We start from the raw sequence: 72,089 nt of genomic DNA, 5'->3' as shown, positions 1-72,089 counted from the left end.
ATTCTGAAGAAATGCAATGTGTGCCAGGAACAGCCAACTGACATGATCTAATGAGAAGAGCATCATATTCCATGTGTCAAGGCTTTCAACACAAACTAACAGGAGAGGGCATCTACAAGGTGAAGACTAAAAGACCAGTTTAACGGGGGCATACATACATTATGCAAACAAGTCACAAGTAAGGAACTGTTATGTTTGGGTATGGTAAAACACTTCTGAATCAAGGAAAGGTTGTTATGTATGGAATTAATTTAAACTCAAGTCTTGTAAGTGCATATCATGGTTTGAAACTGTAGACATTATTTGTAACTGTAAAAATGATCTGTACAAGTAATTGTCAATATTACAAGTATACCCTACACTTACAAATCTGTTCTACGGGTATGGATCAGTTTTATAGCTACAGATCATCCTACAGTTAGAAATATTTTACGATTACAAAAATATTCTACAGTTATACATCTTTTCTGCAGGCGCACAGACTTTTGTGCCACCTAAGGGATGAGAACTGTCACATATATGTTTTGTGTGTTATGGCACCCTCTCAGATTTTGTTCAAAGTTTGTATTTTACAAGCCTGTAAAATATTTCTGTCCAAATCATGTCAGGTATTGAGACGCAGCTACTCTGACTTTTGTGCAAGTTGTGGTAGCGCATTACTATAGAACCTATAGACTAGGTCAAGGTGTATGTTTGTGTTGTATTTTACAACGGCATCGAACACAATTGAGCCAATCATATCTAAGGACTGGAACTATCAGTTTTAGAAATAAAATGAAATGGTATGCAGTAGGCTACAAACTTCTAAGGTGCAGTCATACAGAGAACATGTCTGTCTTCCACCCTGCAAAATCTGGGCAGGCTAGGAATAATACATTTCAAGACATAAATGCCTAAACATCGTCTCCTAGATTAAACCATTTCTGAGTGTTAATAGAAAATCAAGGATGAAAATGTATGAGAACTATTTTACAGGTTTTTGGGGCCAAAATATTAGACAAACATTGTGCAAAGTATGAGACCATTTTACCAGCTTCTGTCTGATTTGACATAAAATGTGCATCTACAGTAACAGTGGCCTTATCGTCACTGGTTAACTAATTAAGCAATAAGCCCAGAGAGACCATAGGTTAGTAATTATAGGGGCGTTGCTGGGCACGATGCAACAGTGGACTGTAACCTATGGACTCAAGTGGCTTATTGCGTTTCTAAAAATACCTGGCAAGATTTCATAAAATAAAAGCACAGCAATGAGAAATATTACAATTTATTCATAGATAGTCATTCTTCCATCAATACAGTATATTTTATCCATCAAAATGGTTGCCACGCAACATTGAAATGTTTTTGTAGGGTATCAAATTGTGGTAGGCTAGTTGAATATGAATAGGTATGGTGGTTACAGAGTGTAAACACAGACACATACTGTCTTAATTCAGTCTTAATATGTTGAAATTAATAATTATGTGTCTTACCTGTAAAACCTGAGTGATGAAATGGGTTGCCTTCTCCAGGTCAATGCAGGCTTGCTTGTGACTCATCATATCAACATGGTGTTGCTGCTGAGAACCTTCATCAGTGATCTACATACAGACACATCACTTCACACACTGTTCAGATATCAACTGACAAAAAAAAAAAAAAAGACAATGAGCAGATTGAGACACAAATACAGCCTATGGTCATTTTTCGTTGCTCCAAATAGGGAGACACTCGGTCAATAATAGAGGCGATTAAAACGAGTAACGTTAACGTTAGCTTCATGAAACTGTTATCTGGGCCACTTGTCACTGCGATCACAGTCTTCCAGACACACCGTTCAGTAGGACTAGTCATATTTGCGGGCTACCTCAGTCTCACCTTCATACTAACATCCATCCCGTACCAGCCGGTGTGCTGCGACTTTAAACACTCAGGTCTCGAGGCAAAGCTCCGTGTATCGTCTGTCAGTCTTTGCATTATTGTGAGCTTAGCGTAGGCCTACGGATTTAAAATAATTCCGCAAAATTGTAAACGTCACTAAGCGAACCATTAAGTGCTTTGGCCAGTATTTGTTTTCCAGCTTCTCCTGATATCTGCTTCAGCGATTTGCGTTTCCCTTACATACCCAGTCAAACCCTTTTGTTTCCGCCCTCTAGCGTCCCGGATGAGAATTCGGTCTAAACCTCTTCTTGTGCATCAACACAGTTGTGATACCTGGCAGCTAATTAGGATTAAAGAGGAACTATGCAGGATTGGCGATTTCGTCTCTGGTTTCGGTTTCGTTTTTCGTTTTCGCTCGTTTTATGCTTGCATATTTCTCTGCAGAGCTTCCCCGACAGCTTTAGCGTGTATATTTATACATAGGCTATATAGGCTATATATAATATATAAATTGCAAGCGTGGTTCTTCTTGTTCCTTACGCGTCTCAGACTTCCAGATGTAAACAGGAGACGATCGTCTCCTGCAGAAACTGCAAGGTTGCAATAGCGGATAGGGACACTGGGGGCAGGAGAAAATGTTACTGTTTTCGATGAAACTGGTCAGTCAAGCAAAACAACAATTTCTGAGCGATTTTATGACTATGAAAAAGTTGCATAGGGTCTCCTTAAGCTGATTTAGCCTACTAATGGTTCCAATACTTGGCAGGACTTTTACTGCGGTTATATTTGTCCGTCTTACCATTTAATTTCATTTAACTGTAATTTCATTTAATTTATTTAGGACAGTGCACATTAATTTACATTTCTGTAAAATGTACCAGTGTTAGCCGGCCGGCTAATTTTCAACCGGTGTCCTAAATGTGTGATTTGCTGAAAGCTTGGGATCTCATCTATGAGATGAGAGCGCTCATCTATCTCACTGCCTGTAAGGCTTTGCTGATGTCTGTCCAGTGTGTTTTTCTTTAGGACCCTGTCTAGACCAATATGGCTCCTACAATTTATTTTTATTTCAAATATCTTAAAAATAGCCAGAGAATGTATTTGCCAACCAACTCCAAAATCAGCATGCCAACCTGCCCCATCCACGCCGGACACTCCTTTGCACACATGCACTCAAGCACACACACACACACACACACACACACCTTCAGTCAAAGGAGGACACTCTCTTGATGAAGATGGACTTTAGCCTGCAATACCCTAACTGACCACTGCTACAAGTACAACTACCCATCCCCCTGGCTTGTGGTCACCGTGTGGCTTGACAAGGGAGAAGGAGGAGAGCAGTCACGTCTCAAGTGTCGGAGCGACAAGCGCAGACGACAACAATAGGGGCCGGCAACGTTGATGATATAACCAGAGAATACACTTACTGCCATGAAGAATATGTTAATCTTCTATGTCACCTGTGCTCTACTTGTTGGTAAGTATATACCACTATATTTTAGAGGTAAAATGCAGCTGTGAACGTTTTATTTGAAAATATGTTACGGTAAAAGGGAACTGTTTACTTTCATAATCAACAGCTGAGCTGACTGCATGATCTTCTTTCACTTCATCATAACATGAACTTTAAGTTAACTGTGAATATGTTCTAAAATACAAAAAAATAAATAAATAAATAAAAGCCATTCATTAAAAAACCCTATAAAATACTAGATGATAATGACATGGAGAGATTTTTTTCATTTTCATTTCTTCAGACTGCCTCATTAGGATGTTTTGTTTTACTTATTGTGTGTGTGTGTGTGTGTGTGTGTGTGTGTGTGTGTGTGTGTGTGTGTGTGTGTGTGTGTGTGTTTGTGTGTGTGTACCAAGGTGCCCACATAGTATCATCAGTATATACAGTAGAAGGTCACATTGGGGGAAATGCTGTGATTGAGTGTCCATACCCATCAGACTGCGAACAGCGCCAGAAGTATGTCTGCCGTGGCGACTGCCGCAAAAAAGACATCCTGGTGCAGACCGCAGATGGCCAGGTCTGGACTGAAACGGGCAGATTCTCTCTCCGTGACAACACCACAGCCAGAGTCTTCACCGTCACCATCACTGGACTGACAGCTAAGGATTCTGGGAAGTACTGGTGTGCCGTGCAGTTTCCCTGGTATCGTAGCGATCTCTATACAGAGCTCAGGATTGACGTTGGGCCAGGTGAGAGGGGTCTGATCTAGGATCAGATGCACAGTATTTGTTAACGTCAGTGAGGGGTAGATAGAGGGTGTGGTGTCTGATGATCTCAGATATATTTAGTAAGGTAGGTGAGGAGTGGATAGAGGGTATGGTATCTGATCTAGGATCAGATGTACAGTATTTAGTAAGGTCGGTGAGGGGTGGATAGAGGGTATTGTATCTGATCTAGGATGAACTGTTTTTGACTCTTCATTTCATTCCTCTTTGCAGCACCTGTGACGACTCTCAGTCCTGTGATAATCACAGAGGTCTCCACTGTCTCCACTCCACTACAAACATTCTCAACTGATCTTGTAACTACAGGTAACATTTCTGTTTTCATCCCAACCTTCTGATTGTATTGCATTGAGTTCTACTGTATGACAAAATATTACTCATAAGAGTTGACTTTGGGGAACCTGTGCCGTCACTCAAGGTAAAAACATATCGAGTGTACCACCGCTGGTGAGAAGGAGTCCAACAACAAACATCAGTAAGTGTACTTTGCTGACCCACACTTCTGTGGGTAAACAGTATGTCATATTTTTTTTTCTTTTTTGTCAATTCTGATTGTTGACAATCATGCAGATGATTGATTGATTGATTTACTAATAAATTAGTTGATTTTAGTTCAGATCATGTCTGAAATGCCAAACGGGTGCAGACAGAAAGGTGTGCTGCTGGAGTTATTTTTGCCCTGGTGGTGATGTTTGGGAGATTTGATCTACTTCAGTTGATAATCATGCTGATGGATTGATTGATTTGATTGATTGATTGATTGATTGATTGATTGATTGATTGATTGAATGAATGAATGAATGAATGAATGAATGAATGAATGAATGAATGAATTAATTAATTAATGAATGAATGATAAGTTGATTGATTAGTTGCAAAACTGAGTGAATGACTTGACAAGTCAGATAGGAGATAGTTTCAAGTAATCAAGTCAATAGACCTCCGAAGTTCGCCTACAAAATGGAACCAAAGCTGTCATCTTTACCTATGTAAAGAAACAATTGAATCTATATGGGAAGTTGCATTGCAAGTTAACTCTGGGGCAGCAAAAATCTGCAGTCTTAACGTATTAAGATCTCAGTACCCATTTAAAGGCAGTGAACAAAAGTGTGTTGAGCAAAATGTCTGCATTTCAGACCTATTTGTCTAAAAGTAAGAACTTCAGAGGCCTATGGCTTTAGTTGCAATGTTGCAAACTGATTGTTTTAGAAATTGCCCATATATCACCAAAGCTACAACAATATGCAACTTCATCACAAACACTTGACTTGTATGATATCACACAGAGCATGTTGTTGCTGTTATTTAAAATCGTATGTGTGGTTCTTGCCAGCTGGTGTTGTGTGTGGTGTTGCCGCCGTAGTGATTGTTGTCCTGCTGAGCATGCTGGGAGTTTTGCTCTATTTTAAAAAAGCAGACAAAAGAACAGAGACTACAGGTGGGCAACCACACTATGACACGCACGCACACACATACAGACACACACACACACACACACGATCACACACACACAATCACACACACACACACACACACATGATCACACACACACACACACACACACACACACACACACACACACACACACACACGATCACACACACATGATCACACACACACAGTGTTGGGAGTAACGAGTTACAAAAGTAATGTAATTACTGTAATGTATTGCTTTTTGCTGTAACGCGGTAATGTAAGGCATTCCAAAAACGAAATGGGTAATATTTTACTCGGTACAAAGGTCAGTAACGCAAGTTACTTTGCAATTAAGTGGTGTTTTGTTTTTATACAATCGCCAGACGAGATCAGTAGCCTATAGGAGAAACAATCCGCGCAAATATAGGCCTAGAATTTTTTTTTCGTACTTGTAAAAGATGGCTGAAGCTGAAGCAGGCTCGACGTCGGACAGGACATGTTCAAGATACTTTCATTACTTTCAGTTTGTTAGAGACAAAGATATGAGGATGGGACATAGTAAGTGCACTTTATGTGCGAAACCAAAAGATCTACCTCACGCAATAGCACAAGTAATTTCACAAAAAGTTTAGACCACGCTAACATTACGTGAGTAAAAAGAAAGCAAACTGAGGACGAGTGGAGACTTAAAGCAGCTACATTATCTCGTTCCGCGATGCCACTTGAACCTCAAGAAGTAAAGACTTGTGGAAGAGTAGCCTATGATTGAATATACTGTATGCATCCGCTGTCAGCAGTGGAGTCTCCAGCTTTTAGCAAGACCCCCGTCCAGACTAGCAATGACAAGGTAAGGTGTTGTTGCCTCAACAGGTTGTCACTGCTGTAAATAACAACATCATGTCAATCTGTAATCCAGACAAAAACGTCTGTTAAACACAATAAACATTAGCAATACATAGTAGCTGCCACAAGTCTCCTTACTTCCTGAGGTTTAAGTGGAATAGAAATGCAAAAAAAGTGTATCTTGTCAGGTCTTTGCTTTAGGTTATAATACAGTGGGCACTGATTTTAATGAGTAGGCCTAGGCTAGGTCTAAAGTTACCGTATCTCTAGTGCAATTTATCAGACTTAAACCCTTTGTCGGTTGAATTTTTTTTTACCTATGATTGAGCTGGATCAAGCATAATAAGCTACATAAAATAATAATAATAATGTATATTAAAGTTTATATGAAAGTAATTAAAAAGTAATGCAGTAGTAGTGTAATGCTTTACAATTCAGAGACAGTAATATTGTAGTGTAACACATTACTTTGAAATGACAGTAACAAGTAATACATAATGCATTACGTTTTTGAAGTAACTTGCCCAACACTGCACACACACACACACACGATCACACACACACACACACACACACACACACACACACACACACACACGATCACACACACACACACACACACAAACACACACACACACACACACACACACACACACACACACACGATCACACACACACACACACACACACACACACACACACACACACACACACACACACACACACACACACACACACACACACACACACACACACACACACACAGGGCTGTAGCCAAAACCGAGGCCAGAGGCGTCACTAGAAATGTTGGGCACCCTGAACTGCTAGGGGGTTCTTACATCACAGCCCCCTTTACTAACTCTCTCTCTCTCTCACATTACATTACTAAAACATTATTTTAGTATCTACTCCTGTATCTTCAACAGATGTTGTATTCTTGTATCTTCAACAGATGTTGTATTCTTGAATACAAATGGCTGCTCCAGTTCCAACATCTACTCAGAGACAGGGGTTTTTGCAGAGGTATGTCATCCTAGCAATGGTTCTTGGGAAAGGCAGTCTTTGTAGCCCAAAGCTGATGTCTCTTTAGTGATATTTAATTTGTCCTGCTGTTCTCCACATGTACAGGCCACTGTGTAGATTTTGTCAACTCATTTATTTGCAAAGATATTTACTGATGTATTGATTGCTGCCTATCAATCTCCAAAATGTGATGACCCCATGTATAACCCCATGTCTAAAAGACTGATGATACCCCAACACTGTCTTTGTCATGTCCATCTATTTTAAGGAACTGAGCCACGGTGGTCCACCAGTCATCCAACAGCATCAGAACCCCATCACCACGTCGTCCTCCACCACCACCACCACTTCCCCTTCCTCCTCCACTCTCTCTTCTGCTCCACCCCAGTCAGAGCAGATCTATGAGCTGCCTGAGTCGCTGTACCAGAGAATGGCTCCGGTTGCCCGTGTGGCGGCTACCGTGCCCAGAGACAACAGTCTGTCTGCCAGGACCGCGGATGGAGCAGAGTACATGACGATGAAGGACTGCAGAGTATATGACGATGAAGGACTGCAGAGTATATGACGATGAAGGACTGCAGAGTTTATGACAATGAAGGACTGCAGAGTACATGACGATGAAGGACTGCAGATGTAGCGGACGGGATTCACGTCCGCTTTAGTAGGGGTTTTGACTTTCCCTGGATGACTGGAGATTAGAGGATCTGTGTCCCTAACCCCCAAACCAATTCGTCTCAGGCCCACTCTGCCTTCACAAAATGAATAAATGGTTAAGGCTTCAGGATTTGAGTGTGTCACAGTGCTAACCTGAAGAGCAGAACACGTCTATAAGTGTATGTTTGTTAGTGTCACTTACCCCGTGCTCACCCTAACTACAGTATTCTGTCAGCAGAGAATGAGACGCCCCTACTCCAGAGAATATAACCTGAAATCTCACAATGAATAACTTTCCAGCAGAAACAGTATTTGAAAAGTAGAAAACAAGTGTACATTTATTACACTATAACAATTTTTAAAGAGAAATGAAATAATATGAAATTCAATGAATTCAAATATGTTGTTAAACAAAATAATCAATTCGTTTTCCCCTCAATCTTCATAAGTTTATAATACTCAAAATGGTTGGCCAACCTCTAGAAAACTGAGCGCTCAAACTATGGTAACCTCAATCAAATGTTCAACTTCAATGAACTCAAAATGAAACCCTCCAGTTCGATGTCACAAAATGTTTCAATAATCCCAATGCTTTCACAGTATCAGAATATGTTACTCACCCACAACGTCTTAATATTAACTAAATTCCAAGCTACTAATTACCATAAACAAATACAATAGACCAATGTTGCTTTGGGTATGAAATGTCTCAGTCCAAAATACCCAACTTGAATGAAAGTGTTCGGAAATGTCCTTGTAGGCTATTTCAGTCTGAACGATCCCGCAAAAATAATTAGATTAACTCCTCCTTCGTAACGCAGTCCTTAACAATAACAAAGTAGCAAAACAAATAGCAAAAATCCTTGGTTTCGGTCACAGCAGAGGCTATTCCACCGTAGCATGAACACACACGGTAAATTAGATTAGGTACTTCACCTCACGTTCTTGCTTTAACTTGGGCCCAGTCGCTGAAGTCGTGGAGCAGTCTCTGGTTGGCACAGGAGACCTTCGAAAACTAACCAGCGTGGGGAATCCAACATAGACTAGCCGACTAGCCAACTAGCATAACGAAAGGCTGGTTAAACTCTCCTTCCCTCGGCGGATGTAAGGAGCTTCACTCTCTCGCACGAAAGCTCCAAAACACTCCCAAAAGCCAGGAGGCAAACATAACTTTGAGTTGCTCACTAAATTCACTAGAGTGAACAACTTTAACAGCGTTCACTTTTTAAATTATCTTCTCTGTATCAGGTAACCATTCACACACGTTACCGCTGCATCTCCATCTCTTCTCTCACTTCCGGTCCTATCTACTCCACACTTCCTCTATGGTACTTCTAAATGCTGATTGGTTACTGATTAAAATATTTAAGAAATAAATGTATTTTACATCTGTCACATTCCCCCCCTTCAAACCCTGCCATACCAGAGACTCCTCCACTGGCTCCAGGGACTCTGCAAGAATGGAACAGAATTCAGTCCATCAATACATCAGACATGTAGGGACTACATTGTGCCTAAATAAGCCCATTTTTCTTACCCACCCATTTCATTTACTGTATGCTTTCAAATAAAACAAATATACATTTCAAATCAATAAGGCCCAAAATAAAGTATTTCACTTCATAACATATCCCTCACGATACCTCACTGGTATTTGACCTCTAGTGCTTCTTTGTGGGCGTCTCGGTCTATCAATTTCAATATCTGACCCTGAGTCATCTGCATCCTCAGATAAGTCCCCGGGTAAATCCTCAGGTAAATCCCCAGGTGCTGACCCCTCTCCCACACTAGCATTTGACACTACTTCCTGTCCTACCTCCTGTAGCTCCCCAAGCCTACCTCCCGTGCCCTCATCTGGTGTTGGTGTGTCCTGAGGTGTGTGAGGAATGTACACTAAGTCTACAGGTTCAGTGTCTGAATGGCATTCATCCCTCTTGTGCCCGGGTGAAATATTTTCTCTAACTGGTGTCTGAAAAGTGCAGTGCTTCATTTGATCACGATGCACTACTTTGGGAGGACCCCCAGCTTCAGGCTTGACTGTGAACACCGGTAAGTCAGGCTGGTTCTGCTTGACAACTAGATAAGGCCCCGATTCCCACTTGTCCTGAATCTTATTCCTTCCTCTTGGTCGGTGGTTCCTCAGCAGCACCCGGTCACCTGGCCTGACAAGTGCAGCACGGGACGTTCGGTCATAGACTCGCTTGCGCCGCCGAGAGGAATTCTGAGCGGCAGTTCTGGCAGCATCTGCCGCTACTTTCAGCCTCTCATGGTGGTCGAACACCCAATCATCAAGGTTATCAACATCACTCTGCTCCAAGTCCTTTCCCCCCAAAACATCCTGAGGCAATCTAGCATCTCTTCCAAAGAGGAGATAGAAAGGGGAGTATCCAGTCGAAGAGTGAACATGACTATTGTAAGCCATCACTAGTTCGGGGAGATACTCTTTCCAGTTGGCTTTCTTCTCTGATGGCAAAGTCCTAAGCATATCGTGCATCGTCCTATTAAATCGCTCGCATTGAGCATTGCCCTGGGGGTGATACGGGCTGGTGCGACTTTTGGAGATGCCATATATGCGACAGAGTTCTTTGATGACGCTTGCTTCAAAGTTGCGCCCTTGATCTGAATGAAGCCTGGACGGACATCCATAATACACAAACCAGTGTCTTACAATAGCCCTGGCTGTAGTCTTTGCGGACTGATCTTTAGTAGGGACGGCAAGGGTAAAACGTGTAAACATGTCAGTTAAAACTAAAACATTCTCATAGCCTCCCACCGACCCCTCCAGTAGGGTGTAGTCCATAGCTAACACCTCTAATGGTGTGGTCACATTGGTGCATGTCATAGGGGCTCGGATTTTGGGGAAGACATCCTTAGCTAATGCACAGCGTTTACATTGCTTTACCCAGTCTTGGACATCCCTGCTCATTGAAGTCCAGTAGTAACTCCGTCTCATTCGTGCAAGTGTGCTTCTTTCACTGAAGTGACCTCCGTGCTCATGCTCCATACTGAACACATGTTTCTGCAGACACTCTGGTAACACCAGCTGGTGTACCTCTTCTCCATCCCTCGGGTCACACAGGCAACGGAATAAGACACCATGGCGTATCGTCAACCGTTCCCATTGTGAGGCTAACCTCTTCAGTGCAGGTGCCATTTCCTGTAGCTGGTGCCTATTGGGACGGGCATTTCTTTTCACAGCAGTTGCCATTGGGCCCACATTAGGATCGTCTGCCTGGAGCTGCTGGAGCTCTTCCCAGCTATGTCCATAAACTTTTGCTGTGACAGCAGCTTGAGAGGCAGCCTGAACATCATGCTCTCTTGTGCTCGCCTCTTGTCCAGGCCACAGACAGGCACGGACTTCATCCGCTTGTATGACCAGGAAGTCCTTGTCGTTGTCAGCAACCTCCGGCTCCTGCGTCTGGGGAATCCGGGACAATATGTCTGCATTTGTGTTCTCCCTTCCTGGCTTATAATGCACATCAAAATTATACTCCGCCAGCTGAGCGACCCACCTCTGCTCTACTGCACCAAGGTTAGCAGTCTCCAAATACCGGAGCGGGTTATGATCGGTCACAACAGTGAACTTGGAGTACATTAAGAGGTCTCGAAATTTTTCCGTAGCCGCCCATTTAAGGGCTAGTAGCTCGAGCTTAAATGCGCTATAATTTTTGTCGTTTCGCTCTGAACCCCTGAGGCCTCGACTAGCAAATGCGACAACACGCTCTACCCCGTCTTGCCGCTGACTGAGCACCGCCCCTAATCCAAGTAAACTCCCATCTGTAGTAAGGATGAAGGGAAGCGAGAAGTCTGGGTACGCAAGTACTGGAGAGGACATAAGACATCCTCTGAGACTATCAAAAGCCTTCTGACATTCTCCGCTCCAAACAAAAGGGACAGGCTGTTCTACCTTACCCTTCCTTATCTTTCCCATTAATGAATGCAACGGCTTAGCCAACTGAGCAAAGTTTGGAACAAATCGCCTGTAGTATGACATAAACCCAACGACCTGTCGCACATCCTTCACACTCTTAGGGGTAGGCCAATCTCGGAGCGCTTTAACCTTCTCCATATCTACCTGGACACCTTCTGCAGACACAATATGGCCCAAGAATTTAACCTCTGTCTTCAACAAGAAGCACTTGCTCGGCTTTAGCTTAAGCCCATGTTCCTTAAGGCGACTAAACACAAGATCTAGTTTCTCACAGTGGCTATCAAAGTCACTTGAAAACACTAACACATCATCAAGGTATATCAGTAGAACATCGAATGCCAAATCACCCAACACTACCTCCATAAGTCGTTGGAATGACGCGGGGGCGTTACATAGGCCAAATGGCATCCGAGTCCACTGATATAAGCCAAATGGCGTAGTAACAGCCGTCTTCTCCTGATCATCTTCATGGACTGCTACTTGGAAATAGCCTGCTGTCAAATCGAGGGATGAGAACAGCTTTGCTTTCCCAAGGGCATCCAACGACTCTTCCACTCTCGGCAAAGGGTAAGCGTCCTTCAACGTCACAGTATTCAATTTTCGATAATCACAGCAGAATCGCACAGACTTGTCTCGTTTGATGACAATGACAGCAGGAGAGGCCCATGGGCTGCAGCTTTCCTTGAGAACCCCTTGTGCCACAAGGTCCTGCACATGTTTCTTGAACTCTTGAAAGATATGTGGAGGAACACGCCGATGCCTCTGCTTGATTGGTCTTGCATCTCCAGTCTGGATATGATGAGTCACAGTGGTGGTGTATCCAAAGTCATTGTTATGTTGGGAGAAGACATCTTGATGCTTTTCCAATAGGTTGTTTAACTTCAGCACCTGATGTGGCGTCAGCCCTTGGAGATTGGCTTGCACCGGCACGGAGAGTGGTCCGGTTCCCTCTGCCGACAGAACACTTCTGTGTCTAATCTCCCTCACATAGACTTCTCCCTCCACCTCCTCCACTGTCACTACTTCTCTTGGTACAATCTCATCTGGTTTACTCAGCTCTGCCACTCTGGATCTTGGGAAGAGTGTAATGGACTTCTCACTTGAATTGAGTAGTCGTACTGGTACTTTCCCTTCAGCAGCTTGGGCCAGGACATTTGCCACTAACAGACCACGAGGAAGACTCGCACTGGTAGAAGCCTCAACCAGCACCTTACACTTTACCTTTGGGGGTATTCTACAGCGCCCCTCAATTACCTTTTCACTGAGAGGAGGAATTGTTACAGCTCGTTTCCCTGCTACCTTTACATATCCAATCCTCCCGCTTGGGCCCACACACCTTTCACCCTTTTCAATGTTGGCTAGTACACGACTCAAGCTAGCCTCCCCAGTCTGGGCTGTATCTCGGTCCAATTTCCTGATATCTTTAAAACCAGCAAAGAGGCCTTTAAGCTCTCCTACAACATTCATACCCAAAATACCGGGCACTACCTTCCTTTCCTTTGCACTACTGCAACTGTCTTTCAGCACGAAAACGCATCGACCTCTCAACACCTTACCCATACACTCAATGTCCGCCTCCAGACACCCAACAACTGGAATTTCGATACCATTAGCGGCCGTGAGACGAACCCATTTAGCTGGCGACAGTGAAGATTCTGTTCTTCCGAAGTGTTCCCTGAAATAGCTCTCGGGGATGGTAGTAACCTCAGAACCAGTGTCAAGAAGGCAACTGGTTTTCACTCCATCTATCAAAACATCAATGGTGAAGCAATCACCAAAAGCACTGCTAGAAGAACACACTAAACCTGTTTGAGACACTGTTCTGACGTCAGCAGAGGTCGAAGCATTGGGGCTTTGCATATTATCCTCGACCTGGCTCACTTTCGTTGTAGTACGGGCGGTCACCTTCACTCTGTGTTCAGCTTGCTTAGCCTGATCACATGTGCGGCTTGTGTGACCTGGTCGGTTGCAGGTGTAGCAAATAAGTCTTCCTTCGCCATCCCTTAGTGGTGGCCTGCTGGACCTACTAGGCGTCGTAGCCTGTTCCATGCCGTGAACCACTTTGAAGAGCTCCTCTTGGCGAGTAGCAAGACTTTGAATAGCTGCATGGAGTGCATCAAGTGTCAGTGGGGATGGTGCTTCTTCAGCAACTGTAGAATGAACAGCTCCTCGAATTGGACCCTTGGCCGCACCAGCTGCAGGGGCCTCTTCCTCCTCAGACCATATAATGGCAGCATGCATCAGGTCGAGAAAGGCCTGAGTCGGCTGTTGCTTTTCTTGTCTCTTCATTTCACGGCGTAAGAAATCATCTCTTAGGCCGAGCACAAACTGTTCTTTAAGCATTTTTTCAGAATCTTGAATGCGGTCCGGGTCCCGCCGCTTCAGTTTACGCAGCTTTTCCTGAAGATCATAGGCATAAGCACGAATCTTTTCACCGAGCAATTGCTTCCTATCATAAAACTCTTTAAGACGGGTGCCAATGGGAACCTTGTCTCCATATGTTTTCTCAAGCACCTCAAAGACCTTCTGTACATCTGTAGTGTCTTCCTTCAGCATGAATTTGACGGTCAGCTTTGCCTCACCCTTGAGGTGCTGTCTTAGCAACTCAATCTTATCCTCCTCAGGGACCCTGGAAATCTTAAAGCAGGATTTTATGGAGGCTATCCACTCCTCTACACATGGTTCACCCTGAGACGGACTGCCGGTGAAGTCAGAACATTTTCTTTCTCTTGGAATATACAATGCTGCTGGAGTTCTGTTTTGTTGTTCAATAACGGTCTTTGCCATCGACAACGCCTCTCTCTGGTCATGCCTGGCTTGATCAAGGAGAGCTGCCTGTTCCCCTAGCCGGGCCGTCTGCTCTGCAACCTTTGTCTGAAGATCTTGAAACTGCTTTTGTAATTCTTCCATTATGAAACAGCCAACTAACTACAACTTTGCAAGAATTTGATCCTGTTCGTGACGCCAATATGTAGCGGACGGGATTCACGTCCGCTTTAGTAGGGGTTTTGACTTTCCCTGGATGACTGGAGATTAGAGGATCTGTGTCCCTAACCCCCAAACCAATTCGTCTCAGGCCCACTCTGCCTTCACAAAATGAATAAATGGTTAAGGCTTCAGGATTTGAGTGTGTCACAGTGCTAACCTGAAGAGCAGAACACGTCTATAAGTGTATGTTTGTTAGTGTCACTTACCCCGTGCTCACCCTAACTACAGTATTCTGTCAGCAGAGAATGAGACGCCCCTACTCCAGAGAATATAACCTGAAATCTCACAATGAATAACTTTCCAGCAGAAACAGTATTTGAAAAGTAGAAAACAAGTGTACATTTATTACACTATAACAATTTTTAAAGAGAAATGAAATAATATGAAATTCAATGAATTCAAATATGTTGTTAAACAAAATAATCAATTCGTTTTCCCCTCAATCTTCATAAGTTTATAATACTCAAAATGGTTGGCCAACCTCTAGAAAACTGAGCGCTCAAACTATGGTAACCTCAATCAAATGTTCAACTTCAATGAACTCAAAATGAAACCCTCCAGTTCGATGTCACAAAATGTTTCAATAATCCCAATGCTTTCACAGTATCAGAATATGTTACTCACCCACAACGTCTTAATATTAACTAAATTCCAAGCTACTAATTACCATAAACAAATACAATAGACCAATGTTGCTTTGGGTATGAAATGTCTCAGTCCAAAATACCCAACTTGAATGAAAGTGTTCGGAAATGTCCTTGTAGGCTATTTCAGTCTGAACGATCCCGCAAAAATAATTAGATTAACTCCTCCTTCGTAACGCAGTCCTTAACAATAACAAAGTAGCAAAACAAATAGCAAAAATCCTTGGTTTCGGTCACAGCAGAGGCTATTCCACCGTAGCATGAACACACACGGTAAATTAGATTAGGTACTTCACCTCACGTTCTTGCTTTAACTTGGGCCCAGTCGCTGAAGTCGTGGAGCAGTCTCTGGTTGGCACAGGAGACCTTCGAAAACTAACCAGCGTGGGGAATCCAACATAGACTAGCCGACTAGCCAACTAGCATAACGAAAGGCTGGTTAAACTCTCCTTCCCTCGGCGGATGTAAGGAGCTTCACTCTCTCGCACGAAAGCTCCAAAACACTCCCAAAAGCCAGGAGGCAAACATAACTTTGAGTTGCTCACTAAATTCACTAGAGTGAACAACTTTAACAGCGTTCACTTTTTAAATTATCTTCTCTGTATCAGGTAACCATTCACACACGTTACCGCTGCATCTCCATCTCTTCTCTCACTTCCGGTCCTATCTACTCCACACTTCCTCTATGGTACTTCTAAATGCTGATTGGTTACTGATTAAAATATTTAAGAAATAAATGTATTTTACATCTGTCACACAGAGTATATGACGATGAAGGACTGCAGAGTGTATGACGATGAAGGACTGCAGAGTACATGACGATGAAGGACTGCACAGTGGCACAGTGACGACTCCTCCACCTCATTCTCCATCACCACAATTTCAAAATAGGGCAGAGTCCATGACGATGAATGACTGCAGAGTGTATGACGATGAAGGACTGCAGAGTACATGACGATGAAGGACTGCACAGTGGCACAGTGACGACTCCTCCACCTCATTCTCCATCACCACAATTTTCTCCTCCACCTCATCCTTCAACTGTGTCAATGCAGGACTGCAGAGAGCCATAATTTTCAAGCCATCCTTGAATTTCTCCTTGGGGATCAATAAAGTATCTATCTATCTATCTATCTATCTATCTATAATCACTCCTCCACCTCATCCTTCATCACCACAATCTCCACCTCCACCTCCTTCTTCATCACCACCACCTCATCATCCTCCACCTCCACCTCCTCCTCCATCTGCTCTTCCTCCATCAGCACCCCAGACAAACACAGAAGCTGTTTTTAACACTGCCTGTGCCCTCTGCATTTAGGTCCGGTCTGCTTTTCACAGTTGGCTTGAAGTGGAAGCGGTCAAATTAAGTCAGATCATGGTAATTAAGCTCTTTGATCTCATGAACACAGAAGGCCTCGGTTTCAGGTCTTAATGTGGAAGCTAATTTAAGACTGCATTTTGCTATCAGATACAGCTCTCTATCCTCCATAACACATGTTATGCATTGTAGTGATATTACACAATTTCAGTGCAACTGCTCAACCAGTAGATGGAGGCATTTGCTGCCATGTCCTGGTTCTCAGTTGCAAAGGAAGCCGTATTGATAGTTCTTCCGTTTTAAATGGCATAATCTAAAAATGTAAGTTTCTTTAATTAAAAATAATGTGTAATGAGTCATCGTATGAAATCCACCTTCAAAAAACATCTAAAGTAATTAACATAGTTATCATTGTGACACTCTTAACATCTCAAAGCTAATTTGTGAATATAATAAAATCATGCAGAATGTGATTTACAGTAAATCTAAATATTTCAATTTCATATATATTTTCTTACCAATATAGAAGCTCATGTTTAATATTTACTGCCATGTGTCTGCGTCTCGTCTCCTTGCACTTGGGTTCAGTCTTTGCAGGATAAATATGTTCTGTTGTCGTGAAGTGGAAGTGGTCAGATTAAGTGTGATTCTAAATCACGCCATCCAAAATGTATGTACATTTATTCAATTAGAAAAACATATTGTGTACTCCACAGAAAAACATCAAATACATAACAAATAAAACATATTGTGTTCTCCACTGAAAAACATCAAATAAATATTAAATTAAACATATTCAACACTGTAATACTATGGCCCCGGGTGTGACGCCAGTCGCGGCGGGCTGGGACACATGCACCTTACTCCAGTGACCTAGCACATTATGCTTACTCATCTCAGTTCAGTGGACACACAATGTTAGAAATGTCACTCTCTTTTTTCTGCTCCTTCTGATCATGATCCCCGGTAAGCAACTTCTTGTTACGAGAATGGCAGATATAAAGCATGTAAGATAAAACTGCACATACTGTACATGTATGTCTGATTAAAACATCTAAACTGGCCCCAGTCGTGGCGCGACTGGCTGGGGCACCTGCACCGCACGCCGGCGACCCGGGTTCGATTCCCGCCCCGTGGTCCTTTCCGGATCCCACCCCTACTCTCTCTCCCACTCGCTTCCTGTCACTCTACACTGTCCTGTCACATTAAAGGCATAAAAGCCCCAAAAAATATACTTAAAAAAAAAAAACATCTAAACTAAAGGGTTAAGCAAACTTCCTCTTTTTCGCCTTTTCTCTTGAAACTGTGACTTCTCCTTTAGCGCATTTTTGTGTGTCTGCATTTAAAATGAATGACACACATGATAGCCCTGTGTATTTTTACATTAAGGTCTGATAGAGGTTTATCGGATTGAAACATAGAAGTTTAGGGTTTGGAGTTAAGAGGAACGATTTGTACATCACATAGAGAGATCTAGCTTCCTCTTTTTTTATGTTCTCTTGAAACTAAGGCTTGTCTGGTATAGCATCTCTGCATGTCTGTATTTAGCATGAGTTGTAGGCCAGAGACACATATTTTGTCAATGTCTGCTGTGACACAGAAGCACGTTTTGTGATGGAGTCTGAATTTGGAATTGGAACACATGCTAAAGTTGAAAATATAAAATATTTTGGAAATTGATCTTAATGCCTTAAATAAAAAAAAAAATGAGGAAATATCCAACCTGTAAGGAGGACACCAATTTTATTTCTGAATGAATAATTTATTGTGAATAAATAAATGTTTTCCTTCAAATAGAGGGGTCATGAGGATTGGAACGCCTATGTTAACCTTATGTGTTTAAATTCCCATAGAGGCTAGCAGATTTTTATTTGATTTATTTTTAAGTGCCATTTTGTTCATGTATCCAGGACACTATGCACTCTGATAAAGTCACCTTGGCTTTTGCAATTAAAATAACCCCCACATCAACACATACCCTTTACCATACCAAGAGGTTGGCATGGTTATACTTCAGTTAGCCTATTAGCTGGTTTGAATTGCATTGAGCATTGCATGTACAGTAACTGTTGAGATATTGAGCAGAGATGTTGTCAAAAATTAAATGAGGAAGATGGGACGACACTGTGACATAAGACCAGTCCGGTATTTCTAAATGTGGAAACCACATGTGCTGCTAGCTAGTAGATACAATCTCAGTGCTACTTTAGTGTTCTTGTTTTCCTGACAAGGCAGGACACACATTCATATTGGCATAGCTTATTATTTTCTGTGCTGGAGGCGTATCTCATTCACTCTACATTGGTGTCATCTGTTGTCAAAGTGAATTGTGATTCCGTTGTGTTGCTTTGCTCCCATTGCCTCCATCAAAAAGTTAAGAAATATATTTTGTTGCACCAATGGACGGCAAAGCAAGGCACCAGCCAATGATGGTTAGCTTCAAGGCATACAATAGTACACACCCCCTAACATCGGGAAAACCCACTGTCATGCAAGCGTGTGAAATTACAGTTATGAAATGTTTGCATTTCACAGCTAACTGGCCCGATGATGACACTAACATCACATTTTCCTTCCATGGTTCTGTTGATCATGATTGCTAGTAAGTATCATCTAAACTGTCCATATCTGAATGGCTGACATTAGACAGAGTAACTCTTATTTCTGCCCAAAACATGGCAACAATGTTCTTAGTTTTTAGTTTTAAACACAGATGCTTGTTTGAGGTTTAGAGAGAGAGAGAGAAAACTTCCTCTTTCAAAAAAGAGGCTTATTTTTCTATTGTACTGTGTATTTCCTATCAATGATGGAGCCAGTGTAGAGCATTGTCCATTTGAGAGAAAGTTTATGTGAAAGATTATGTGATGGAGTTTGATTACATGATGCATGCAAGTAAACACTGACTGACTGAAACCCTTCACTTTTCAGTTTTGGTGTGTCACTCTCCCACTGCCAGATATGCTGTTTCCCTGGAAATAATGCAATTAGAAGACCTGATAGTATAGTGCAGTGCTTTGGCTTGATTTGGAATTTAGTAAAGCTAGTGCAGTGCCCGTACAAACAATGTTTTCCAAGAAACTTGTTGCCCAATTACGTAGATCATGTTAGATTGGCGATGATGTAGAATCAGGCCCATGCAGTTAGTAGCGCATTTTAGTCACTTTGCAAAGAAGAGTGAAGGGGAAAGGCGTTTGAGTTGCAGCTAATGGCATTATTAGACACATTACATACCTGTGCGTTTTAGCTGTTTTTGGGAAATGATGAAATAACCGCATGGACTCTATTCTGGAGTAAGTGAGAGTGAGAAGGGGAGTGGCTGAGTGCGGAGAGCGGTAAACTGTAATACAATGTATTGTAAAATTTACATTAATTTACTGGCAATTTTGGTTGCCAGCAATACTGTAAATGCACAACATGGTACTGTAATTCATTATTACAATTTTACTGTGAAAATACAGTTGAGACAATGTTGTTGAGACTGATGTTGAAATGATATTGGAAGTGTCCCCTCTGTTTTGTGATGAATCAACATAGGATTTTCAACCATATTGACATTGAATCCATGGTGATTCAACCATCACCTATAGGATTCTTCCCCAATGTTATTGTTGGGCCCAGATTCTCCAACAGCGCCTCTGCAGACACATAATGCGAGTAAGCATTGAGTGCACAACTTTGTGACACCGCCAAGGGGGCAGATGAATGCTAATTGAGAAAATAATCAATTTTGCATTGCACCCAAGAAAAGAAGTATATAATCTCTAAAATGTCCATGTATTTTAATCATGGTCTTCTCTATTGTGGTAATCCTGACAAATCCCTTACACAGTAATTGTCTGTCGACTTTTCAATCAGTTGTTCTATGATTTAAATGTTAATTAAATGTTAACTGAATTTTGCTATCTGGGAATGCATTAAAGCAACACCATGGAGTTTTTTAACCTTCATAATACAGTATACAGTATTTCCAAGACCTTTGTGGTGGTACATTGATTTAATCGGTTGAATGACACGTCTGCCATAGCCTGACGGTGTCTGTACTGCTTTTACTGGCACTACGGAACTTTGGATTTCGGGTGTGAATCAATGGCCAAAAAGAACTACAAAATTCGACTGCTTTACGGCATAGGCTACACTTCCCCTACCACTTCCTCAAATTCAGTGCGAGCCCAATAGGCATAAGCCTTATTTTGGGCATGCACATATATGCCACTATGGACGTGAATGCCATAGCATAAAATATGGTGACATCAAAGTTTTTCTTTTTTTTTTATGTTATAGAGACACTAAAAATGACCACCCTAGATTAGGCTACGCTATTGCTCATAAATATCGTAATATTATTATTTTTTTTTTAAATAAGTAGACTTAATTGACCAACAATGACCAACATTATCCCAATACCGAGAACGTGCACAGATCTGAGCTGAAAGCTTAGTTTTACAAATATATCACATAACTGGTATCGTAGTACCACATTATTTAATATTTAATGTGCAGCCCCAATATGTCTAGCTTATATTGTACGCTATGTCTAACTTGCTTCTGGTGTAACCATGACAGATTTTACGACATAAGTAGAATACATTACCGTTTCCCAACTGTAGGGGGACCCCGAGAGCAAAACTTCCATGGTGTTGCTTTACAGTATGGTAATGATGAATTACAGCACCAAGTTGTGCATTTACAGTATTGCTGGCAACCAAAATTACAGCAATGTGTTACAGTGTAGAATTGTGGGAATGCGATATAGTTGTATTTTGCTTAATTTAATGATATCTTTGTCTTTATTTGTCCAAAAACGACCAAACTTTGCACTGCACTCACGCATGTCATTAGCAAGACGTTTCAAATTTTAGGTCAGTCGGATGGGTGGTTCAAGAGTTATGCGTGGAACAGACAGACGAGTGACACACAGAGTGACACACAGACAGACGTTTCTTGCATTAATAGATGATGATGAATAAAAGTGGAAGAAATGTATTGCCAACATTACAATAACACTGAGTATTGCTTTTTTGATTGTATTTGTTCCAGTTGCTAAAATAAATAATTCAATACAAGTGAAAAACCTTTCTGTCTGAGTGTGAGGTAAAGTGTAGTAGAGTCTGTTTTGTGCATGTGCTTGTGTCTGTTCAAAGTGCCTACGTGTGACACTATGGTTATTGTTTCAATTGGGTTACTTGTAATTGCTTACTAACCTCGTCTCTGCCATCTTCCTGCTCTCTGCTGCAGTTTCTATGGTGACTGTGGGCACAGCCTCAAAGGAACCCTGTGTGTTCCCCTTCCGCTATGGGGGCAAGGAGTACAGAGACTGCACAACTGTGAAAAGCTCAAGACGCCCTTGGTGTGCCACCACCTATAACTATGACAACGATAAATGGCGGTACTGTGAAGGTGAGTGACCAGTGAGACAAATGTCAGTAAATAAGGGGAATGTTTGTGTGGTCAGAAGTGTTTATGATTGTAAGATATTGGAGAGATGCAGGCCTGGAAGAGAATCTTACTTCACTTTACACACTAAAATCGTTAACCAATGAGCACCCGAACACCCGTCTCTTCCACTCCTGGCTCCCAACCCCAGATGGAGATCATCATTCGCAATCACACCTGCGCTGTCCCTCAGAAATCGCTATGAGGCCTTCTCCATAGCCGAACCTCCAGGCACTCCACCGGCCCAGTCAGGTGAACAACTCGTCAGGTCATCTGCCAGCGCCATGGCTACCATGACAACCTTTGTTGCTGCAGTCTCCAGGTGGTTGGCTTCTTCTCCAACGGCTGGGCATTAGGCTGGCTCTTCCCTTCCACCGCTTCTGGTGGAACAGCCGCAGCAGGGAGCCTCTGGTAGTACGGGCCGGCGGCCTCCAGCAGCCAGCTCTACTCCACCCTGTCTGCTGTTTACTAGAAATGGGGCAGCCATGGCCTATTTGTTAGGGTTTCCAGCTTGTAACCGGAGGGTTACCAGTGCGATTCACAATAGGAAATTTGACCAAGCAGTGGTATAAACCTCATACATTCTTTCATGTCTGATTTGTGTTGCATGTGTTCTAGTATCTGTCCATTTGGGAATTTAAGCACGCCATGTCTATTATACTGTTTCATATCTGATTTGTGTTGCAGGCGGTCCAGAGTGGAGTGTCACATACAGCCCTACACACATCTGTGCTCTGGAGGGATCATCAGTCACCATGTCCTGCTCTTACACCTACCCGAGCTATCTTACAGTTGAAGAAGTGTTTTGGACAAACAAAGACCCAGTTAATTCTGATTTATCAGAAAATGTCATTTACAAGCAAAGGGTCACAGTGGACAGTAAAAATAAACAAAGGGATTGTTTTCTGAACATGAATCACCTAACCAAAGCTGATGGACAGTATCAGTATTACTGTAGAATTAGCAGCAGTGCAGAAGGACAGAAATGGACAGGCACACCAGGAATTTCTTTGAAAATAACTGGTAAATAAACACAAGCTGGATCAATATGCTAATATTAATATGATTATACTTTCTGTCAAATTACTTCCATCTTTATAATGAAAACAATACATATTCATAATTTTCTTAGATCTGCGGATTGTTTCAACTAGCCAAAAAAGAGTGACTGAGGGTGATCTTGTGACTCTCACCTGCAAAACAACCTGTACTCTGAGTGGAATCCCTTCATTCACCTGGAGAAAAGATGGATATCCTGTAGAGAAGAAGCAGATCATCCACAACCTGCAGCTCCACCCAGTCAGCAGAGAAGATGAGGGCAGCTACACCTGTGCTGTTAGAGGACATGAGGGTCTCCCATCTCCACCTTACATACTCCAAGTCATGTGTGAGTACAACTAAAGTTATGAGATAAACCAAGATAAACAATGCAGGGTTCTGTTTTTGCAATCTGAATTGCCTGAGACATTCACATTCTGACCACATTCACTAATGTAACACTCTGAGCGTGACAGGTGACAGCCATGCAATTTGATCCATTCTCACACCACACGCCATACTTGACATTTTTCACGCTAATATTTCCCCATTCAGTACACTGTATACAGTGTATATATATATATATATATATATTTCATCACAATAAACTAATAAACAAACGTACCCCAATAATGTTATTTATCCTGAAAATGATTCGCTCTCGTTGGACTCATTGCAAAGGGCTGCTGACATATTGAGACAGTGCGTCTTCATCACTGCTATATGGACTTTTCACAAAAGAGCCGGTTTTCTTGGTCATTGGCGTTATGATTTTTAGTGTACGGAGCCCGGGAAGGGTCAGGTGTGTGAATATTTTTTAGTGCACTTTTGCGTTCCCTCGCAATACTTTTGCGTTCCCTCGCAATACTTTTTGCGTTACCTCGCAATACTTTTGCGTTCCCTCGCAGTTCATCTCATGGATAATCTGGACATTATTAAGTTTTACTTTAACCTGGGGCTCACATACAGCAATATACTGGCAGATTTGTCTGTAAGACACAATGTGATTATAAGCATGAAAACTCTGAAGCGTCTGCTAAAGAAAAACGGCTTGTTTCGGCGCAGCAGATTGACAGCACATTAACCTGACGTAGCCTAGGCTAGCCACTTTACGGAGCCCAATGTAGTTTGAGATTTCAGGGGAGACTTAGACTTTGGCTGCTCCAGTGCAGAGGTACTTGAATTGACTCGGGTTAACTCCCTCTCTCTTTCACAACAGCAGCAGGTTAATAACTTGCACAGTGGTTTTGATCAGAGGATTTATTTTGTGATCTTTATAATATAGCCTACATTCACATCGCTAAGGTCCCTGAAACATGCCTCTCTCTCCCACTCCAATCTCACACACACACACACACACACACACACACACACACACACAAACACACACACACACACACACATCACACACACACACACACACATACACATACACACATTCGCTCCCTCTACCCCTCCCACTCCGCAAACGGAACCTGCGGCTTAAAGGGCATACATACAAGTTATTGCGAGGGAACGCAAAAGTATTGCGAGGTAACGCAAAAAGTATTGCGAGGGAACGCAAAAGTATTGCGAGGTAATGCAAAAAGAATATTCACACACCTGACCCTTCCCGGGCTCCGTATTAGTGGGTGTAAAATAGCAATTTTTTTCAATCTCATGTCTGTGGGTGCAATGTTCACGGGAACACTATATACGATATAACCCACAGTTTGACTTCAGAAATCCTTTCAGTCAAATTCACTGAATTTATGTGACATCTGTGTGTGTGCAGTCATATACAAATGATATTTGATTATTGTACCAACATGATGCTTTGCAATTTGTACATAGATTCACCAAAGAACACAACAATTGTGTCTGTTCCATCTGGCGAAATAGCTGAGGGAGATAATGTGACTCTGACCTGCATGAGTGAAGCTGACCCACCAGTACACACATACACCTGGATCAAGAAGAGTGGAGCTGTAGAACTGGAGTCAGGAAAGGAGAACACACTCACCTTCAGCAAGATCCGTTCTGAGGACAGTGGAGAGTATCTCTGTCGAGCAGCCAATAGGATTGGTCGAGAGGACTCTCCTGCTATGTTAATCAAGGTCTTGTGTGAGTATCACTCTAACTCCACATGATTGGGAGGGTAGTTATTTAGGCAATGTGGCACAAATCGTTATGGTGTTGGTAAGGATAATGTCACAACTGTTTTTCAGCTGTAGGCTATTCCTGGTCTCACAACCACCAGAGTTGCTTTTGTACAATGGATCTACAGCCAACCATTTGAGTTTATTTTTATAATAATAATAATAATGATAATGATTTTTTTATTTTTTTATTTTTTAAATATTTTTATTGGGTTTTCCGTGCTCGGGGAATCACTTCATAATACATACATTTGAAAAGGAGAAGAAAAAAAAACAACAATACTTGAAATAACACTAAATGTTTTGATGGTTGAAGTAGTGGAATTGGATCTCGTCAGCCATCTTGCAAATAAGTGCAATAAATAGCTACATATATACAAGTACAATACATAGGCTACAATACATACACACCTGCATGTATATAGAAATGCATACAAGTGACTACATACAAGTATAAATCACAAACTTATCTACAATACCATATCTATACATATTTATTATATCTGTGTTCATGTAACATGTGTCTCTACACATCTCCTGACTATACATGCACTCATATCATATCTATATATATATACGGACTAACTATAACAGGCAATATTACTGTAAATTTGTTGTTTAATTTGGTGCCAAATGTTAGGGGTACCTGTATATATAGAGTTAGACATTTGTTCCAGACTCATTAGCGTTTCAAATGTTTGTAGCCAAGTTCTTTCATTAATATTGATGGTGGTCTTCCAGTTAACTGCTATGACCTTCTTAGCACTCATTAAACCAATAGATACAGTTTTTTTCTTGAAGGGGGGCCAATACATATTGTCCATATAGTTAAAAATGCATAATTTAGGGTCTAGGGATATCTTTTCTTTTATGATCTTAGATAAAATGAATATGACTTTTTTCCAAAATGTTTGTAATTTTGGACATTCCCATATCATGTGAAAGTAGGTTCCTTTCATGTTATTGCAGTGCCAACATTTGTCATTGTTTTGCGAACCCATAAGTGCAAGTTTCCTAGGAGTATAGTATATTCTATTGATGAACTTAAAATTTATCGTTTTATTGCGTGCAGAGTTAGATATCCTATGCATTTTTTGCCAAATTGATTGCCAGCAGTCTGAATCTATATTTGCCTTAAAGTCTTTCTCCCAGACCTTTTCCAGCGATGTAACAGCAACACTTTTCCAGTTATTTATTATCTTGTAAATTTTGCTACTCAAGTGTGTGCCCTTTTTCATTATTACCATGAGTTGTTTTTCTATTTTGGATAGTTCTGGGAGTTGTATGCGTTGTCCAAGATGTTTTGTAAGTTGTGATCTAATCTGAAGGTATAGCCAGAAATCTTTATTTGTAAGCTCAAATTTAATTTTAAGTTTTTCAAAGGACATTATATTGCCTTCAAAAAAGAGGTTGACCCAGCGTACAAAGCCCCTTTCTTTCCCACTGCTCATTTTGCAATGTTTTCCTATCCACCGTAAAGGTGCTGTTCTTCCATATTGGAGTGTTTGGGGAGAGGTGGGGATCAAAATGTAACATGTTATGTAAAAGTTTTATTATTTCACATGAAAATTTTATAATAGGGTTTTCCACATTTCTCAAATATTTTGTGTCATACCACAATGATTTTAGAGATAATTTGTGGTTGTCTAAAAAAATGTTTAACTCTATGTCTTCCCAAATTGTTGATTCAGTATAATTATAAGCCCATTTTAAAGGATATCTAGCATTTATGGCAATATAATATTTCTCTATGTTTGGAAGGCCCATTCCACCTTTCTCACGGGTGAGATATAGTTTATTTGTACCAACTCTCGCTCTCTTGCCGTTCCATATGAAGGAAGAAAGAAGAGAGTTGATTTTCTTAAAATAAACTTTATCAAAAGGTAAAGGAAGAGCATTAATAACATATACTAAGCGAGGGAGAACATTAATTTTAATTGTATCTATTTTTCCCCATAATGAAAGTGGTAAGTACCTCCATCTGTCTAAATCCTCCTTAATCTTTCTCAAGATGTTGGTCAAGTTTGTAGAGACTATGGTCCCAAAGTCAGGGTTTAGAATAATACCCAGATACTTTATACCCTCTGGAGACCACTTAAAGGGCAACTTTTCAAGACACGCTTTATGACAAGATTCGTTGAGTGGCATTGCCTCTGATTTTGCACAATTAATTTTATAGCCTGATAGTTGACTGAAATCTTTGATAAATTCTAAAGTGTGTGTAAGTGAAGAGGCTGGATTTAATACAGTTAGTAAAATGTCATCAGCATACAAGAAAAGCTTAACAGAAAAGTCCCTGATAGGAATTCCATAGATGTCTTTACTGGATCGGATTTGGCAGGCAAGTGGTTCTAAAGAAAGAATAAAAAGTAAAGGTGATAAAGGGCAACCTTGCCGGGTGCCTCGATGTAGAGGAAAGCCTTCTGAAATTATACCGTTTGTGGAAATCTTTGCAATTGGATTACTATAGAGCAAAGAAATGTATTTAATAATATTTTGACCTAAACCAAAAGCTTCCAATGTTTTGAACAAGTAGTTCCACTCAATACGGTCGAAAGCCTTTTCGGCATCTAAAGAAACAGCAACTGCTGGGTCGAGTAAAATCTTAGCATAATGAAAAGTATGCATTAGTTTCCGCATATTATCACCAATTAATCTATTTTGAACAAAACCTATTTGGTCTTTATGTATTAGGCAGGGCAGTATTTCTTTCATTCTGCCTGCAATTATTTTTCCAAGAATTTTATTATCTACATTAAGTAACTGAATGGGCCTATAACTTCCACACTCCAAAGGGTCTTTTTCTGGCTTACATAGTAACGTTATTATTGATGTATTCATGTTGTGGGGAAGAGCATCATAGTCTTTGGATTCATGGTATACTTGAAGAAGTTTGTCTGCCAGCAGATCAACAAAAATGTTGTAGAAGTTTGTAGTAAACCCATCTTCTCCTGGGGCTTTGTTGCTGGATAAAGACTGAATTGCTTTTATCACCTCACATTTTGTAATGTTTTCATCCAGTTTGTTCTTTTGAGATGTTGATAGTGCTGGCAAATTTACTCTTTTAAAAAAACACTCTAAATCCTGACTTGATGTTGTAACTTCACTTTTATATAGCTCTTCATAGAATTCCTTGAATTTTTGGTTAATGCCTTTAGAATCTTTTATAATGGTATGGTTTGATTTTATTGCTTGAATGATTCGGGATGTTTTTTGTCTTTGAAGTCTTTGTGCAAGTATTTTACCTGTTTTCTCACCCATCTCATAGTTTTTACTTTTCAACTGATAAAGAGCAAACTTAAGTTTTTCGTTGGAAAATGCATTTAGTTCCAATTTAACTTTAACCAATTCCTTATATAGTTGGTCATTTTCAGGTGATTTCTTGTGTTTATTTTCCAGATATTTTAACTTAACAGTCAGGTTCTCTATCTGGTAATTTGCCAATCTCTTCTTGTAAGACGAGTAACTAATTATCCAGCCGCGACAAGTCACCTGATATGCTTCCCATATCGTACCAAAACGTATCTCTGAAGTCACATTTTCTTTAAAGAAAAGCTCTGTGTTTCTAGTAATCATCCTCTTAAAGTCAGTGTCTGACAACAAAGAGTTATTTAGTGACCATTTTGGAGATTTTAAATGGTTGGTTGTATAGCAAAATGTCAGGGAGACAGGGGCGTGATCTGAAAATATTATGTTATGAATTTTAGAGTCATTGGTGCTACTTAAAATATCTTGAGTTACCCATAGTGAATCTATTCTAGAATAGCTTTTGTGAGCATTTGAATAGAATGTGTAGTTTCTATCTTCACTATGCATAATTCTCCAGACATCAGCAAGCCCTATTCCTTTGCACAGTTCTACTAGAGCTTTGGATATTTTCCAGTCATATTTGGAGGGATGACTAGATTTATCTATAGAAGGTTGGGGGACCGAGTTAAAGTCTCCTCCGAGAATGATTGAGATGTTATTATAGGTTGTTAGAAGTTCTGAGAGGTCTTGGAAGAAAGGGAGATGGTTTTCGTTAGGTGCATATACGTTGACAATTAGTATTGGTTTGTTAAAGAGGTTTGCTTTTAGAAGGACATACCTTCCCTCTGAATCTTCTAATAATGATAATGATAATGATAATGATAATGATAATAATAATTACACAAACCCTGCTGGTTATTCGTTTTCTATTGTATATTAGTCTGGGAATTGAATCATTTATTTGTATTTATCAAGATTCTTATAAGACCACGCCAAAATATTAAGTCTGACCCATTTGATGACATACGAGAGTGAAGCCCACTGACCCTAACCTGCATGAGTGAAGCTGACCCATCACACACTGTTCCCTTTGTCATCTTCTCTAGATCCTCCAAAGAACACAACAGTAGTGTCTAATCCATCTGGTGAAATAACTGAGGGGACTAGAGTGACTCTGACCTGCATGAGTGAAGCTGATCCACCAGTACTCACATACACCTGGATCAAAAAGAGTGGAGCTGTAGAACTGGAGTCAGGAAAGGGGAACACACTTAACTTCAGCAAGATCCGTACTGAGGACAGTGGAGAGTATCTCTGTCAAGCAGCCAATGGGATTGGTCAACAGGACTCTCATGCCGTGTCAATCAAGGTCTTGTGTGAGTAATTTTATAAATCAACATAAATGGAAGTGTAGCTGACATTGCTATGTCACTTGTGTGCTTTTAAATTACCTTATTATTTAACAATCATGCCAGTGTATCTAGACCAGGGGTAGGCAACCTATGGCACGGGTGCCACTGCTAGCACGCCGAGGCATAATCACTGGCACGCGCCACCAGCATCAGCAAAAAAAAAAAAAATCTCAGACTGACAGCAGGATCTTCCAATCCCTCTTTTCAGTGTTCGGCTCAACATACCTGTGTGAGCAGGTATTTTCGCATATGAATAGTGTGCTCAGCCCTATCGGCAGCCGTTTGACCACGGACAATTCCGAGTCGTGTTTACAATTAAAAGTGACAAACTACGAACCCCAGATAAAAATTGATGATAGTGGCACACTCTTTGACTAGAAATTTTGAAGTTGGCACTGGATGTCTCAAAGGTTGCCGACCCCTGATCTAGACAAACGTTTTACAATTTACTGTTTTCTATGTCATTTTCACCAGATCCACCACAAAACACAAGCATTGTGTTTGCCCCATCTGATGAAATAACTGAGGGAACTACAGTGACTTTGACCTGCATGAGTGAAGCTGACCCACCAGTACACACATACACCTGGATCAAGAAGAGTGGAGCTGTAGAACAGTCAGGTCAGGAAGACCAGGAAGAAGAGTCAGGAAAGGGGAAGACACTCACCTTCAGCAATATCCGTACTGAGGACAGTGGAGTGTATTTCTGTCGAGTAGACAACAAGATTGGTCAACATGATTCTCCTGATGTAACTGTTGAGGTTTTATGTGAGTAATCAAATGATTATGATGATTTAAATCAATGGCAAAAGATGTAAATCAATGATTGTTTAATCCATGTCAAGCAGCCAGTACGATTGATCAACAGGACCCTCCTGATGTTTCTGGTGAAATGAGTTCAACAACACATTTTAAAGCATAAAGTTCTTGGTGCTGTCAAAAATAACTATACATAAACACAGTAAACACAGAGATCAGAGGTTCATAGATTGTTTGATAGATAGATAGATACTTTATTGATCCCCAAGGGGAAATTCAAGATTGTTCGTTTTTTTCAAGATTCAAGATTGTTCGTCGATTGTAAGTTTGGATGGACAAAGATATTACATTATGTTATATTATATTATATTATATTATATTATTATATTAAATGATTCTATATATTAAACAGAGTTCTTCCAATGAATATGTGATTTTTGTTTTCTTTCCAATCACAGCTATGGGCCATGACCAGACCATATTGATAGCAGTTCTGGCTGGAGTGGCGGTCTGTGGAGTTGTGGTTTTGCTCTGTGTCATATGCAGGTTGAGGTGAGATCAGAGGAGAGAGAAAGTGCTGCAATATAAACTCTGAATTCCTCTACAGTTAGACAATGCAGAAGGATTCTCACGATATCCTCGTAATATGTACTTTTTGTTTTTCCATATAGGCAAAGTAAAAATGTGGCAACAAACAGTAATAGGACATCAGGTGAAGACAAACAGGTGACATGGCTGCTCCCGGCTTTAGACATTGACAGTCAAAATGTTGCCACTTTTGTCAACATGTGTAGTGTGACATGAACACTGTCATGATGTGCCATAGCCAAAAATAAGCTAATCACACTTAACAGTATAATCTTCCCTGTCATAGGATAATGATGCTCTGTACTCCAACATCGACTTCAAGAGGCCTGGGCAGGACAGAGCTGCTGGTCCCAACAGTGTTGAAGCTACAGGAGGAGCAGAGGATGATGTTCACTACTCCACCATCCAGCCCCACGGCCCCACACAGACTGCTGGAGCTCAGGGGGATAAAGCCCTGTACACCAGTGTCCAGCCCCACGGCCCCACACAGACTGCTGGAGCTCAGGGGGATAAAGCCCTGTACACCAGTGTCCAGCCCCACGGCCCCACACAGACTGCTGGAGCTCAGGGGGATAACGCCCTGTACGCCAGTGTCCAGCCCAAACGCTCCAGACAGACTGCAGGAACTCAGGAGGATGACGATGTCCAGTATGCCAGTGTCCAGTTCAAAAAGCCAGGTGGTGTCAAAGGGTATGTACTGTACTGTACTGGATCTTATTTATCAATGTCATCAAATTCTTTTTAATCTCTCAGTGTGGTTAAAACAAACATTGGCTAATCAATGTATAGTTTGCCTTTGTATAGTTTTTATAATACTTTGGAGAAAATTAATTTGATTTAGCTTTTCAGAAAATTAATAATTTATTTATTATGTAATCCTTACTTAACCTGTATTTTTCATGCCTCCTATTCCACTTTTGTTCACGTTTCATACGTGTTTCTCTATGGGCCCAAGTTCAAGAATGCAATCTCTCTGTGGTAACGGGAACTCACACAGAGTGGGCAGAGCCAGGCTGAATTCAATTAATAAAACATTCGGTTAAAGTCGACCAATAGCAGTGTTGAGCAATATACCTTCAGTGATGGACTGGCCATCTGGAATTTGGGCAACTGACAGAAGGGCCTCCCGTCAATCAGGCTGCTTGGAGTAGGTTATCATCACTGATGAAAATATCACTGTCATAGAGCATTGGGATTTCAGTCTTGTGGCGTAGCCTATTCCACATCCAAATGAAAGTAAGAGATAATTTACACAATTTATCTCTTCTGCAGCCTCAATGTTCGATATGCCAATATGTGTCACCAATCACTGTAGCTAACCTAATGAACTAAACGTCATGTTTTTACTTTGTCACCCATCGTCAGACGTTATTGTCACTGCTGGTGGCGTTAGCAATGCGTGTAGCCATGAATTTTGATGTATGCATCAATGTCTTTGTTAAACGGAAGGCATATAAAGTAAGTAAGTATAAACATATTTGTTTATATGGATTTGGATCATGGATAGTAAATTGCATATCAAATAGTTGCAAACTGTCTGCTGGGAGGTGATTCTCAAACTTGGGCCCTATATGTTTAACTTGTTTGCTGTTACGCTAACCTCTGTGACTGTGCTCATGTTTCCCTGCAGTTCTCTTGACCAGCCAGAGGGGGAGCTATCTGTAATCTACAGCAGTGTTCATAAGAGAGCATAACATAAACTAAACAGCCATTAGCAAACATGTTAAAGTCAGTATAGTAAACTTGTGTAGTGCTGAAAGACTATATGCCTGCTATTTGTTTTTAACATAGATATTTTTTTCTTATTTCCATGCATGCATTAAGTTAGATATATACACTGTATTCATCTTTTAAGATTTTTTATGTTTCAGTTTTTCGTTTTAAGTTTATGACTGTTATGCCTATTTGTCTTCTAATCTCATGCATGTTTTGTGAATTCAGTCAAATATATCATGTCCCTCTTTCTGTCCATTCAGTGTTAAAGCAACACTGTGTAAGTTTTGGGGTTCGGGTACGAACCGGTCCGAACCAAAGAACTACAAAATTCGACTGCTTTACGGCATAGGGCACACTTCCCCCACCACTTCCTCAAATTCTGTGCGAGCGTTGAATAGACAGTTGATGGCTTATAAACATGAGCTACGTGATCTTTTGGCGTTTGAAAAAAAATAAAACCCATGAAATTATTCATATGATGATATGCTGAAATGCATGCTATGGGCTAGGCTACCTGGAATAGTTTCATACAATTCACACGCAACGCATAGTTTCATACATTTCACACGCAACGCAGGCAGTCCGAGTTTGCCCAAGACGAGAACTCCTCCTGCAGAAATCGGCTTATCAAAAAAAGCACGTGTATCCTAGCTCTGTCATCTAGTGTCATCATGCTGCCAACCAAACTGCACGGGAGCTGGTTATGTGTGCTAGTTATAGCTCAACGTGTAAATCTACCTATAGGCTACTGACCAAACAATGATCTTGAAAAACAAAGTTATCACGTGTAAGATTCTGTCATCATATTATAAGAGCTCTGCCTCTCCAAACATTTTGGGCGTGTAAATATAGGCTATGCCACTATGGACGTGAATACCATAAAATAGGCTACAATATCTGGTGACCATCGATTTTTTTTTTATGTTATAAAGACACTAAAAATGACCACCCTAGATTAGGCTACGCTATTGCTCATAAATATCGTAATCGTTTTTTTTTTTTTTTTTTTAAATAGGCTAAGTAATTGACCAACAATGACCAACATCATCCTAATACCGAGAACGTGCACAGACCTGAGCTGAAAGCCTAGTTTTACAAATGTATCACATAACTGGTATTGTAGTAGCCTACCACATAATTTAATATTTAATGTGCAGCCTCAAGTCTAGCCTATACTGTACCCTATGTCTAACTTGCTTCTGGTGTAACCGTGATAGATTTTACGACATAAGTAGAATAAATTACCGTTTCCCAACTGTAGGGGGACCCCAAGAGCAAAACTTACATAGTGTTGCTTTAAGTGCAAAAAACACAAGAAACTCTACTTTGTACAGGTGTTGTAAATGAAACCAAAATCAACACTGATTAAGGACTTAACATAAGGACATAAGGACTTAACCTTCAGAGTGAATCTGAACATGCTTTACTTATATTTTATGTAGCGGACAGGGCTGTACTTCTATTTTCTCTGTCTCACACCCAGGCTCTTTTCACATCCCATGTTAAGTACATGACCTGCAATTACAATTGTGTGTTGTATGTCATTCATTTCTAAGACATATGCACATTTGAATGTAATATTTATAAATATGAATGTCATCCCTATCTCAGAAATGTGAAGGCAATAATTGTTCATACATATCCGTGTAAAAGACATGTTTCTCATAATTAACTGCAGCATTGTTGTAATATACTCCACCTCCTTCACACTCACTACATCTCCTGCCCGAGTCCTCCACCATCCTCTCCACCCCCCTCCATGCCAGACTGGACATAGTTAAGATTTACCTACCTGCTGTGTTGTGATTACATCTTTTTTGTTACCACACACACACACACACACACACACACACACAGTCTCCCTCTACTTTATGTCACTATGTCTCACACACACACACACACACACACACACACACACACTGACTTGCGTACATTACTCAAATAAACATTGATCTGAGAAAACATTATTCTAGTATCTACTGTATCTTCAACAGGTGCCATATTCTTGTATGCATGTGGCTACTCCAGTTCCAACGTCTACTCAGGGACAGGGGTTTAGCTGTAACTATAGCCAGTGGCGATTCTAGAGATTTGTAACTAGGGTGGCCCTAGTGGGGCATTGGTTAATTCAAGGGTGGCATCTAGATAAACAGAAACAGGCTCAAGTTGTTAAATTAGCACACATGCATGAGTAAAACCCAAAAACCATGCACCAAACACCACACTTCTAAATTGAAGGACAAAGACCATACTCTCACACTTTGAGCTTGACAGTCACACTATTTGACCCATTCTCACACCACACGCCATACTTGACATCTCTCACGCTACAAAGTGGAAGTGAGAAAAAACCCCACCCCACACACAGAGGGTTTCTGTCTTATTTTGTCCTCAATTTAAGTGAATCCATTTTCTACTTCAAGTATTAAGGGTTGCAGCCAACTTGTTTAACATGATATCTTAAAATGATGCATACTTTTATAAAACTAGATGTACCGCAAAGCGATACACAATATGACCGCCGCTCAGTCCTGCACATTCTCTCCGCAAATATCAACACGCTTGTGTTTCCATCGCCTACTCCATCCCTACTGCAACTTTTATGTATGTAAATGAGTGTGTGCATGTGTGCGCTTGCTTTTGTGTATGAGTGCTTCTCTGTCTAGTGTGAGTGTGTGTCTGCTTGTGTGTGTGTTTAATGTGTCTCTGAGTATATGTTCACTGTGTTCTCTGCCGTCACTGTCACTCCAATATCAGATAACACACACACACACACACACACACACTCACATGCGCGCGTGTGCACACACACACACACACACACACACAAACACACATACACAGGCACACACTCACACACACACACTCGCACACACACACACACACACACACACACAAACACACATACACAGGCACACCCAGAGAGAGAGAGAAAGAGAGAACACACACAGAATACACACAGATAACACAGACACAGAGAGAGAGAGAGAGAGAGAGAGAGAGAGAGAGAGAGAGAGAGAGAAAGAAAGAGAACACACACAGAACATGCACATACACACATATACACACATGCAAACACACAGATGGGCACACAGAAACGCACCCACACACTATAGTACATCACACACACACTCACTTCTCAGCTCCGGTGGTCTCACAAAATGTACTCAAAGATGTGTGTGTGCATGTGTGTGTGTGTGTGTGTGTAGGTGTGTGTGTGTGTGTGTGTGTAAGGGTGTATGTGTGCATGCGTGTGGGCGTGTTTGTGCATGTGTTTGTATAATGTTTTATGTACATGTGTGTATGTAGTGGTGCGTGTGTGTGTAGGTATGCGTGTGTGTGTGTATTTATATGTGTGTATTTATATGTGTGTGTGTGTGTGTGTGTGTTCCTGCATGTTTGTTGCACCCAGAGCAACCATTCTCTTTTAAAACATATTTGGAAACTAGTTGATTAAAGGTTTCTAATGGTGTCACTTATATGTTTCTAGGACAAAAACTAGCAGAGATTGAGATGTTTGGAACAGTTTTTGAAATCCCCAGGGGGGGATTTAGACTCAAGATAATACCACCATCTACTGGCCGATGGGTATACAGTCCTGAATGTACACATAAATCCATTTATTTTATAGCCCCCCATGGATGAAATTCCACAAAACTTGGCATACTCCCAGAGGGTGTCAGGTTAATCATACACATGAAATTTGGTGCAGTTCATAACATCTCATCTGAAGATAGGGGCAATTAAAGCAATATTACATTGCATTTTCAATTTTTAGGATGGGGGGGCAAATCACAAATGACTGGTTATAAGCTAAGTTGATGCAAGCTCTAGAGAACAACATACCATAAACATTTTGTCATCCTCGGTGCCACGGTTCAGGTAGTTATGTAGGAAAAACTGTCATTTTTGGGCTTCGGGCGGGGGCAGCGCGGGGGTGGAGTGACCCCCGGGGACGAAACGAAAATTTTCCATAGAACTCTACTGGGGCTACATGCCCACCAAGTTTCATGCGCTCCGGTGTTACGGTGTCCCGGGAATCGTTGACGAAAAATGACGGGAAAAAAGAATAAAAAAAAAAAAAAAAAAAAAAAGCTTTGACAACAACAATATGACCGCTTCGCTAGCTACGCTAGCGGCGGTCATAATTAGCTCCCTAAAATTATATCTAACATGACCTGTCATTGTCTATGTCCATGCCATGGCAATGACTGACAACCCTAACCCAAACCCTGACATTTTAAATTGGCGATTTTTAATTTATTTTTAGCAACAAGCTCCGTGACCCATCACTCAGATCAGTACCACAACCCACTTTTGGGTTCCGACCCACCAGTTATGTCTGGCCTAAGCTATGTAAACTTTCCACAATGTCAATATTACATTAGGGCAATAGACTATTCATGATACAACATATACTCAGTGTTGGCTGAGTAGGTAGAATTGGTAGATATAAAAATGTGCCTACATGACGTGATTCCACAGTCGCAATACTGGGTTTTGTGTGTGTGTGTGATAAGATACTGTAAATGCCAAAAGGGCACTGGCAGATTCGATAGGTAAATACTGTATATGTTTGCATGTTAGTGCAAGCAGGCCTATTGTAAGCTCACATGCTAAAAACAATGAGCCATGTAGCCTATAACTGCTAGCATGTTTGCTAGATTGCTTATATTTCTGAACTCTGATATTTCAAACTAGTGCGCTGCAAGTGCATCAAAAAAGGTCTCGCCTTTGACTGTTACAGTTTTTCTCAATTGTTAACACACATTTTCTGAAAACATGCCTCATATTCTCAGAACTCTACACACAAATCCAAAACAACACACACAATGGGCAAAACTCCACAATTCTCCTGCAAAATGACACTTTACCTTCAAAACAATGTAATTTCTCCTCAAAATGCTCTTTTGTTCTCAAGAGACACACACAAACCATCATATATCAAGACATTTACAAGGACCAGTTGAACACTGATGTGCTCAGTGTAAAACACTGCGATGAATTGAAAACACTTCTTCTCCATTCATTATAATGACTTGGGCCTTTTTTACGTTCAGTGTTACACTACAAACAGTACTACAAACAGTAGATAAGCTGATACAGTAAGTTGATATGCATTTTGAAATATCTCATTGTTTTCTATTATTTTTCTTTGTATTTCCCGTAATGTTATGCCATTTTTTCTAGGACAATGCTCATGAATTCTAGCCTGATTACCATCGACTTTCAAAGGCTCTGCGAGACTTTAGTCTGACCAACAGCTTGTGCTAACACGGTTTCTTGCAAGCGCTGGTTGACCCGCCTCCTTTAAGTGCCTCGATTTGCTACTGGTAGATGTCAGAAAGCGGTTTGCCGAGTTTAAACCAATAACAACACTCTTTCCTCTGCCTTGAACACGCCTCTACCCAGAGCCGTTGGAGCTGCTCAAAGTTGATTGGTTCTCGACCAAAGGGGGCAGTTCCGCAGATTTCGGGAACTCAGAAATCCTTCTCAATGAGCAGTTGACCAGACCAGCAGCAAAAGCCTGAAGGCGTTGCGTCACTGGGAGGGCGTGCCAGGCTACATGAATTCAGTTTCCTGTTCAGGAGACAGAAGCCCTTGTGTTGGTAATCTTTCGGCTGCCAAACAAATAGTAAAATACTGTAACCTATGTAGGAATACAAAGTAGGATTACAGTACTTTCCCCAAATACTTGAAACATACTTTATTTTTACAGTCCTACAGAACAGCCCACAGGCAATACTGTACTACTGTGCTCATTGAGCTGTATTGTACTGTCCGGTACTGTACTGTATTGATACGCAGCACTGCAATGTTCTAGTGGCTCGGATCTCATCAGAGATTACGGTCCTTGGCCTCCCCATCCTCCTCCTCTTACTCTCACTCCTCTGGATCTGCCTCTGCCTGTACTACTACTGTAATACTAAAGCTCTGATTGTTAATTGTAAGACTGTGTGACAGGAGTTTGCCCATCTGATGAGTCAGTGTGCATGGTAGGGCAGTTAGCTTTAGAATTTGAATGGCAGTGTGTTCTTTGTGAAAACAAGAGATTTTCTTCATGAAAATTGTGTCTAATGCACAGAATTGTGTGTAGTGTTTTGAAAACAGTGTGTTATAGAACTGCAATTTGAGTGTAAAGCCGAAATTGTGCTTATAGTTCAGCAGAATCGGTTCAGGAGGTTGGTGCATGAGCTACATATTACTGGAATTGTGTCTCAAGTACCAGAAATTGTGTGTAAACGATTGAAAAAAACTGTAATGGCGAATCGTAGACTAGGATTTTGGAGTGGCACCTGGGGTGGCCAATTGAATCTCAAGGGTGGCCTGTGCCACCGGGAGCCACTCCTCTGGCTACGCCCCTGGCTATAGCAACACCAAAATGTTTTTCATTTCTTTTTCTAAGAAGAAAGATATCGTGTGTGATAAAATGTAAATTTACAGAATACGCCCCGAGAGGCTGTGGTTTATGCTGAATTTAGAACAGCTAAGGGGCGTTGTTTGGCACGACGCGAAGCGGAACCACGGAATCGTGTGGCTTATTGCTTTCCTAAAATGGTTACTTCTTCGATCTAGCAAGATATCATGAAACAAAGGCATAGCAACGCAAAATGTAACGATGTATTCATAGATAATCATTCTTCCACCAACATTGAGATGAACTCCAACTTTTTTTCTAGTTGTGGTAGTGCATTACTATAGAACGAAATGCGGTCAAGGTGTGTGGTTATACTAGGATTTACAATTGCATTGAACGTGATTCAACCAATCATAATCAAAGACCGGAACCATGCATTTTAGAAAACTGTAATAATATAAAACATTCAGTTTTTGGCCTAAGAAAGTCAAAAATATTTGGTTAAAAGAAGCCTGTGGGATTAATTTATGGTTGTCAATTATAACTTATTGCCAGTTGAGTTTTCCATAGGCTAGGCCAACAAAAATAGGGGGAAAACCCTATATTTTGAATTAAAAAAAAAACAGCAAACAAAGAGAACATCTAAATCTTATTCATACATGTGCAGGTCACTGGGTAGGTTTGTAAACCCAAGTCATCTCACAGTTGTGACAATTTATTTGCCAAGTTCTTGATTGATTTGTCAAAAAGATTTGTTTAAACTTTAGACATTGCAATGCCTACAATGACCACCACCAAGTAGATGACAACATATTCTAAACTCGTCATGTACAGTAGTTTATCATCCAACAGCATCAGAGCCCCATCACCACCCCCACCTCTTTATCTGCCATCACCTCCTCCCCTTCCTCCCCCTCCCTTCTGCTCCTCCTCAGACAGAGCAGAAGTCGCTGCCTGAGTCGCTGCACCAGGAAATGGCTCTACTTGCCTCCAGAAACAGCAGTCAGTTATGTCAGGACTGTGGATGGGATGAAGAATGCAGGACTGCAGAAAGGCATGTCTTTGATATGATGCGGCATTCAAAGTGTTAAAATACCCACCATTCAGGAAAGTTGCTCGAGAATCAACTTCAAGATTTGTAAATCTGCATCTGATCAAAGTCCCATATGAAGATGATTTACAGTAACTGCACAATCGATGTTGAGCATGTCCAAATGTATAAGTAAATGAGCCTTACATCTTTCAGTAGTGATAGGTGTGTAGATTTGAACAAAAGCTGGTACTAGAGCTCAGTGCTTCTTAAATGTTCTTCTTTTCTGGTGAAGACATGCAGGGCACTGTTCAAGAGCAGGTACACACTGACCTCTTAAGCACCAGCTAGCAGTACATGTGGTTTCAACACATTTAAAAATACTGGACTGGTCTTACTATATGTCACAGTGGAGTCCCATCTTCCTCATTTCTCATGTTGAACATGTTCAACGTCTCTGCAGTTACTGTAGATCACTAGCCTGCCCATGCTGCCTTCCGTGCAATTTTTTTGCAGCAGCGATGACGACGTCTATGTGACAAACCAAAGTGTTCTTTTCCGGAGAAGACAGGACACCATTCAAGATCAGCTAGGCAAAGTAAATACACTGTAATTATTCTCTTTTTTGCAGATTTTCTATTTATCTAAATCACATACATATTAGCACAGCTTATTTATTATTTGCTGCATTAAACTGATTGTGTGACAGTGCTCACATGCTTGCACTGAATGTGATGGAGATGCGTGTTGTTCACTTTTCATTGGCGTCAGCAATACAGAAGTGTATTGAAATGTTGTTGTGTTGCTTTGCTCCCGTTTCCTCTGTTAAAGAGGTGAGAAATGTTTAACTTTTCTGCACCGATGGATAGCAATGCATGGCACCGGTCAATTAAATTCTGGTTAGGTGCAAGGCATACATTATAGTACACACCCCCTAATGTCGGGAAAACCCATTGGCATGCAGTAACACAAGTGATTAGGGTTAAGACATGTTTGCATTTCACAGCTAACTGGCCCAATGATGACACAAACATCGCATTTTCTTTTCCTGCGCCTGTTGATCATGATTCCAAGTAAGTAGCAACTTCCTGTCAATGTCTGACATTAGGAGTTACAGTTATTTCTGGTCAAAACATGTCAGCAATATTGTTTTTTTTGTTTGTCTAGTTTTTAGTGCTGAGTACAGATGCTTGTTGTCAACGGTTTAGAGAGAGACAAACTTCCTCCTTTTTCAACTTTATAAAAGCGGCTTATCTTGTGATATGCTGTGTCCTATCAATGATGGACCAGTGTGGACCAACGGCCATTTTAAATGACAGACAGAGAGAAAGACTATGGCAGGCTATGTTTAGTTTGATGAGCATATAAAATGGATGCAGAATTTGCACTGAGTGAACAGTTATTTTTGTGATTGTGTTAGTGTGTGTGTGTGTGTGTGTGTGTGCACATGCGTGGCTGTGCTGTGGCTGTGCATGCATGCCTGTCTGTACCTGTGTACATGCCTAGTCTATGTTTAATATCAATGGAATAGGAGAATACAAATAGTCAATTAGTCCTAGTATTACTAGGCTACTATATTGTCCTTTGAGGCCTCAAAATCTGAATATAATGTATAACACTGTCAATCAAAACGGGGTCCACCCACTTTAACAGTTCCTCCAATCATCATGCCGAAATCCTTTGTCCAGCCCACTGCCCCACTCTCAGAGAGGCTGTTTTGTTTAGTTTTTTTGTGCATGGATCTGTTAAAAGTGCCAATATCTTATATGATTATTGTTTTATTTGGATTGATTGCAATTGCTTACTAACCTCATCTCTGCCACCTATCTCTATGTTCTCTGCTGCAGTTTCTATGGTGACTGTGGGCACAGCCTCAGAGGAGGCCTGTGTGTTCCCCTTCCACTATAAGAACAATACGTATAGTGACTGCACCTATGAGGACTGGTCACATCTTTGGTGTGCCACAACCCAGAACTATGTACCGGGTAAATGGCGGAACTGTAAAGGTGAGTGACCAGTGAGGGGTATGTGTGTGTGTGGACAGAAGGGCCATTTCATGTGAAATCATCACGCTTTTGAACCGCATCGCCACAGATTTGAATGAAACTTGGAATGCTGATTCAAACATATAAGAAAGCCATCAAACTTAATTTGCATAATAAATATTGGGTATATACAGGTACATTTTAACAAACACCTTTTTCTGTCATTTTAGAGGAGCTTTCCTTGAACTCTTAGATCTCCCTGGTGTGAATGTGTGTCTATTAGCCATCAGCAATGGGACAGGTGTAAATTCTAAATGGCAGAAAGAAAAACAACATTCTAGTTTTAGACAAATTTACTGAAGCACATAGATGCAGTCTGATAACAATTCATTTATATGGTATGGTATAGGTATGGTTACAGAATGTCATTGCCACAAGCTATTTATTTAGCATCTCCAATATGCATATGTCTAAATTAGAATGTTACTTTAACCCTCATGTTGTCCTAAAATCTTACGACGTTCGTTGTCCTTGGGGTCAATTTGACCCCAGCTACAAAAAACTCTCAAAAATGATTAAAATTATTTTTTTTACCCAATTTTTTTTTGTGGTAGGTACTTAACAAGAGTGTAATAACCACTATCAAAAGCCCTACAAAACAATCCCACCCCCCCACACCCCTTTATGAACCCTGGAACCCTGACTGGCAATATGGCCAATCCAGTGTCAACAGCCCAAAGGCTGACTTTTTGGACTTTTTCAGACCTGCCAAAATAACTTATATGTAATATGTACTTGTATATGAAATAATGATAATAGCTACATGTTCTCATACTATTACAATAATAATATCCATAATTTGTCAAATATTCATTTTCATCATGTTTCATAAAAATGGGGTCAAATTGACCCCAATACCACCAACGTAACTATTTTTTTTACAGGACATTGGAAACATATTTTTGTGCAAATTTCATGTTTACTCTGTTGTACCCTTCAAATGAGGAAAAGTCATGAAACTTGAAGCAAAACAAAAAAAGTGAACCATATATTTTATGATGTTAAACACTGCTTGGGGTCAAATTGACCCCAAGGACAACATAAGGGTTAATGTATGCAGCAAGACTTACATGGTGACACAATACAAATGTGAAGTGTTCTAGTATCTGTCCATTTGGGAATTTAATCACGCCACGCCTAATTCACTGTTTCATATCTGATTTGTGGTGCAGATGTTCCAAGGTGGAGTGTTACATACAGCGCTACACACATCTGTGTTCTGGAGGGATCATCAGTTACCATGTCCTGCTCTTACACCTACCCGAGCTATCTAACAGTTAAAGAAGTGTTTTGGACAAACAAAGACACAGTTCATTCTGATTTATCAGCACATGTAATTTACGAGCAAAGGGTCTCAGTGGACAGTAGAAATAAACAAAGGGAGTCTTCTTTGAACATGATTCACCTAACCAAAGCAGATGGACAGTATCAGTATTACTGTAGAATTATCACCAATGCAGACAAACAAAAAATGACAAGCACACTAGGAATTTCTTTGAAAATAACTGGTAAATAAACACAAGCTGGATCAATATGATAATATTAATAATGATACTTTTTGTCAAATTACTTACATCCACATATGAAAAATATATATTCATACTTTTTTTTTTAGATCTGCAGATTGTTTCATCTAGCCAAGAAAGAGTGATTGAGGGTAATCGTGTGACTCTCACCTGCAAAACCACCTGTAATCTACCCGACAGCCCTTTATTCATCTGGAGTAAAGATGGACGTCCTGTAGAGAAGAAGCAGATCATCAACAACCAGCTGCAGCTCCACCCAGTCACTCATAAAGATGAGGGCAGCTACACCTGTGCTGTTAGAGGACATGAGGGTCTCCCATCTCCACCCATGAAGATGAAAGTCATGTGTGAGTACAAGTCATCATGCCAAAAGCAAAGTTTCTAATTTTAAGGATCCAAGAAGAGAAGCTGCCAGACTACTATTACTGAATATCAGCCATTGTAACCAACAGCCATGTACACCTGTGCTGTTAGAGGACCTGGGGATCCCTCATCGCCAAATTACAGACTTTGAGTTATGTGTTAGTAAACTAAGGTTACAAAAACAAGATAAAATAGGCAGGTTTCTGTTTTTAGCGATCTGAAAAGCCTGATTTTGACCACATTCACTAATTTCACATTATGATTTTGTGATAAAATGCCAGGTCCATTGTTCAACAGAGATCTTCCTGTGTTTATTTTTATGATGTTTAAAACCAATGACAGTGACATCTTAAGTTGATGGCAAAGTTGTGATATTTGATTATGGTGTAATAGTGTAACTGTTTGCAATTTGTACCAAGATCCTCCAATGAACACAGCAATTTTGTCTGCTCCATCTGGTGAAATAACTGAGGGAACTACAGTGACTCTGACCTGCATGAGTGAAGCTGCCCCATCAGTACACACATACACCTGGATCAAGAAGAGTGGAGCTGTAGAACTGGAGTCAGGAAAGGAGAACACACTCACCTTCAGCAAGATCCGTATTCGGGACAGTGGAGAGTATTTCTGTCGAGCAGCCAATACGATTGGTCAACAGGACTCTCCTGCTGTGTTTGTCCAGGTTTTATGTGAGTAGCACTCTGACTCTACATGATTGGGAGGTAGTTATTTAGGCAATGTAGCACAAATTATGGTATTATGGTGCTGGTAAGGATGTTGCCACAACTGTCTTTCAGCTGTAGGCTATTACTGGCCCCACAACCACCAGAGTTGCTTTTGTACAATGGATCTAGAGACAACCATTTGAGTTAATAATAATCTATCTATTAATGCAAGGAACGTCTGTCTGTGTGTCATTCTGTCTGTGTGTGTGTTACTCGCATAACTCTCGAACCGCTCATCCGACTGACCTAAAATTTAACACAGGTATTGCTAATGACATGTGTGAGTGCAGTGCGAAGTTTGGTCGCTTTTGGACAACTAGCCACTCCCCCTATCTCTCACTTACTCCAGCATAGAAACAAAAAAAGCCCATTTCTCTGACAAAGTCACGTGTTGCCATTGCCATTCATGGAAATTACGATGTCTCACGTAAACAACGGACCGTTTCAAGATTGTTCATGTTAGATAAACATGATGAGCCTGACACACATGCACCCATGTTGGTAAGCAGGCTGTTAAAGTCACGTAACGTTGCATAGACTACTCAACAACCGCGGTTGCCTAGCGCTTCTGTTGCCTGATCAGATTGCTGATCTTGCAACAATATGCCGACACACACGTCGGTAGCATTCTGTTAACATTTGCATTTAAAACAGCCGCTCTTGACTCTATCTGGACATCAGCTAAAGGCATAACATTCATTCAAACATCACTTCCGAGTTCATAGAACTGGCATGGCCATGGTCATGCGGTTTGCTTTAGGCTATCATTTCCCAACAACAGCAAAAATGCACGGGTAGGCCTATGTAGGCCTAATGTGTCTAATACTGCCATTAGCTGCAACTCAAACGCCTTTCCCCTTCACTTTTTTACTTTGCAAAGAGAGAAAAGTCTCTACTAACTGCACGGGCCTGATTCTACATCATCACCGATCTAATATGATCTACCTGCATGAGCGTCATTGGGCAACACCTTTCTTGGAAAACATTGTTTCCACTGGCACCGCACTAGTAATAATAATAATACAAATTATGTTGGTTATTCATTCTCTATTGTATATTAGTCTGGGAATCAAATAATTTATTTGTATTTATCAAGATTCTTATGAGAGCACACTAAAATATAAAGTCTGACCCATTTGATGACACATGAGACGGAAGCCCACTGACCCTCACCTGCATGAGTGATGGATGCTGACCCATCACATACTGTTCCCTGTGTCCTCTTCTTTAGATCCTCCAAAGAACACCACAGTTGTGTCTGTTCCATCTGGTGAAATAACAGAGGGAAGTAATGTGACTCTGACCTGCATGAGTGAAGCTGATCCACCAGTACACACATACACCTGGATCAAGAAGAATGGAACCGTAGAACTGGAGTCAGGAAAGGGGAAGACACTCACCTTTAGCAAGATCCGTACTGAGGACAGTGGAGACTATTTCTGTCGAGTAGACAATAAGATTGGTCAACGTGATTCTGCCGGTGTAACTTTTGAGGTTTTATGTGAGTAATCAAATGATTATAATGATTTAAATCAATGGCAAAAGGTGTAAATCAATGATTGTATAATCTCTGTCAAGCAGCCAGTAAGATTGATCAACAGGACCCTCCTGATGTTTCTGGTGAAATGAGTTCAACAACACATTTTTGGTGTTGTCAAAAATGACTATACATATCTATCTATCTATCTATCTATCTATTAATGGAAGGAACGTCTGTCTGTGTGTCATTCTGTCTGTCTGTCTGTCTGTCTGTGGCACGCATAACTCTCGAACCGCTCATCTGACTGACCTCAAATTTCACACAGGTCTTGCTAAGGACATGCGTGAGTGCAGTGCAAAGTTTGGTTGTTTATGGACAAAAAATGACAAAGATGACGTTAAATTAAGCGAAATACAACTCTACCGCAATCCCACAATTCCCCTGCCTTCCACACTCCACTCCCCAATTCTCACTCTGGCTTACTCCAGTCCAGCATAGAAAAAAATGTCGCTAACAAACTCACGTGTTGCCATTCATGGAAATTAAGATGTCTCATATAACCAACGGGCCGTTTCAAGATGTTCATGTTGGATAAATTAAGCTGAGTCCGACACACATGCACCCATGTTGGTAAGCAGGCTGTTACAGTCACGTAACGTTGCATAGGTTAGGCTAGGCTACTAATCAACAACCGCGGTTGCCTAGCGCTTCTGTTGCCTGATCAGGCCGACACACACGTCGGTAGCATTCTGTTAAAATTTGCATTTAAAACAGCGGCTCTTGACTCTATCTGGACATCGGCTACGGGCATAACATTCATTCAAACATCACTCCGAGTTCATAGCACTGGCATATGGCCATGGTCATGCAGTTAACTTTAGGCTATAAATAATAATAATACCAACAACAGCAAAAACGCACGGGTATGTAATGTGTCTAATATTGCCATTAGCTGCCACTCAGACGCCTTTCCCCTTCACTTTTTTACTTTGCAAAGACAGTAAAAAGCTCTAACTGCACGGGCCTGATTCTACATCATCACCAATCTAACATGATCTACCTGCATCAACGTCATAGGGTAACATGTTTCTTGGAAAATATTGCTTGCACGGGCACTGCCCTAGTCCAAGTAAATACAGAGATCAGAGGTTCACAGATTGTTTGAATGGATAAAGATATTACATTATGTTATGTAAGGGATAATGTAGGCTATAGAACGCCTGTCATTATCGGAAAATAATTCCCGACAGGATGAACTGAACTTTTGCTTCGTCCTGAAGGGAATTATTTTCCGATAATGACCGGCGTTCTATACATTATCGCGCTTATTATACGGCTACTTGCCAAAACGAGAAAATAAACTGTGTCTTTAGCAATGACTTGGCTACCGTTTTGTGGCTTCCGCAACAACTAGCGGAGTGAACCCGTTGCCATTGGCAGCGGTCATTATACCTTCGGAGCGGTCATTATGTAAGGGATAACGGCCGACGAGGTGACCGGTTTGATGGAAATAATGGCTAGGTGGAGGTCTAGAACTCCGGCGACGTGCGAAGCACGGAGACGGAGTTACCTCCGCCGTGCCATTATTTCCATCGAACCGGTCGACCTCGAAGGCCGTTATCCCGCTTATCTCCCGTTTGTATTCATAACCTGTATATTTAGAACATAATTTTATTCCACCGTTGCGTCCGTTAACATCGCTAAAACTGTCTTGACTGTGGGACTAATTTACGCCACATATCAACTTTCTACTTGCAGGACAAAACTGCCGTTACTAGTTCTAAAATAGATGGTTGCTATGGCCAAAGGCCAGTCGTTAGTTCTAAATGTCTGGTTGCTACGGCCAAAAGCCAGTCGTTAATTCTATCTTTCCTGTTGTCAAGCGGGCATATCCCAGGATTCTGATTAACTTTAACTTTGAAAGATCGCTACTTTTATAGCCTACATGGCATCCAACTAGCTACAATCCACCTCCGTCATATGCTACAATGTTACTATGGTTCTGCACGTCTGTATTTCAGCTTGGATGCAACGTGACAGTTCATTTAAACTTCGCAACGACTTTGGCGAATTAATATTCAATTGTGATACTGGAACTACTTCAAAGGTAGCAGGTTATACAAAGTTAATGGCCACCCCATCAGCCAATCAGAGAAGAGAATTCCATTGTTGAGGGAGATAAGCAAAAATAACTGACTGGTAGAACGTTGGAGAGGCCCATTCAAAGTGAATGGGAGCTCCCTCAACATTCTAGAGAGCCGTATAATAAATTATATTATTATATTAAATTCTATATATTAAACAGAGTTCTTCCAATGAATAAGTATTTTTTTTGTTTTCCTTCCAATCACAGCTATGGCCCATGACCAGACCATATGGATAGCAATTCTGGTTGGAGTGGCGGTCTGTGGAGTTCTGGTTTTGCTCTGTGTCATATGCAGGTTGAGGTGAGATCAGATCAGAGACCTCTGTGCTACAATGTAAACTCTGACCTCCTCTGCAGTTAGACAATGCAGAAGGATACTCTAATCATCTTCTGTATTCCTTTGTTTTGCACAGGCAATCTAAACAGGTAGCTACTAACAATACGAGAACATCAGCTGAGGACAACCAGGTGATATGACATCCTTATTTTGCTTTGACGATCAAAATGACTTTTCTTTTTCCAGTGTAACGTGTGTCATGACATACAGTAGATGGAATTATATTAGATTGCATTGTAACATGACAAGGATCTTCTGTGACATTGCACTGGCAGACATGTGCAATGTTTTTTTTATTTTATTTATTTAAGAGAGGGACAATGTACATTAATCAACATGCCCCAATGGAACATGTAAATGCACCAGATTTAGTCATAGACTATTTTCCATCTGCAGTCCCTGGCAGGTTGATGTTTAAAAGAAGACAGATGAAGAAAAAAAACATAAAATATGTATACAGACATACAATCACAAGTAATACAAGCACTACATACTGACATAGCCAGAAAACAGACTAGGATGACAGATGTAGCAACATACCAGCATAAGAGAATGGGAAGGAAAAATAAAAGACATAAAACATAAAATAGATTAAACACAGAGCTTACACGGCAGTCAGACAGCTCACAAATGCAGACAAAAAGATGGTGAAACCACATTACTTGTGAGTGCATATTTGTTTGTCCAGTAGCCATTGTTTTATGGATTTAGTGAATTGGTTTATACTTGTGCTGCTCCTAAACTGTATTGGTATGGTATTCCAAGTGTGTGCAGCTCGGTAAGAGAAGGCTGACTGGGCAAAAGCTGTTTTTCTGTATGGTATTTTGCAGTCCCCTCTAGTAAAGGATCTTGTGCTTGTGTTTAGATTTTGCTTGATGAACTCATTGAGTGGAGGTGGGGCTAAGCCATGAAAGATCTTATAGACTAGCACTATATCAGCAAGCTTAATCATGTTTTCCCAGTTGAGGAACTCATATTTTGCTTAAACATTACAATGATGATAAGCATTTGGTTTCTTATCCAGTGTTTTCAAAGCCTGCTTATAAAGCTTTTCTACTGGTTGTAGAGTTGTTCTTGATGCCTGTGTCCAGCTGGTAAGACAGTAGTTTATGTGTGACAGTATCATAGAATGCATATACAACTTAGATGCTTCAGTTGTTAAATTATTCCTTATGTATCTAAAATTGTTAAGATTGAATTTTATTCTGTGTACAACCTTCTTCACTTGGGTTTTAAAAGTGAGTTGTGAATCAATTACTATACCAAGGTACTTATATTCGTTCACAACTTGTAACTTTCTCCCTGCAACTAGTACAACAGGTTCTGGTTCCTTATTTGCAGACTTTGAAAAAAACATACATACAGTCTTGCTAACGTTGAGATGTAGACATGAACTGGTTAACCAGTTAGCAACATTAGTCATAGCAGATGATAGTTCATCAGCAGCAGTTTTCTTGTTTTTGGCATGTACATAAATGACTGTGTCGTCAGCATACGTCTGGCAAGACACAGCAGGTGGACAGGCATCAATAAGGTCATTTATGTACAAACTAAATAACAAGGGGCCTAGGGTAGAGCCCTGTGGGACTCCAACGCCGTTGTTGACTACTTGAGAGATTTTCTCACCTATACGGACACACTGTTTCCGCTCTGAAAGATATGATTTAATCCATGCAATTACATTGGATGAGAAATTAAATCTGGTTAGCTTTGCAATTAAAATGTCATGATTGACAGTATCAAAGGCTTTTTTGAGATCAAGGTAGATGGCTCCCACTACACCTCCCTTGTCCAATCTAGCCTTTATATTCTCTAAAAGAAAACATATTGCAGTGTCAGTTGAGTGATGTCTGCGGAAACCAAACTGCATTGGATGTAATGAAAAGGAAGATGTATTAACTCATTAACTGCCATTGACGTCTTTAAACGTCAATTTAGACACATACGTTGACTGCCATTGACGTCTATAGACGTCAATTGCCGTTTTCAATGGGGAGGGCTCCTGGGTGGGCTTGGGAACGATCTGGCAGAGTTTCAGGCTTGTAAACAGAGTGCACTAGCGATCCGAACCTCTAGATGGCAACAGTGCCATTTGGATCATTAGTATCTGCCTAGAGTGCACAAGTCATGCAGAGACAACTAGCAAACACACTGAAGATCGACCACAGTGGATCTAGTTTGCACGCGATGCAGGGAATAAATATGCTTACTTCTTACATCAAGGATGGAAAACAGGTGAACGGTATGATCCATTTACATTGGATATTGCGATATAGACTAACAACAACCTTGCTAGTGCTAGCTTGCTAAGTCTAGCATCCTGTTCAGAGTCTTTAGCGACCATCAGAGTCCCTAGCAACCTTGACGAGACTGACGAGATAACAGTGCAATCGTGGTTGACATACTACTGAAACGCTAACGTTAAAAAGTTGATTTTCACAAAAAGATCGTTTTCTCCATGTTTTGGTCAAAAACAGGTGTTTTTAGCAAAACTAACCCATATTCTACTGACGATTACTAAAGAACGGAAAACGATAGAAACAAGCCGTTTTTTCCTGGTGAAAGAAGAGAGTCTACTTTTTCATTTGGTACCTTCGGTGTTTACATAGTCATAAAGCTCACCGTTCGGTGGATCTTGGAAAAACAGTCAAAATGCTGTAAAACGTCTGGCAGTATGGAGCGCTCTGCACTGAAAATCGCTGGCAGCCAATGAGTTAAGATGTGTTATAATCTGTTCCGATATCCATTTTTCAGCCACTTTTGATATTGACGGTAGGATACTAATTGGTCTGTAGTTGCTTATAATCATGGGATTTCCTGCTTTAAATACTGGTGTAATAATAGCAGTTTTCCATATGCTTGGAAACAATCCTTCATTGATGGACTGATTTATAATATTAACAATAGAAGAGATAAGAGCCTCTTTGTTTGATTTAAGAAAAACGGTATCCATTTCATAAATATCCTTTGCTCTAGAACACTTAAGAGAAGAGATAATCTTATGTACTTTAGAGTTCGTTATGTCCTGAAAAGCCAGAATGGGTGCATCAGTGTTTATGGAAGTTGCAGTGTAACTAGATACAGGGGGGTTCATTGTCAGTTCATTAATAGAATCAATAAAATAAGTGTTAAAAGCTGTTGCCACTACACTTGAGTCATGGATAAAGCGTCCCTCTATATTCAATTCTATGTTATTGCGTTTACAAAATGTTCCAGTTAATTTCTTAAGATTTTTCCATATGTCTTTTGCATTTCCCTTGGCGTCTGTAATGGCATTAATGAAGAATGTTGTTTTAGCTTGTCTTATCTCCTTTACAACTCTATTTCTTAGTGTAACAAATAAACGCTTTTCATGTTCAGACTTATTTTTTAAGGACATTTTCAGAGCCAGGTCCCTCTGTTTCATGAGTGACCGTAACTCATCATTCAACCAGGGTAGATGGTTTTTAGTACCCGGTCTAGGTTTGACCTTTCTCATAAATCCATACATGACACTGCTAAGTTTAGTCATAAAAGATTGTGAATTATTCTCCATACATTGCTCAGAAAAAGTATCATCCCAATTTACTTCCTCAATCGCTTTTTTAAGATGACCTAGCTTATTGTGGGGGATTTTATATTGTTCTATCTTTTTACATGATGTTCCACTGAACCTACTTTTATTAAGTTTTCTATTGATCAAAATCATGTTATGATCTGACAGTCCAGTGACTAAGTTGTAGGATTTCTTTATTCTATCTGGTCTATTGGTGAAGACTAGATCAATTAATGTTTGTGATGAGGCAGTTATTCTTGAGGGGCCTTCAATGACCTGCTGAAAATCAAATACATTTGCCAAACCTTTTAATACCTTTCGCTTTACTTTATCTAGCCAATTAATATTAAAATCTCCTAATAAAATAATCTCTTTCCTACTATTACATTCCTTGACCAAGGTATTTAATTCTTCAAAGAATGCACTTTTAGCACATGGTGGTCTATAAATTCCAATAACAGTGAATGACATGTGTACTGAAAGTATTAATTGAAGTCCTATACATTCCAAGTCATAATCACGTGACCATTCTATTTGTTTACATTTTATACTGTCCTTCACAAAAAATAGCACCCCCCCTCCCCGACCAGCACGTCTATCCTGACGGAACATATTATAGCCATGCACTTTTAAAATGTCAGCTGGAGAGTGTTTATGCAACCAAGTCTCTGTCAGGCATAAAAAGTCCAAGTTGGATTCATGCAGGAGATGCTGTAACTGTTCACTTTTTGGCATGGCACTTCGAATATTAAGATGTCCACCCAAAAGTCCACTGGGTTTGGCTTGGTGATCCCAGAGAATGCGCGCCTGGTTCACCGTTTTGAAAAGTCTGAGGCCGCGGTTTTTCCTAATTGCAGGATTAACGCTTTTCGCTGTTACAGTGGCACTCGTCATTTCAACATTTGATGGCGCATAGAACGGAAGATTTAGAGTTGTCAATGTTGATGCTGGATTAGCAGAGAACTCACCCAGTCCGCCATACCGACCGTCATCAGCCACAGCTTGCTCAACGTAGGATGTTATACCGACGGGAAAAGGTGAGCTCACAGCATTTGGAGTTGACTGATATTGATCTCCATCCAGATCCAGCACCGTAGGTCCAGGGTTTACATGCACGTCTCCCACAAGTAGTAGCGTAAGGAGTAGATAACTCGTGACTTTCCAAGAAACTTTGGTAGACTTTGTAGTTTTGTTTTTTGAGTTGATACGATGCAAGTGAGCTTTTCCATTATTAAGAACACTGCAGCACACCGCAAATTGCCCAGCAGTCAATCCTTTTTGTAAGGGTAACACTAAATGTTTGTAGTCCGTGGTAGGCCTGTTACCTACAAGTTGTTGTTGGTTCACTGGAGTGCCCAAACATGGTCGGACTGAATTAACAAGAAGAGATAGGACATACAAAACAATCCATGCGATGATCTTGATATTGGACACCTGTTTTTTAGCGGTGTTTCCGAATATTGCACGGTGTTGTTGATATAAGGATATATTCCGATATCTGTGAGGCAGCGGCGCAGCACCTGCCATACCGCCCGCCATCTTGGTTAAGGACCCATGTGCATTGAGCTAGCTTTCTTGATAATAGATCTTGGAATAGTGTGCATGGAAAGCTAGATTTCAGATGTTCGATTTTATACTTCTATTATTTAACATCAGGATGGAAACTATGGCAACATGCAGATAAACCTGAACCCCAACACCACCCAACCTGATGGAGTCTACCAGAGCCTGAACCCCAACACCACCCAACCTGATGCAGTGTACCAGACTCTGAACCCCAACACGACCCAACCTGATGCTGTCTACCAGACTCTGAACCCCAACACGACCCAACCTGATGCTGTCTACCAGACTCTGAACACCAACACGACCCAACCTGATGCTGTCTACCAGACTCTGAACACCAACACAACCCAACCTGATGCAGTCTACCACACCCTGAACCCCAAATGCCATAAGAATTAGGTTCATCACAAACTTCAGCAGTCTCCTCTGTTTTCCACATAGAAATATAAAGCAAAGTAAATTGTTCCCAACAAAACTGCAATGTGTGTTATTTTAGGAGATATATGAGTATCCCATCTAGGACTATACATGAGAGTTTAAATACATTGATGTTTATATAATAGCATTAGATTATAAGATTAGGGAGAGCTGTAAGTGAGTCTGTGAATGTTGCTTCACTAAAGTTTAAGTATGCTATACAAGAGGTACATTTGAGATCGTTTTTTTTAAGTTTCATACTGTTCAGTACATGTTGTGTAGCAGACATGGGCAATATTTGAATTATATGTATTTCAAATATGTATTTAATTACTGTAGCATAATTTTGTAATATTTGCAGGATTAGAAAAAATCAAATGTAGTTTGTAAGAAAATACGTTGAGGGATTGTACTTAGAGTATTTCAAATACTTAAAATACTTCTGAAATACTTTCTCAAATAAGCTAAGCCAACATTTCATAATTCAGTTGAATATACCACCTATAGCGATGACAGTAAGCTATACTTATCATAGTCCGGGAGCCAAAGGCCAGAATCTTTAATATGCTGAACCTGGTTTTGATGGATAAAGATTTTCTTGTTGCGTAAGGGTTACTCAATAAGAACAGGGAGGGTGCCTCGGCGATATCCCTTGGACAATTTCCAACATTCAGCTCTAATTAAAACTCTCCTAAATGTGCATCTTGTTGGTTATTGGCTGAACACAATGTATTCAGGGGACAGGCAGCTGGCGGATAGTGAGGAGATGTTACTTTATGTGTATGAGTTTTTTTGTACCTGTAAACATTATATTTGGCAAACGCTTTATAACCAAAGCGACTTACAACATGGTAAACATGTTAAGCTTTTTAACACTAGAAGCGCCAAGCGCCGGTCATTTGACCGCTGACGCGTATTCCTAGAAGCGCCGTGGGGGTTTGACCTAGATATACCTAAAACTGCCGGGCTGCGGTCATTTGACCGCAGCGATTACAAAAAAAAAAAAATCTTTTCACTCGATTAAATTCCAGGACCCTACGTTCACGACTTTTCCTAAATACGCGTGTTTTGTCACCCAGAATTTTTACATGATCAAAAGCACACCGGTACAAGCTAGTTTAGAGCTATTTTGCGCTCACTTATGTGACAACACTATGTTGTCTCGCGTTCGGCCATTTTTGTTCAGGCTGCTATTCTCTTTTCTCACAGCAGATGTCGCAAGGATTTCCTGTCAGTCGGGCATGAGAATAATATTTTACCATAAAACATAGGCTATCGTTTATATATGTGCAACATGTATTATATATGTGCTTTATTTTAATAACTATTTTTCATTTACATGGCATAGTCTATGGAGGCGATTTACAGTGGTAAAATGCGAGTTTGTTTTGAAAACGTTGCGACAGGCCTACATGTGTAATTTTCGTCGTAGCCTATTTATGTACGTAGGGCGCGTATGCCTACGTACATTCATAGTTGTACATCTTATCTTCTATTTGTAGGCTATCTTTTAAAGCTCAGACTAATGTATGAGCATTTTCTTACATATTTGCTGGACTGACTGAGTTACGTCAAGTCAAGGACCTATCCTAACACACTTGTTGTATAATGTCAATTGGCGCAGCGTTAACACTCCTGTCTGCAACGCCAGAGACCCGTGTTCACATCTCGGCAGGAGCGAAATGCAAAGTCTTATATCGATAGAATTTACTGATCGTTTTTCAACGTCGATGAACAATTATTTTTTGTTAATGGTTTTTAATAACAACCTATCTGAAATAAACGGATGAATCGCAATATGTTTAGGCCTACCATTAACGAAAAATAATTTCGCCAGCCAATCATTTTCTGCCGCCAACTGACAAACTTTGACAAAGCCAGTTAGACTTTTTGCATCTAAAAATAATTATATCATAGTGACACGCGAAAAAGTAAACGATAGCCTAGAAACTAGGCCTACATGAGATTTTCCCACTGGACACACCACATCAGTATTGTGCTCGTTGCTACGACACACAGGACTCCCAGTGAGTTGACGACCAATGAAAATGACATGGGGAAAAGCAGCAAACAAAGTAGCCTGATTTTGATCTCACCTTACATAGGCTACTTTCCTAATTCCTACGTAGGGCTACTCAGACTTTTGTTAAATCGTCAGGGCCCGGTTGCACAAACACCAAAACCAAAGATTGATGATATGAACCAAATATTCTGGAACAGATGGATTTACAGCATTGAACGTGATAGGCTATTAGCTAGCCTACTGATGCGACTTCCACCGTTTCCTTTCCAGAGATTGCTGCGCTGTTCACAACGCAATGAACGCATGCAGTCTACATTGAAGTGAAACGTGCAGAACGTTGTCCAAAACAATACAATAACATTGTGTGTTGATATCTAATACAATATACACATCTGTAGACATGAAGTGGCAACTAAAGCCATTATCAGTCATGAAAACTGTGGCGGCTGCATTAACCCTCCTGTTGTGTTAATCAGTTTTGTGTTCCCGGTCAAAAATGACCGACCCCAGTATAGTTGATTGTAAATCCATAATTATACATATGTATTCACTTAATGTTGTTATGTATCTTTTAAATAGCTCAAGTCCTTGTGAACATTACATGTTTTAAAGTTCTATTTGCTTTTTATGGCCTGTAGGCCTCAATGACCTGAGCTCATGCAAGTCGTTTTTTTAGTAAAAATAGCATAATATATGCATTACTTTGGCTCTAATCAACATTAAGATAAATATATTGTGCTATTTATCACAGAATACTTCATGTTCAAATTTAAAAAGAACCTTTGTTTTGAAACCATTTCACATTTCTAACAGTGGCACAAAATTACATCTTTTGTGCTCCCGGTCAAAAGTGACCGACCCTATTATAGTTGATTGCAAATCCATAATAAGACATATATTCATCTTATGTTGTTATGGATCTTTTAACTAGCTTAAGTTCTTGTAAACATTACATGTTTTAAAGTTCTATTTGCTATTTATGGCCTGTAGGCCTCATTGACCTGAACTCATACAAATCGTTTTGTAATAAAAATAGCATAACATATGCATTATTTTGGCTCTAATAAACATTCAGATAAAAATATTGGGTTATTATATCACAGAGTACATTATGACCAAGTTTTAGAATAATCTTTGTTTTGAAACCATTTCAATTTTTTTCACAATTGCACAAAATCATACTTTTTGTGTTCCCGGTCAAAACTGACCGGTATGATTTTATTTGTACAGTATGACCATTAATAGTCAATAGCGTGCCTTTTCTGAGCCACAACTGACAACAATGAGCTTGAGTAGTTCTTTAATAAGCTGGCACAGGTCTCCTGAGGTATTTTGACCCATTCTTTCATTGCAAATTGTTCCAGCTGCATAGTTTTCGAACATGGACATTCACTTAGAGCGCCCAACACAGATTCTCAATTGGATTGAGGTCTGGGCTCTGTGTGGGCCACTCCAGGACCTTGGTTTTGGTATCCTTGAGCAACTGTTGGACCAATTTTGATGTATGCTTTGGGTAATTGTCTTGTTGGAAGACCCTGCGACGACCTAAAGCTAGTCTAAGAGCCAATTTCTGCATATTATACTTCAAAATTTTCATTTTCTTTTTTCATGATGCCATGCACCTGAGCAAGGTTCCCTGTGCCTGAGGCTGCGAAACAGCCCCACAGCATGATGCTCCCACCACCATGTTTAACTGTGGGGTTCGACTTAGGGTTGAAAGCATCTCCCTTTCTTCGCCAAACATAAGCAACATCCATGTGCCCAAACAGTTCCAGATTAGTCTCATAAGACCAAAGCACAGACTTCCAGACTTAATTTTTTATCTCTCAAATGCTCACAGGCAAATCTCAGTCTGATAGAGAGATAGATAGATACTTTATATATCCCCAAGGGGAAATTCAAGGTTGGGATGTGCCACTCTTTGAGTAAAGGGGTTCTGAGACGATGGCCCTGAAGCCCACCGTGATGAAAGGCCCTCCCAACTTTGTTCCTTGAAATATCAACTCCAGAAGAGGCCAGGTCAGCAACAATCATCTTGGCAGATGTCCGGCCTTCTTGCTGACATCTCTGACTATTTTCTTCTCCAGAGTTCTTGAAATCTTGTGCTTACAACCAGGCCCAGGTTTGTTTTGTACATAATTTGTCTTCTTGTACTTGGCAATGATGCAACGTACAGCAGTTCTAGACACTGTGCTTGGAAAAGGCAGTATAACCTTCCCCCTTATGATCCTCCACTATCTTCTTTCTGAGCTCAAGACTGATTTCCTTTGTCTTTGACATGGTCAGTAAGAGTAGTCCCTCGACCTCGATAATGTGTACAAGTGACTTGTGCCTTGTTTCTTGGAGTCCTTTTATGCTGATTGAATGCTCGGGTATTGTTATGAAGCCAATTAACTGCACAGGTGTGGTTTGAAAGCTGATTGGTTAATTAGGTGTGTTTTGAGAGCAAAAAAATCACATGCGCAGTAATATTATTGACCATCCCATCATGGGGGCTAATATTTTTGACCACTATATTTGATATGCTAAAAACTAAAAATGTATTTTATATTCCAAAATGTACACCAAAAGCTACTAAATAGCACTTTTTGTGTGTGGGTGTAGGACAGAAACTGTTCATATGAATTGGCAAGTCACTCAACTCAATTTTATACACTTTTTGTAGTCACACCCATTCATTTCTAATGACCGGTCATTTTTGACCGGGAACACCACAGGTGTACACAAGTTGAATAAAACACACAAAATTGCATCAAAGTTATCAAAAATTATTTTGTGTGTTCAGATACCCTATGTGAACAAAGTCATGAAATCTCATGACAATCAGATTAAGTTAACTATATTTTTCAGAGACAAAATGTGCAAAATCGGACAGATTTGACCGTAACACAACAGGAGGGTTAAGGTTTTGGCTGAGCCAGCTAGCCAGCCAACAACTTCATTAGCCAGCCGTTCTCAAAGCAAATGGCTTCGGGGTCTATACAACACACTATCCATTGCAGCCTATTTGAAACCGATCATCCCCCTCCCCCATACACTCGTCTAGGATACTTAGGCTACAGATATTACCGAGGCATTGAGGAACTGCCTCCCCACCCCCACCCCATCTATCTGTCCCCTGCATAGACTAGGCTGTAAGCTGGCTGTTTAGGCAACCCGTGGAAGAATGCGCAATCATGTTTCATCGCATATGCGCGTTTCAGAATGTTCGAATTCGCCAGCGTGCGTGTAGTTATGTGAATCGAAAAGAATATAAATATAGCCTACTTTATTGATGCCTTGTTCAAAAGAACTTCCGTCAGGAATAGGTTAGGGATCGAACCAGCAACCCTTAGGTAATCAAACCGAAGCTCTAACCAGTGAGCTACGACTCTGCTTGTTCAGTAGGAGAAAATGTGTGTCTCAATGCTGAATCTCGAATTCACATAGAAGTTAGCTTAAATTGTAGAAACAATAGGCCTAGCTTTTTTTTCAGCAGACATCGCAAACATAGCCTACACATTCGCAAAACAGAGAATATCATTCACTCATTATTTTAAATTATGCTACTTCTCACGCCTATGCCTGCTCAGCATAGCTCTCTCTATCTCCCTCCCTCCGATGTAGCTAGACCCTAGATCTTCTCCCTAAATGAATGAAAGTTGTTTTAGAAAGTAGCCACGGTAGCCTGTAAAATGCGGCATGAAATCCTGGCTACTGTGTAATTGAAACCAGACTATTAGGCTCTTTGTTCCAGGTGACCAGGTCCGATCATTTTCGGCAGCGCGAACATAGGCTACCTATTAAATGAATAGAAGTGAATTTGGGGAGTGAATTAGAACTAGCCACATTCACTTTTAGAGCATTTTAGTTGAAAGTCAAGTTTGCTTAAGGTTTGTTCAAGAACTCTTCCAAAGTTTTTAACAACACAAATCAACACAAATACATTAACAGAATATAGCCGCAAGCGGCGATGGCGGGCCCGAGCACCTGCGGTGCGGAGACCTGTGATATTTCGGAATCTAACAAAGCAACTTGTGCGTGTTGGTGGGCATGTGCATGAGCAACACACAAGCCCACCAAATTTGGTCAATTTTCTTGAATGTATGTGTCAACCACAACAGACAACACGCTAGGTGGCGCTATAGAGTCCCTAAGCCACACCCTAGGCCAGAGCTCTATCTCTGACTATCGATAGCAATAACGCACAAGCCCACCAAATTTGGTTCATTTTTGTGAATATGTGTCAACCACAACAGACAATGCACTAGGTGGCGCTATACAGTCCCTAAGCCACACCCTAGGCCAGAGCTCTATCCCTGACTAGCTGTAACAATAACACACATGCCCACCAAATGTGATTAATTTTCGTGAATGTGTCAACCATAATAGACAATGTGCTAGGTGGCGCTATAGAGTCCCTAAGCCACACCCTAGGCCAGAGCTCTATGCCTGACTAGCAGTAGCAATAACACACATGCCCACCAATCGGGTTCATTTTCGTGAATGTATCAACCACAACAGATAATGCGCTAGGTGGTGCTATAGAGTCCCTAAGCCACACCCTAGGTCAGAGCTCTGTTTCTGACTTGCGGCAGTAATTACACACAAGCTCACCAAATTTGATTCATTTTCGTGAATGTATATGTCAACCACAACAGGTAACACACTAGGTGGCGCTATAGAGTCCCTAAGCCACACCCTAGGCCAGAGCTCTGTCTCTGACTTGCGATAGCAATAACACACAAGCCCACCAAATTTGGTTCATTTTTCGTGAATGTATGTGTCAACCACAACAGACAATGTGCTAGGTGGCGCTATAGAGTCCCTACGCCACACCCTAGGCCAAAGCTCTGCCTCTGACAAGCCATAGCAATAACAAACAAGCCCAACAAATTTGGTTCATTTTCGTGAATGTTTGTGTCAACCACAACGGATAACGTGCTACTAGGTGGCGCTGTAGAGTCCCGAAGCCACACCTTAGGCCAGAGCTCTGTCCCTGACTAGCAAAAGCAATTCCACATGTAGCTGCCAAATTACATCCAATTTATAACCTTTTTTCTGCTTATTGCACCAACTTCCTGTTTCGTAATAAGTCGCCATAATTCAAACCTTCGCCATTTCAATATACTTTTCAAATTCAAAAATCTGTTCGCAATTTCTCTTGGGCAACCCCTCAAGATCATTTTACTACTGAAATGACATGATTTCGATAAACTGTCTAGGAGAAGTGTTTCAAAATACATGATGTGCAAAAATCATAATCATAATCATAACTCAAATTCTTCTAATATTTACTATAGAGTGTAAATGTAAAAGTTGTTCAGATTAATAGAACACACATGCCCACCAAATCTGGGCCATTTTCGTGAATGCATGTGTCAACCACAGCAGACAGCGCGATAGGTGGCGCTATAGAGTCCCTGAGCCACACCCTAGGCCAGAGCTCTGTCACTGAGTAGCCACATTAACTCCACATGTAGCTGCCAAAATACAAGAGTTTTGGAGCATGCTAAGTTGGTGAAAAAAGGGCGCACAGGGTAAGACGATGAAAGAATAATAATAAATATAGCCGCAAGCGGCGATGGCGGGCCCGAGCACCTGCGGTGCGGACCCGTGACATGTGCGGAATCTAACAAAGCAACACGTACTTGTTGGTGGGCATGTGCATGAGCAACACACATTCCCACCAAATTTGGTTAATTTTCATCAAAGTATGTGTCAACCACAACAGACAACAAGCTAGGTGGCGCTATAGAGTGCCAAAGCCACACCCAAGGCCAGAGCTCTGTCCCTGACTAGTGGCAGCAATAACACACAAGCGTACCTAATTGTCGTGTATGTATGTGTCAACAATAATAGACAATGTGCTAGGTGGCGCTATAGAGTCCCTAAGCCACACCCTAGGCCAGAGCTCTATCCCTGACAGGCAGTAGCAATAGCACACATGCCCACCAAATGTGGTTCATTTTCGTGAACATGTCAACCATAATAGACAATGTGCTAGGTGGCGCTATAGAGTCCCTAAGCCACACCCTAGGCCAGAGCTCTATCCCTGACTAGCAGTAGCATTAACACACATGCCCACCAAATGTGGTTCATTTTCGTGAATGTATCAACCACAACAGACAATGCGTTAGGTGGCGCTATAGAGTCCCTGAGCCACACCTGAGGCCAGAGCTCTGTCTCTGACTAGCGGTAGCAATAACACACAAGCCCACCACATTTGATTAATTTTCGTGAATGTATGTGACAACTACAACAGCCTATATGCTAGGTGGCGCTATAGAGTCCCTAAGCCACACCCTTGGCTAGAGCTCTGTCTCTGACTAGCTATAGCAATAACACACAAGCCCACCAAATTTGGTTCATTTTCGTGAATGTTTGTGTCAACCACAACAGATAATGGGTTGCTAGGTGGCGCTATAGAGTCCCTAAGCCACACCCTTGGCTAGAGCTCTGTCTCTGACTAGCAATACCAATAACACACATGCCCACCAAATTTGGTTCATTTTCGTGAATGTTTGTGTCAACCACAACAGATAACGTGCTGCTAGGTGGCGCTATAGAGTCCCTAAGCCACACCCTTGGCTAGAGCTCTGTCTCTGACTAGCAATAGCAATAACACACATGCCCACCAAATTTGGTTCATTTTCGTGAATGTTTGTGTCAACCACAACAGATAACGTGCTGCTAGGTGGCGCTATAGAGTCCCAAAGCCACACCCTAGGCCAGAGCTCTGTCTCTGACTAGCAGAAGCAATTCCACATATAGCTGCCAAATTACATCCAATTCAAAACCTTTTTTCTGCCTATAACACCAACTTCCTGTTTCTGAATAAAACGCCATAATTCAAACCTTCGCCATTTCGATATACTTTTGAAATTCAAAAATCTGGTCGCAATTCCTCTCATGCAACCCCTCAAGATCATTTTAGTGCTTATTTGACATGATTTCGATAAACCGTGTAGGAGAAGTGTTTCAAAATACGTGATGTGCAAAAATCATAATCATAATCATAACTCAAATTCTTTAAAGATTTACTATATTGTTTAAATGTAAAAGTTGTTCAGATTAATACAACACATATGCCCACCAAATTTGGTTCATTTTCGTGCATGTATGTGTGAACCACAACAGAAACCGCGCTAGGTGGCGCTATAGAATCCCTGAGCCACACCCTAGACCAAAACTCTGTGTCTGAGTTTCGATTGCAATTCTACAAATGGCTGCCAAATTACAAGAGTTTTAGAGCATGCCAAGTTGGTGAAAAAAAAAAACAGGTAAGGAGGAAAAAACTATAATAAATATAGCCGCAAGCGGCGATGGCGGGCCCGAGCACCTGCGGTGCGGACCCGTGACATTTCGGAATCTATCAAAGCAACATGTGTGGGTTGGTGTGCATGTGCATGAGCAACACACATGCCCACTAAATGTGGTTAATTTTCGTGAATGTATGTGTCAACCACAACAGACAACACGCTAGGTGGCGCTATAGAGTCCCTAAGCCACACCCTAGGCCTGAGCTCCGTCTCTGACTAGCGATAGCAATACGAAAAAAGTCCACTAAATTTGGTTCATTTTCGTGAATTATGTGTCAACCTCAACAAACTATACACTAGGTGGCGCTGTAGAATCCCTAAGCCACACCCTAGGCCAGAGCTCTGTCTCTGACTAGTGATAGCAATAACACACAAGTCCACCAAATTTGGTTCATTTTCTTCAATGTACTGTATGTGTCAACCACAACAAACAATGTGCTAGGTGGCGCTATAGAGTCCCTAAGCCAAACCTTGGGCCAAAGCTCTGTCTGACTGGCAGTAGCAATAACACACAAGTCCACCAAATTTGGTTCATTTTCGTGGATGTATGTGTCAACCACAACAGACAACGTGCTGCTAGGTGGCGCTATAGAGTCCTTAAGCCACACCTTAGGCCAGCGCTCTGTCTCAGAGTAGCAGTAGCAATTCAACATGTAGCTGCCAAATTACAACCAAATTAGTCACTGTTTTCTGCCTATAACACCAACTTCCTGTTTCTTTAATAAGACGCCATAATTCAAACCTTCGCCATTTCAATATACTTTTGAAATTCAAAAATCTGGTCGCAATTTCTCTTGGGCAACCCCTCAAGATCATTTTACTGCTGAAATGACATGATTTCGATAAACCGTCTAGGAGGAGTGTTTCAAAATACATGATGTGCAAAAATCATAATCATAATCATAACTCAAATTCTTCTAATATTTACTATAGAGTATAAATGTAAAAGTTGTTCAGATTAATAGAACACACATGCCCACCAAATCTGGGCCATTTTCGTGAATGCGTGTGTCAACCACAACAGACAGCGCGATAGGTGGCGCTATAGAGTCCCTGAGCCACACCCTAGGCCAGAGCTCAGTCTCTGAGTAGTTTTACCAATTCCACACGTATCTGCCAAATTTCAAGAGTTTTAGAGCATGCCAAGTTGGTGAAAAAGGGCCAAAAGGCCGTGGGACAGGTAAGGAGGAAAAAACTATAATAATAATAATAATAATAATAATAATAATAATAATAATAATAATCTGAGCAAAAACAATAGGGCCTTGCACCTACGGTGCAGCCACTTTCAGTGGCCGCACCTCGGTGCTCGGGCCCTAATAATAATAAATATAGCCGCAAGCGGCGATGGCGGGCCCGAGCACCTGCGGTGCGGAGACCTGTGAGATTTCGGAATCTAACAAAGCAACATGTGCGTGTTGGTGGGCATGTGCATGAGCAACACACATGCCCACCAAATTCGGTCAAGTTTCCTGAATGTATGTGTCAGCCACAACAGACAACATGCTAGGTAGCGCTATAGAGTCCCTAAGCCACAGAGCTCTATCTCTGACTATCGATAGCAATAACGCACAAGCCCACCAAATTTGGTTCATTTTCGTGAATGCGTGTGTCAACCACAACAGACAATGCACTAGGTGGCGCTATACAGTCCCTAAGACAACCTTGGCCAGAGCGATGTCTCTGAATAAGTATAGCAATAACACACATGCCCACCAAATTTGGTTCATTTTCGTGAATGTATGTGTCAACCACAACAGACAATGCGTTAGGTGGCGCTCTAGAGTCCCTAAGCCACACTCTAGGCCAGAGCTCTGTCTCTGACTAGTGGTAGCAATAACACACAAGCCCACCACATTTGATTAATTTTCGTGAATGTATGTGACAACTACAACAGCCTATATGCTAGGTGGCGCTATAGAGTCCCTAAGCCACACCCTTGGCTAGAGCTCTGTCTCTGACTAGCAATAGCAATAACACACATGCCCACCAAATTTGGTTCATTTTTGTGAATGTATGTGTCAACCACAACAGATAACGTGCTGCTAGGTGGCGCTATAGATTCCCTAAGCCACACCCTTGGCTAGAGCTCTGTCTCTGACTAGCAATAGCAATAACACACATGCCCACCAAATTTGGTTCATTTTCGTGAATGTTTGTGTCAACCACAACAGATTACGTGCTGCTAGGTGGCGCTATAGAGTCCCTATGCCACACCCTAGGCCAAAGCTCTGTCTCTGACTAGCCACAGCAATAACACACAAGTCCACCAAATTTGGTTAATTTTCGTGAATGTTTGTGTCAACCACAACAGATAACGTGCTGCTAGGTGGCGCTATAGAGTCCCAAAGCCACACCTTAGGCCAGAGCCCTGTCTCTGACTAGCAGAAGCAATTCCACATGTAGCTGCCAAATTACATACAATTCCTAACCTTTTTTCTGCCTATAACACCAACTTCCTGTTTCTTAATAAAACGCCATAATTCAAACCTTCGCCATTTCAATATACTTCAAAAATTCAAAAATCTGGTCGCAATTCCTCTCGGGCAACCCCTCAAGATCATTTTAGTGCTTATATGACATGATTTCGATAAACCGTCTAGGAGAAGTATTTCAAAATACGTGATGTGCAAAAATCATAATCATAATCATAACTCAAATTCTTCTAAGATTCACTATATAGTTTGAATGTAAAACTTGTTCAGAATAATACAACACACATGTCCACCAAATTTGGTTCATTTCCGTGAATGTATGTGTCAACCACAGTAGACGGCGCGCTAGGTGGCGCTATAGAGTCCCTGAGCCACACCCTAGGCCACAGCTCTGTGTCTGAGTATCAAATGCAATTCTACATATGCCAGCTAAATTGCAAGAGTTTTAGAGCATGCCAAGTTGGTGAAAAATGTTACTGGTAAGATAATTATACTATAATAATAATAAGAAGAAATATAGCCGCAAGCGGCGATGGCGGGCCCGAGCACCTGCGGTGCGGAGACCTGTGACATTTCGGAATCTAACAAAGCAACATGTGCGTGTTGGTGGGCATGTGCATGAGCAACACACATGCCCACCAAATTTGGTCAATTTTCCTGAATGTATGTGTCAACCACAACAGACAACACGCTAGGTGGCGCTATAGAGTCCCTAAGCCACACCCTAGGCCAGAGCTCTATCTCTGACTATCGATAGCAATAACGCACAAGCCCACCAAATTTGGTTCATTTTCGTGAATGTGTGTGTCAACCACAACACACAATGCGCTAGGTGGCGCTATACGGTCCATAAGACACCCTTGGCCAGATCGTGTCTCTGAATAGCTATAGCAATAACACATATGCTAACCAAATTTGGTTCATTTTCGTGAATGTATGTGTCAATCACAACAGACAATGCACTAGGTGGCGCTATAGAGTCCCTAAGCCACACCCTCAGCCAGAGCTCTGTCTCTGAATAGCGATGGCAATAACACATGTGCCCACCAAATTTGGTTCATTTTCGTGAATGTATGTTTCAACCACAACAGACAACGCACTAGGTGGCGCTATAGAGTCCCTAAGCCACACCCTAGGCCAAAGCTCTGTCTCTGACTAGCGATAGCAATAACACATAAGTCCACCAAATTTGGTTCATTTTCGTGAATGTTTGTGTCAACCACAACAGATAACGTGCTACTAGGTGGCGCTATAGAGTCCCTAAGCCACACCTTAGGCCAGAGCTCTGTCTCTGACTAGCGATAGCAATAAGACATAAGTCCACCAAATTTGGTTCATTTTCGTGAATGTTTGTGTCAACCACAACAGATAATGTGCTACTAGGTGGCGCTATAGAGTCCCGAAGCCACACCTTAGGCCAGAGCTCTGTCCCTGACTAGCAGATGCAATTCCATGTGTAGCTGCCAAATTACATACAATTCCTAACCTTTTTTCTGCCTATAACACCAACTTCCTGTTTCATAATAAGACGCCATAATTCAAACCTTCGCCATTTCGATATGCTTCGAAAATTCAAAAATCTGTTCGCAATTCCTCTCGGGCAACCCCTCAAGATCATTTTACTGCTCATATGACATGATTTCGATAAACCGTCTAGGAGAAGTGTTTCAAAATACATGATGTGCAAAAATCATAATCATAATCATAACTCAAATTTGTTTAAGATTCACTATGTAGTGTAAATGTAAAAGTTGTTCAGAATAATACAACACACATGTCCACCAAATTTGGTTCATTTCCGTGAATGTATGTGTCAACCACAACAGACAGCGCCGTAGGTGGCGCTATAGAGTCCCTGAGCCACACCCTAGGCCAGGGCTCTGTCTCTGAGTATCAAATGCAATTCTACATATGCCTGCCAAATTACAAGAGTTTTGGTTTATGCCAAGTTGGTGAAACGGCCAAACGGGCTAAGAGGAAGAGAGAATAATAATAAATATAGCCGCAAGCGGCGATGGCGGGCCCGAGCACCAGCGGTGCGGAGACCTGTGAGATTTTGAAATCTAACAAAGCAACATGTGCGTGTTGGTGGGCATGTGCATGAGCAACACACATGCCCACCAAATTTGGTCAATTTTCCTGAATGTATGTGTCAGCCACAACAGACAATATGCTAGGTAGCGCTATAGAGTCCCTAAGCCACACCCTAGACCAGAGCTCTATCTCTGACTATCGATAGCAATAACGCTAGACAGACACAGACAGAGGGGGTAGAGACAAATGGATCAATAGAATAGAATATACACTTTTTTGATCCCGTGAGGGAAATTTATTTCTCTGCATGTAACCCAATTTAACCAAATTAGTGAACACACACAGCACACAGTGAACACACAGTGAGGTGAATCACACACTGACCCAGAGCAGTGAGCTGCCTGCCCAACCAGCGGTGCTGGGGGAGCAGTGAGGGGATAGGTGCCTTGCTCAAGGGCACTTTAGTGGTGGACTGGTTGGCGATTGAACCGGCAACCTTCCAGTTACAAGCCCCAAGCCCTAACCAGTAGGCCACGGCTGCCCAGAGGGAAGGAGGGAGGGAGGAAAGAGGGAGGGAGGGAGGGAGTGTGTGTGTGTGTGTGTGTGTGTGTGTGTGTGTGTGTGTGTGTGTGTGTGTGTGTGTGTGTGTGTGTGTGTGTGTGTGTGTGTGTGTGTGTGTGTGTGTGTGTGTGTGTGTGTGTGTGCGCGTTTGTGTGCGCGTTTGTGTGTGTCTGTGTGCGCGCGCGCGTGCGTGCGTGAGAGAGAGAGAGAATGACGGGGGAGGGGTGAGAGAGTGTCTGTGAGTCTGTGTAGAGAATTAGCAGGGGACGAGAGAGACATGCAGCTGAGAGAGAGAGCACCTACTCCTGCTCAGCTAAATGGATGGAGTATATGACACATGCAAACACAAATAAACCTAAATACTCACTTACTGTGAACATGGCTAAAGTCAAAATTTCAAAATTGCAGCATAGGTTGATATGATTATAATTATTCGTCAACTCGCTTCAAAATATTTTAGATAAAGCTGTGTCCACCACAATCATTAATGCACTTTCAAAAAACACAAACAACACCAAATTCAAAACTTTGCATATGACTGTCACTACAAACACACTAACTAATACTCCATCAAATTTCATCCAAATTAGTCACTGTTTTCTACCTATAACACCAACTTTTTGTTTCTTTTACAAGACACCTAGATTCAAACCTTCGCCATTTCAATATACTTTTGTATACTTTTATTTAATATACTATATCAGAGCAGTGAGCTGCCTGCCCAACCAGCGGCACTCAGGGAGCAGTCAGGGGTTAGGTGCCTTGCTCAAGGGCACTTCAGCTGTGGACTGGTCAGGGATCGAACCGGCAATCCTCCAGCTACAAGCCCCAACCCCTAACCAGTAGGCCACGGTTGCCCAGAGGGAAGGAGGGAGTGTGTGTGTGTGTGTGTGTGTGTGTGTGTGTGTGTGTGTGTGTGTGTGTGTGTGTGTGTGTGTGTGTGTGTGTGTGTGTGTGTGTGTGTGTGTGTGTGTGTGTGTGTGTGTGTGTGTGTGTGTGTGTGTGTGTGTGTGTGTGTGTGTCTGTCTGTCTGTCTGTCTGTCTGTCTGTGTGGAAAGAACGGGGGAGGGGAAGCAATGCAGCTGTGAGAGAGAGAGAGAGAGAGAGACCCACAGACAGATGGGGTGGAGACAAATGGATCAATAGAATAGAATATATACTTTTTTGATCCCGTGAGGGAAATTCATTTCTCTGCATGTAACCCAATTTAACCAAATTAGTGAACATACACAGCACACAGCGAACACACAGTGAGGTGAATCACACACTGACCCAGAGCAGTGAGCTGCCTGCCCAACCAGCGGTGCTGGGGGAGCAGTGAGGGGTTAGGTGCCTTCCCCAAGGGCACCTTAGTGGTGAACTGGTCGGGGATTGAACAGGCAACCCTCCAGTTACAAGCCCCAAGCCCTAACCAGTAGGCCACAGCTGCCCAGAGGGAGGGAGGGAGGGAGGGTGTGTGTGTGTGTGTGTGTGTGTGTGTGTGTGTGTGTGTGTGTGTGTGTGTGTGTGTGTGTGTGTGTGTGTGTGTGTGTGTGTGTGTGTGTGTGTGTGTGTGTGTGTGTGTGTGTGTGTGTGTGTGTGTGTCTGTGTGTGTCTGTGTGTGTGTCTGTGTAGCCGCGCGTGTGTCAATGTGTATGTGCTAATAAGAGAGTGCGTGCGTGTGTGAGCTGCAGGAGAGAGGGGAAGGAGAGAGACCTCCAGCTGAGAGACAGACAAAGAAGGGCAGAGAGGGGGGCGATAGCAAAAAGCCCACCATGGGCAAATTTGAAATAAACAAATAACTCACTTTCTGTCAACATGGTTAAAGTCAAAATTACAGCATAGGTTGATATGAATATGACTATTCGTATACTTGCTTCAAAATATTTTAGGTGAAACTATGTGTCAACTACGATCATTAATGTGCTATTGAGTGACACAATCAACACCACATTGAACAACATCAAAACTTGTATATGACTGTCACTACAAACACACTAACTAATACTCCATTAAATTTCATCCAAATTAGTCACTGTTTTCTGCCTATAACACCAACTTTTTGTTCCTTTTATAAGACACCTAGGTTCAAACCTTCGCCATTTCGATATACTTTTGAAATTCAAAATTCTGGTCGCAATTTCTCTTGGGCAACCCCTCAAGATCATTTTACTGATGAAATGACATAATTTCGATAATCCGTCTAGGAGAAGTATTTCAAAATGCATGATGTGCAAAAATCAGAAAATCTCATATAATTCAAATTCTTTTAATATTTACTATATAGTTTAAATGTAAAACTTGTTCAGATTCATACAACACACATGTCCACCAAATTTGGTTCAATTCCGTGAATGTATGTGTCAACAACAACAGACAGCGCGCTAGGTGGCGCTATAGAGTCCCTGAGCCACACCCTAGGCCAGAGGTCTGTCTCTCAGTAGAGGCATCAATTCTACAGCTAGCTGCCAAATTTCAAGAGTTTTAGAGCATGCCAAGTTAGTGAAAAAGGGCAAAAAAGTTAAGGGTAAGAGGAATAGAAGTATAATAATAATAATAATAATAAATATAGCCGCAAGCGGCGATGGCGGGCCCGAGCACCTGCGGTGCGGAGACCTGTGACATTTCGGAATCTAACAAAGCAACATGTGCGTGTTGGTGGGCATGTGCATGAGCAACACACATGCCCACCAAATTTGGTCAATTTTCCTGAATGTATGTGTCAACCACAACAGACAACATGCTAGGTGGCGCTATAGAGTCCCTAAGCCACACCCTAGGCCAGAGCTCTATCTCTGACTATCGATAGCAATAACGCACAAGTCCACCAAATTTGGTTCATTTTCATGAACGTGTGTGTCAACCACAACAGACAATGCGCTAGGTGGCGCTATACAGTCCATAAGACACCCTTGGCCAGAGCGCTGTCTGTGAATAGCTATAGCAATAACACACATGCTTACCA

The 72,089-nt window shown here is 41.2% G+C and overlaps 4 protein-coding genes across 4 annotated transcripts in view; 3 read left to right on the top strand and 1 right to left on the bottom strand.

The window, feature by feature from the left end:
* LOC134076900 (zinc finger protein 391-like) overlaps positions 1-1,939 on the bottom strand; it is an 8,423-nt gene extending 6,484 nt beyond the window's left edge. Inside the window, exons 1-2 of the mRNA XM_062532192.1 lie at positions 1,861-1,939; positions 1,476-1,583 (exon numbers count right to left, since the gene is read on the bottom strand). Coding sequence (XP_062388176.1) covers positions 1,476-1,583; positions 1,861-1,878 — 126 coding nt within the window. The 5' untranslated portion in view covers positions 1,879-1,939. The remainder of the gene's footprint in view (positions 1-1,475; positions 1,584-1,860) is intronic.
* Positions 1,940-3,254: 1,315 nt separating this feature from the next.
* On the top strand, positions 3,255-8,124 carry LOC134076892 (CMRF35-like molecule 5). The gene is made up of 7 exons (XM_062532179.1): positions 3,255-3,346; positions 3,742-4,074; positions 4,324-4,416; positions 4,529-4,585; positions 5,444-5,548; positions 7,322-7,392; positions 7,661-8,124. Exons 1-7 carry the CDS (start codon positions 3,301-3,303, stop codon positions 7,955-7,957), a joined length of 1,002 nt encoding a protein of 333 aa, XP_062388163.1. The 5' UTR covers positions 3,255-3,300; the 3' UTR covers positions 7,958-8,124.
* A 22,723-nt stretch (positions 8,125-30,847) lies between these two features.
* Positions 30,848-33,515, top strand: LOC134083639 (uncharacterized). Its single transcript, XM_062539821.1, has 5 exons — positions 30,848-30,968; positions 31,418-31,511; positions 31,631-31,685; positions 31,834-32,237; positions 33,178-33,515. Exons 2-5 carry the CDS (start codon positions 31,420-31,422, stop codon positions 33,239-33,241), a joined length of 615 nt encoding a protein of 204 aa, XP_062395805.1. The 5' UTR covers positions 30,848-30,968; positions 31,418-31,419; the 3' UTR covers positions 33,242-33,515.
* A 13,027-nt stretch (positions 33,516-46,542) lies between these two features.
* Positions 46,543-55,521, top strand: LOC134083607 (Fc receptor-like protein 5). Its single transcript, XM_062539818.1, has 4 exons — positions 46,543-46,811; positions 49,144-49,237; positions 49,350-49,404; positions 54,465-55,521. Exons 1-4 carry the CDS (start codon positions 46,619-46,621, stop codon positions 54,771-54,773), a joined length of 651 nt encoding a protein of 216 aa, XP_062395802.1. The 5' UTR covers positions 46,543-46,618; the 3' UTR covers positions 54,774-55,521.
* The last annotated feature ends 16,568 nt before the right edge of the window (positions 55,522-72,089 follow it).

The sequence above is a fragment of the Sardina pilchardus genome, chromosome 1 (assembly GCF_963854185.1).
Source record: "Sardina pilchardus chromosome 1, fSarPil1.1, whole genome shotgun sequence".
Lineage (NCBI taxonomy): Eukaryota > Metazoa > Chordata > Actinopteri > Clupeiformes > Clupeidae > Sardina > Sardina pilchardus.
This window is presented reverse-complemented; position numbering and strand designations above follow the sequence as displayed.

Excerpts from the sequence above, each read along its gene's own strand:
- LOC134083607 (XM_062539818.1), top strand. The coding sequence starts at position 46,619 with ATGAGTGAAGCTGATCCACCAGTACACACATACACCTGGATCAAGAAG. Across the intron at positions 49,238-49,349 it reads TGTGTCATATGCAGGTTGAG|GCAATCTAAACAGGTAGCTA; the intron begins GTGAGATCAGAT and ends TGTTTTGCACAG. Across the intron at positions 49,405-54,464 it reads CATCAGCTGAGGACAACCAG|GATGGAAACTATGGCAACAT; the intron begins GTGATATGACAT and ends ATTTAACATCAG.
- LOC134076892 (XM_062532179.1), top strand. The coding sequence starts at position 3,301 with ATGAAGAATATGTTAATCTTCTATGTCACCTGTGCTCTACTTGTTG. Across the intron at positions 4,417-4,528 it reads AACTGATCTTGTAACTACAG|GTAAAAACATATCGAGTGTA; the intron begins GTAACATTTCTG and ends CCGTCACTCAAG. Across the intron at positions 5,549-7,321 it reads CAAAAGAACAGAGACTACAG|ATGTTGTATTCTTGAATACA; the intron begins GTGGGCAACCAC and ends TATCTTCAACAG.
- LOC134083639 (XM_062539821.1), top strand. The coding sequence starts at position 31,420 with ATGGGCCATGACCAGACCATATTGATAGCAGTTCTGGCTGGAGTGGCG. Across the intron at positions 31,512-31,630 it reads TGTGTCATATGCAGGTTGAG|GCAAAGTAAAAATGTGGCAA; the intron begins GTGAGATCAGAG and ends TTTTCCATATAG. Across the intron at positions 31,686-31,833 it reads CATCAGGTGAAGACAAACAG|GATAATGATGCTCTGTACTC; the intron begins GTGACATGGCTG and ends TCCCTGTCATAG.